The sequence below is a fragment of the Gossypium arboreum genome, chromosome 5 (assembly GCF_025698485.1).
Source record: "Gossypium arboreum isolate Shixiya-1 chromosome 5, ASM2569848v2, whole genome shotgun sequence".
In the NCBI taxonomy this organism is placed as follows: domain Eukaryota; kingdom Viridiplantae; phylum Streptophyta; class Magnoliopsida; order Malvales; family Malvaceae; genus Gossypium; species Gossypium arboreum.
The window spans coordinates 32,286,792-32,358,880 of NC_069074.1; the positions used below are offsets into that span (position 1 = coordinate 32,286,792).

At 34.2% G+C, this 72,089-nt stretch overlaps 3 long non-coding RNA genes and 1 other non-coding gene across 4 annotated transcripts in view; 2 read left to right on the forward strand and 2 right to left on the reverse strand.

Annotated features, from left to right (window-relative positions):
- Positions 1 to 5,962: 5,962 nt before the first annotated feature.
- Positions 5,963 to 7,059, reverse strand: LOC128292992 (uncharacterized). The gene is made up of 2 exons (XR_008283001.1): positions 6,966 to 7,059; positions 5,963 to 6,200 (listed from the first exon to the last, which is right to left on the reverse strand). It is a non-coding gene; the product is annotated as an uncharacterized LOC128292992 (long non-coding RNA).
- Positions 7,060 to 11,956: 4,897 nt separating this feature from the next.
- Positions 11,957 to 12,779, reverse strand: LOC108450809 (uncharacterized). The gene is made up of 2 exons (XR_001866276.2): positions 12,497 to 12,779; positions 11,957 to 12,162 (listed from the first exon to the last, which is right to left on the reverse strand). It is a non-coding gene; the product is annotated as an uncharacterized LOC108450809 (long non-coding RNA).
- A 28,179-nt stretch (positions 12,780 to 40,958) lies between these two features.
- LOC128293577 (small nucleolar RNA R71) lies at positions 40,959 to 41,065 on the forward strand. The gene has a single exon (XR_008283758.1). It is a non-coding gene; the product is annotated as a small nucleolar RNA R71 (small nucleolar RNA).
- Positions 41,066 to 71,936: 30,871 nt separating this feature from the next.
- The window catches only part of LOC128292864 (uncharacterized), a 1,551-nt gene continuing 1,398 nt past the window's right edge, over positions 71,937 to 72,089 (forward strand). The window contains exon 1 of the long non-coding RNA XR_008282820.1: positions 71,937 to 72,052. This is a non-coding gene — a long non-coding RNA (uncharacterized LOC128292864). The remainder of the gene's footprint in view (positions 72,053 to 72,089) is intronic.

The following is a 72,089-nucleotide window of genomic DNA, read 5'->3' on the forward strand; positions in this document are numbered from 1 at the left end:
CTTTCGCAATAGCCCTAAATCCTAAACCCTAATAGCCCTTTAGCGACCCGTGGCTGATTCTCTCAACATTCGATAGCCCTTATTTGCCACCCTTAGCCATCCTCTACATAGATCAAGTATAGGTCCTAACATTTTGTAATATGTGTATATGTGTATCTTATTCATAAGTGTATCGTGTGATTTGGTGATGACTGGATGCATGAGTAAATAAATCTTGTTGGGTCGTATATGTGTGAATCCTAACCCTATGTGATATATGAGTGTATGATAACAATCAAATGATGTTGAGTTTTAATTGATATCGTTCGATTGTGACCTGTTTTTTCTTTTGGCAGAGGCCAAATGTAAGTATTTCCCCTAACTATAAAATTTGGTGTAATCCGGTTGACTGTGGGTGTGTTTCAGTTATGGCTAAATACGGGTAAGTGAGTTAGGTAACATGATCGAAGGTGAGTATGCCCTAATTTGAGTTAGTCAAATGCATATGAGGCCCTACTGTGTTGCTGAAATGATACTTGCTTGTTTTTGTGATGGTCGAATGTGCCAATAGCATGTTTTTGATATGTTAAACTATATGTGCAATTAGTATGTTCTGATCAATTTTATCTGAATATGCCTGTAATAGGCCCATTTCGCCCGAGCCTATACCAAATCCAAAATAGAAAAATAATAAAACCAAAATAATTTAAAAGTCAAGTCCATTTACATTTTCCAATTAACCCAAATAGCCCAGCACCCCATGGCCCCAAACTAAACCAAATTTTCAGCAGAAACCCTAAGGTTCCCTTGCGCCAAACAAGTTTCCAGCAGCTTCAAGCATCGTTCTTTGCCTCAAGCCCGATCCACGTGCGCCATCACCACTGGCTCCATACCGCAACAAATGGAAATCACAACAACAAATGATGATAATATATATATTTTGTTACTTATATAATTTGTATATTTACTTCATTTTTTATACATTAATAATTTCATTCTTTTTATCAATAATAATACCCAATGTTTACTTGTATATAAAAGTTTCATAAATTTACTTTGTATATTATTTTATATCATGTATTGTTATTCCTTCATATTTAATACATTATTTAAATTATCTTGTGAATTATCAATTTTGAATAAATTTGTGTTTTAAATATTTTGTATATGATTTGATTTGAACTTTGAAATATATAATAACTATTTCAATAAACATATATCCCAAGTTTTATGCAAATGTGTCGACTTATATATATCTTATATGATCATTAATTCTTCATTTTGTTTCATATATATTTTTGTACATCATTTTATTTTGTGTTATGATCATGTATATTATTTTTATATTAATTATTCATTATCCATGCTTAAAGAATTTTTTTGTTACATTATACCTAGAATGATTGTAAGATGTATTAAGCAAGGTTTATTGTATTTTGAGTATATTATTTCATATTTATTATTTTTACAATGCATTAAATATTTCATCAATTTTAAAATGAATAAACATGTCTTTAAGCAAATTTCTAAATTTCATTATTCAAAAATTTGAAATAAGGCAATATCTAATGTTTGGGGAATTCAAAAAATTGTGCTCAATCGTACTGGGTATGACTTTTCCGGTGAACCAAATATTTGGATAACCCCTTTTATGATTTTAATTTTTTTTTCAAAAGTCAAACATTGATCGCATCTTAAAGGTATAAAAGATCGTATCCAATCGTACTGGGTATGAAACTGCATATCTTTGGAATGAGAGATTTTTGACCACTAATTTGAGCTATTCAAACATTTTTTTTTATACTTTGGAAAATCTTTTCTTTTAAAATTTTTTAAGGACAGCATCAAATCAATTTGGTACCAGTTTTTGGGCGTAATGAGGGTGCTAACCCTTCCTCATGCGTAACCAACTCCCGAACCCGTTTTTTATTTTACCTAAACCAAATTTATTTTTCATTGAATAAAGCGTTTTAATAGATGGTCCAATCACACCTAAATCAAGAGATTGGTGGTAACTCCACACTCGGTTTTAAAAGTTGATCTCTATTGTTTTTTAAATAAAAAAGGGTTTCGACAGCTTGGCGACTCCGCTGGGGATTGAACGAAGAGAGCCAGGCCATAAAATTGATTATTAGCTGTCCTTTTGTCAAAGAATTGAAAATTTGTTTTGAAAATCATGATTCTTTTAATTGCATTTGTTTGCATGATTGTTGTGGTTCGAGTATTGTAGAATAATATGGCATTGCATTGCATGACCGCCGTGGTTATACCTGTTAAGTGGGAGTAAGAAACTATGCTTTCGTGAGGTTTTCACCTCCGTATGGGCTAGTGGATTGCTTCCGGGATACATCCGTACCTATGGTTTCGTGAGATTTTCATCTCCGCATGGTCATAAGGAAATATATTCCCCTGAATCGAACTCGATTCATATGAGCCTATAATGGGTGAGAATTGAGGAATCTATTGGTTCAGGTACCCTTTCTCTAGAACTGAACCACATATAGTGAACCTTGAGAATCCACCTGACGTAGAACCTTGCCCAAATTTAGTGGTCACCTGAATAGGTACTTTATTTGATATTTATTTCACTTGTACTAACGTGTTTTGTTTTTGTTTTGTTTATAATTGCATTGCATTACATTATCATAGAAAGGAGGTGTTGATTCATATTTGATTGCTAAATAGAATAGCTTGTCATAAGAAAATGAATTTCCTGATAAAGTGGATTATAATATGGTTGTTTGAATTGACGGAAGAATGCTGACAGTTCGTGGAGAAAAACAAGTCCTTACCTGAAGATTCAAGCTGATAAAGATCGTTCGAAAGCCGTTTCATCTCAATTTTCTTAATAGGAGCTAATCAACGGCATGAGGATAATAAGTCGTAGCCTGGATCAAGCAAAAAAGAGCTATGGAGGCATTTGCGAGATTTGGATTTCACGAAGAAAATGGATCGATGTCTTCACCTAGAATATGAAAGCAAGACCGTATATGTAATTCGTTTTTATGTAAAGGGATTTGTTTTCTAGAAAAGTTGTTCTAATGGAATTAGATTGAAAATCAAAACTTCTCTTTCTTTTGCATTCATCCCATGCATTTGCATTGCATTGCATCATTTCATCATTTGCATTAAATTTTCATAAAAGGGATCCCTAATTAGTTGAAATCATTTCACTTAATCTGGGAACCAACACAAAATTTACCAACCAAGCGTCATTACGGTGCCCATGCTAAGATAAAAGATATGGACGAAAGATTGGAAAGACGAACAACTTCAAAGAGAGATGCAAGACCAGTTACAAATACAGATGCAAGAGCAACTGGCGAAGATTAGGCAAGATATGAGGGATCTGGTGCTAGAGTCTCAAAGGAATATGTTGAACCAGTTGTCTCAATTGCTGAAAAAGGGGCTTGAAGAAAGAAAAAGTTCAGTGATCAACATTGGGATAGATAATGAGGACCCTCTGGGTTTTACCCCAGTAAGTGCTCAGACGTATCCGCAAGGTGTACCTATTGTCAAAAATCAGCAATATCAGGCCGGTACCTTTGATTATCCGACAGGTTTAGGCTCTAATTGGGGGGGCAACCCAACCAATCTTGAAGTTCCTGATCTAGATGAAATGGAAAAAGTAGAGAGGGAATTACCAAGACAACTTGAGGATCGGTATAGGTGGTTGGAGGAAAAATTGAAAGTAATGGAGAATATCGACTTCTACTGTGGAATTGACTAAGGATCTAAGTTTGGTCCCCGATTTAGTACTCCCGTCAAAATTTAAAACTCCAAAGTTTGAAAAGTATAATGGGACTAGTTATCCCGAAGCTCATATCACAATCTTCTGTCGAAGGATGACAGGATATGTTAATAACGACCAACTGTTAATCCATTGCTTCCAAGACAGTTTGATCGGGTCAGCAGTTAAATGGTACAATCAATTGAGTCGTGCTAAAATCAAATCATGGAAAGACTTAGCACAAGCCTTCATGAAGCAGTATAGTCACGTAACAAACATGGCACCTGACAGAATTACCTTGCAGAATATGGAAAAGAAGCAAAATGAGAGCTTCAGATAATATGCCCAAAGATGGAGAGAGGTAGCAACACAAGTCCAACCGCCTCTTCTGGAAAAGGAGACCACGATGCTTTTTATCTATACTCTGGAAGCCCCGTTCATTGACTATATGTTGGGAAGTGCTACTTTGAGCTTTTCAAATATAGTAATGTCCGGTGAGATGATTGAAGATGCGATAAGAAATGGGAAAATAGATATGGGAGAAGGTGCCAAAAGGTCAACTCCGGGAAGCAAGAAAAATGAAGTGAACATCGTTGGTCAACATAGGTCAACCAAGGGTTATAACCACTAATCATCAAAGAGAATCTGAATGACATATCCAAAGAGAAGTCCAGGGAATAAAGGTTTCCAAACCCTTATGTACTTGGAAATATTTTAAGCAATGAGACTGTGGAAAATATCCCTGTATTTTTAGAACTGATCTAGACTAATGTTCAAAACGCACTAGTTGCTTTTAAGCTTAGGGGCAATAAGAATCCTCTTGTGAAATAGGCTTGTGTCCAAAATTTTTATTTCAATAAAATGCATTCTTTTGGAGTAAATATTCTTTCATTCTTTTGTTCTTTGGACTATTTTTTTTTTAAAATATGCTTTCTTTCTTTATTCATGATCATACCATACAAATAACTATCCTTGAAATTTGCCTTTGTACCTACTATAGGTCCCCAGATATCAATGACATGAGCAACACTGTAACTGACTCCCTTTTAGGGTGAGATAGGTGTTTAAGTTGATCTCAGGACTTTGGAGATGACAAAGATTGTGACTTATTTCCTGATTTGTTAAGGACGGTAGAACAAGATGAAAAAACTAATCCTACTTTACGAAGGGTCAATGGACATTGTGAACAAGGGGCAAAGATTGAAACCTGAGTCATCACAAGGACAAAATAAATTGTATTTGAGTTACTTCAAGAAATTCAAAGATGTTTTCACATGATCATGTTGAGATATATTTGAGATATTAAGATCTGTGGATGATACAAAATGTCTACACAGTGCCAGAATGACACATGTTAAAGGTTTCATGGTAGCCACGCTGACCATGAGGTTTGGGTATTGTTGATCCACCATGGAAGATGATTGCATTAGTTAAAGTCACATTCATTTCTTCACAGATTTTCTCTATAACACCCTGTACTCGAGACCGTCGCCGGAGTCGGACACGAGGGGTTAACGGGCTTAATCCACTTATTGCACCGACCAATTTAACATTTCCAGACAAGCTGGATAACTGTGTCACTGTCGCCTTAAAAATCATATCTCAAGTTTCAAAACTTGAAAACTGATTCCATAAATTTTCCCTAAATTTAGACTCATATATCCATCTGTGGATTTATTTCTAGAATTTTTGGTCAGGCCAATTGGTACAGTTTATTAGTTAAAGTCTCCCCTGATTTTGGGTTCGACTACTCTGACCTTCATGTATTACGACTTGGATATCTCCCTGTACAGAGCTTCAATACTCATACCGTTTGTTTCTAATGAAACTATACTCAAAGGGGAATATATACATATAAGGTATGGATTCTAATTGTTTCTGGATAATTTATGGTAAATTTTCAAAGTCGAAACAGGGGATCTAGAAACGGTTCTGGCCCTATTTCACGAGAACTTTAATATCTCTTAATATACTGTTCATATGATGGTTTCGTTACTTCCATATGAAAATATATTCATCAAGGTTCGATTACATAATTTATTCACTATTTAATTCCATTCCTAAAAATTTTAGTGATTTTTCAAATCTACACCACTGCTGCTGTTAGCATCTGTTTCAAGGTAAACTTTACCTATTTTGTGGTTTCCATGGACCAACTATAGTTTTGTCACACATAGGTCCACATATGATCATATTTAGCCATTCCAATGGCTGATCATTTGCCCAACACTTCCATTCCAGTCCATAGTCACATCATGAAACCATATATATATTTACATAAACACAAATGGTCTAATGCCATACTCCACTTCTACGAGCCATTTTCGCATGGCTGTACACACATACATCACAAAAAGTACTTGAAAAACAACAAAGGGTAGTCCTATACATGCCATATCCCGAGTTCAACTAAAAGAGTACCAAAAGGGCTTTGATAGTGTGGATGACTTCGACTTCGATGATCCCGAATCCGATAGCTAACGAGCAAAATCTAGAAAACAAATAGCCAAAGCAACGGGGTAAGCATTTTAATGCTTAGTAAGTTTCAAGTAATGAAATCGGCTTTGACTAAAGTATTACGTTCACATAGCTAAATGAATCACTTTATTAATACACATTCTCATAATCATACTTACTTCACACTTCATCAACATAAACACACATAAGGTATCAACCTATCTAAGAGCTGAAAGTTCGTTAGTCGATTGAACGAATACTATTTCAAATGAATCGACTTTTCCGATGCACATGCAAACATACCTTATCGTTTGGGTTTTTCGAGCGTATTAATTGAATTTATTACAGCACAAAACGCTCACCTTCAAACCAAGTTTCTTCGGAATTTAACCGGATATAATCACAAGCACAATTGCCTTCGGGTCTTAACCCGGGTGTAGCAACACGCACAAAGGCCTTCGGGTCTTAGCCCGGATATAACAACTCGCACGAATGCCTTCGGGTCTTAGCCCGGATGTAATCACTAGCATAAATGTCTTCGGGACTTAGCCCGGGTATCATTCAAATGCTCATGCACACATATATCAATAATCATGACACATCCATATTTCATTTTCGTTACTAAGGATCAAACACAAAGCATTTATCAAACCCTTCCAATTTCGGCTCAATAGCCACACACAAAGAGCATGATTTCAATGGACTTTATAACGTAGTCCCTACGCCCATTCGGCTATCTGCCATAACATGACAAATCATTTCAATATAATTCAAGTAGGGTCATTACTCGAAGACTTACCTCGGATGTTGTCGAACGGCTTCAACGGCTATTCGATCACTTTTTCCTTTCCCTTATCCAACTGTGGCCCTCTAAGCTCTTGAGCTAATTCAAACAAATTTAACTTATTAAAGTCTCATTCGCTAGCTTATGGCCGAATACACATATCATTAACCCAATATCAAATATCTAAGCACTTTAGTCAATTCTCTTTAACTATGCACACATTCGGCACTTTCATCCACCACTCTACCAAGCATGTGATATTCAAACACAACCAACTCACATTCGGCCCTAGCTCATAACAAGGTAGCCAATTATCTAAGTCAAGAATAGGCATCAATATGCTTGCCTCTAACCGAATGCATGCACAACAATTCACCTCATGTGGCCAAATATGCATGTCCATGTTGAGGCCAATTATATACTTCAAACCAAAACATCATCATATGTGAATGTATACCTTGAGATAGTATATATGTCATACCAATACATCATGTACAAACATATATATATATATGTGCAAGAGCCGAATCACAAGTTGATTATAACCACATATAAACATATATCCAAAACACAAATTTTACCTATCATGCAATAAGCATAAATCACACTTATGAATATACCATGGCCGAATACATCACAACACCATACCCTTTCAATTTTTGGTCATGGTTAAACAAAGAACTTAATGTCTCACTCAAGGATGCTAAAAAGGAGATTCAAGAGTTATCAATCCCCATCACATGCATCATTAACAAGCTTCACATTTAGCATGCAATGATATCAACACAAAATCCACCTTGGCCGAATACCATCCCCATGACATAGCAAGGATTTGAACCATGGGCTAATAAGAACATCAAGCTAGCAACTAAAAACATGCATAAATCTCATGGCACAACATCAAACATACCTTAATCTTGATACAAGTATGGCCGAACCTCTTCCTAATTCTCTTCCAAACCAAACATGAAGCAAGAACCCCTCCCCTCTTCCTTTGAATTTTCGGCCAAAAGAGATGAGAAAGGATGAACAAAATTTTTTTTTCTTTCTTTCTTTTCTTAACTCACGGCAAGGGGGGGGAACCACACACACACACACATTTTTTTCTCTTCCTACAACCTTAATATTTTATCCATTTTAACATCAACCACTAACAAAACATGTTTATGACATGTTTTCTTTGCCCATCATCCTTGTCATGGCCGGCCACTAGGCTATTTTTAGGGAAATTTGACATGCAAATCCCTCATTTTCACCACATGCATTATTAGGCCACTTTGCATTTGCCTAGCACATTTCTAAATTTTCTCACATAAGTCCTACTAACTGAATTCACATGCAATCGACTAAATCGAAGCTTGAAACTTTCACACATTCATATTTACATATTCTAGACAATAATTATCACATTCAAATATTTTGGTGCCTCGGTTTAGTGGTCCCAAAACCACTTCCCGACTAGGGTCGCTTTGGGGCTGTCACATTCTCTATATGGGACAAGGATGTTATCAGGCCATTCTCATCGATTCATCTTGGCATTCATTGATTACTTCACGAAGAGGGTGAAGGTCACTTCATATGTCAATATTACAAGACTAATATCATCAAATCTCAAAAAAAAAAAAGAGAAAAAAAGAAAGAAAAGGGGATGTGACAAGTAATGACAGAAATGATTACTTTCAAATACAACTGCGCAATGTCAAAAGTTTGCAGTCTGTTCAAAGATCAGACAATATATCACAATGCAGCAAAGGCATTCAAAAAGAAAAAACAAAAGTACAAAAATAGAAAAAAAAAGGAAAAGCAAACAACAGTACAAGGGTCATAGTGAAAAATTACTGAGTCTTGTAAGGATTGGCATAAAGAAGTTATCATTTACCCTCTATATTTGTCGAACATGGGCCTGGACTTTCACCGGGGCAACATATTGATTTATAAGACTGAAGCAGTTTTTGAAATCGAGATTCCTTTTCTTCGAGTCTTGGCAGAATTAAAGTTGGATGAATCATAATGGGTCCAATCCTGATCAGTCAAATTTAAAAGATATTTGTCACAGTCAGATATGCTGGTTTATCCTCGAGAATTCCATGATGGGAGTTTGATATTGAAGAAGATCCTTCCTATACAAAAGGACTTCAAAGGAAGAAATATGTCAAACTAAGAGGGACCTTATGTAAAGAAAGCCTATTTTTGATTGAAAGGATTTGCCCAGTTCAAGAAATTCAAAATGCAGTCAAAGAGTGTCCTATGGGAAAGGCCAAGGGGAAAACCCGCAAAGGGCGCCTTGAAACCTTGAAAAAGAAAAAAATCAAAATAAAAGAAGATAAATAAAAAGAAAGAAAGAATTAATCAAAAAAGTTGAAAAATGAAAGAAAAAGGAGAGGCCAGGGCAAAAACCCGCAAAGGGCGCTTTGAGACCAAAGGGGATTTGAGTTGAAAACTCGAAAAGGGCGGCTCAAATTTGGATTAAAATGGGGTATACAATAGTCTTACTATGCCTGAATTAACAATGAAAGAAGAATGTTACGTCTTGGGGCATTGACAAAGTACTCCGGATCCCATAAACACAGATTGAGCTCAAAATGGTCCTAAAGAAGTTAGTACAGAGAAGCTCAAGCTGCGATATCTGGGGCACTTAGCTTTCCATTTTTACCCATTTTTGTTTGTTATCTTTGATTACCTTGTTCTTTTCAGGTCACGTCCTAATAGATTTCTTTCTTGGTTGTATTTGCTTGTTTGTTTCGAGCTATGTTCTCAATTAATTCCTTTCTTGTCCATGGTTATGATCTTTTTTCAAGCATTTTGCATTGAAATAACAATTTTTGGACTAATAATACTTTAATAAAGGAAGTTTCACATATTACTTTGGGGAGTTTCTAAATAATACAGGAGCCTGAAATAGGACTATTGTTTAAAACTCACCAAGCTTAAGGGTTGAAAATGTTTAAAGCCCAAATTGAGATTATCTCCTTGGATTTTCTGTCAAAGATATTAATTGGTGTTATAATCCCGACAAAAAAGTGAGCAATGGAATTATTCTTGAGAAAAGAAAAATGGTATTCTGTATTCATGCAGATATCAGGCATATACATCTATTCATTATACCCAGGGAATGGTGTAACAGATCAAATTAATTGAAGATCCTATGCCTCTGAGTTATAGCAGGATGGATAGCAGAAATCAAATGATTATTCCTCTAAGGTTACAGTGGGAAGTTCAAATTTTATGTCCCAGAAGACTACAGTGTAAGGGACTCTGAAATAACAGCGGGGCAAGCTTGCTGAGCAGAATGTGATTGTTTCTTTGGGTTTTCTGTCAAGAATACCATCCGAACAAGATGGCAGCATAATAAATCAATGATAATGCTCTGGCGAACAATGAGCAATAATGCCTTAAGCATTTTTTACCAAGAAAAAGAAAAAAGAAAAGATCATTCAAAAAAGATCATTTTCATTTTTTGCATTCATATATCATTCATCACATCTAGTTAGATGCATTTGATTCATTTTGATCATAGCATCCTAATTATTTGACATAAGCATCACATCTAGTTAGGAGCATTTGATTCATTTTGATCATAACATCCTAATTATTTGGCATAAGCATGATACATGAAACCGAGTCTACAGGACATGTCCAAGAGAATGGTGTAGTAATATCGGTGAAGTTAGATCTTATATCCTTGAAGTTACAGCGGAATGGATTGAAGATTACAAACCTTATCTCCCTGAGGTTGCAATGGAGCAGGTTGAAGTGTCAGTTACAGTACAGCAAATCATAACAAGTCTTATCTCCCTGAGTTTGCAGTGGAGTAGACTGAAGACTGAAAGATCTTATCTCCCTAAGCAGTAGCAGAGCAGACCAAAGATGGCGAATCTTATCTCCATATATCGGCAATGGAGCAGATTTTAGCCACTGACCTTATCTCTCTGAGGTAGCAAGAGAGCAGGTTGAAGAATGAGTCTTATTTTCCTAAGGTAGCAAGGAAGCAGACTGAATATTGAAGATCTTATCTCCCTAAGCAGTAGCAGAACAGATCGAGGATGGCGAATCTTATCTCCATGTATCGGCAATGGAGTAGATTTTAGTCACTGACCTTATTTCTCTGAGGTAGCAAGACAGCAGGTTGAAGAATGAGTCTTATCTTCTTAAGGTAGCAAGGAAGCAGACTGAAGATTGAAAATCTTATCTCCCTAAGCAGTAGCAGAGCAGATCGAGGATGGCGAATCTTATCTCTATGTATCGGTAATAGAGCAGATTTTAGCTATTGACCTTATCTCTCTGAGGTAGCAAGAGAGCAGGTTGGCGATTGTAGTCTTATCTTCCTGAGGTAACAAGGAAGCAGACTAAAGATTGAAGATCTTATTTCCCTGAACAGAAAAAGTAGATCGAAAAAGGCAAATCTTATCTCCATGTATCGGCAATGGAACAGGTTTAAGCCCCAAGATTTATTTCCCTGAAGTTGCAATGGAGCAGATTTTATTACTAGCCTCATTTCCCTGAGGTAGCAAGAGAGCAGGTTGAAGAATGAGTCTTATCTTCCTGAGGTAGCAAGGAAGCAGACTGAGAATTGAAGATTTTATCTCCCTGAGATTACAGCGGAGCAGATCTTCGCAGATGATGAATCTTATCTCCATGTATCGGCAATGGAGCAGATTTAAGACACTAGCCTTATCTCTCTGAGCTAGCAAGAGAGCAAGTTTGCGATTGTAGTCTTATCTTCCTAAGGTAGCAAGGAAGCAGACTAAAGTTTGAAGATCTTATCTCCCTAAGTAGTTGTGGAGCAGATCGAGAATGGCGACTCTTATCTCCATGTATTGGCAATGGAGCAGATCTAAGCCATCAAGCCTATTTCCCTAAAGTTACAGTCCAGATTCAGCAAAATTGGGCAAAATTGGCCCTATTTGAAGTCTTTGCCCTATTCTCGTTGCACGACAATGAGCAAAGAGGGGCAGCTGTAATAGGCCCATTTCGCCCAGGCCTATACCAAAACCAAAATAGAAAAATAATAAAACCAAAATAATTTAAAAGTCAAGTCCATTTACATTTTCCAATTAACCCAAATAGACCAGCACCCCATGGTCCAAAACTAAACCAAATTTTTAGCAGAAACCCTAAGGTTCCCTTGCGTCGAACAGGTTTCCAACAGCTTCCAGCATCGCTGCTGCTTCCGGCCAGTCCCACGTGCGCCATCAGCCAGCTGGCTCCATACCTGCAACAAATGGAAATCACAACAGCAAATGACAGATAATATAACAGAATAATAGCAAACAAATGAAGGGGGAAAAGGGGAAATTTGAAAATTTTGATTTTGGCTATATAAAGCCAATTGTATACTGTAAATAGGGGATTATTTTTTTTTCCATAGAAATACAGAAGCATATTGAAAGAGAAATAAAAATCAAAAAGGTGATTTCCAATCTTATTGTTTTCCTTTTTTTTCTTTTTTTTTTTTGCGTTTTTCTTTTTTAGGATTACATGAAATTTTAAAACAAAAGAAAGAAGGGGATTTACATGAAATTTTAAAATAAAAATAAGGGATTTACCTTAGTAGTCAATAACCGTCTTCTTCGTCGCAATCGAAGCAGGGACGGGATTTTGAAATCGAAGCAAATAGTCTTCGAGGTTTAACCCTCCATGGCTCCTCTGTGCATCTTGAGTCACTAATCAAAACGAAGCAAGAACATGCAGATAAGGGGGCTATGGGGATCGGCCGAAGGGAGAGGAGTGAATTAGAGTGCTTCTGTCTTCTCTCTTTTGTTAGTATTTTAGGTTTTTTTGTTTTTTCCTTTTGTTTTTTATGAAACAAACAAAATGGCACCGTTTGAGAAAGGTAAAGGTTTGCGTGAAAACTTGATTTAGAAGTTGGATTTGTGCCTTTTTATTTAAATGGATAATTTGCATGTTTGATCCTTCCTCCTTGCACCGCGTTGTAATTGCTCCCATTTGCATTTGATTTGTTTTATTTTCTTTTAGATTATTCCCAAAATTTGAAGTACTTTTATGTTTTAGTCCGCATCTCAACACAATGTTTCAGGATCAGGGATTATTTCAATCTTGATCCATGTGAATTCATGTGTGTTATATATGAGTCTCAATTAGTAGTTTACTTATTTTGTAAATTATCTTTTATTTTACTTTGATTTCAATTAAGTATTTTATTAGATTTATGTTATAAATTTGGGTTTATTCACTCATATATTTTCGGTCCTTTTATTAATGTATGTATATTCATCATTATTTTATTTTCATTTTGTTTTTTATTGTTTATATTATTTGTAATGTTAATATTAATTGTATTATTTATATTGTTGGTTACTTATTTGTTGTAATTTGAATAATTGAAGTTCCTTTGCATACTATTTTATGTAGTGTTTTATGCGTTATTATACATGTATATACCTCATAATAATTGGTTTTATTCCATGAACATTATTAACATTAAATTATTATATACGTTTAACTATTTTTTTCACATATTAATGTTATATATGTATATGTTTTTTCAAAATGAAATCGCATGTTGTATACATTAATTAAATTTTAACTATACATATACAAAAATTATTGGTATATATAATTTAAATACATTTTTAAACATTAGTATTTTTATACATATAATTTCTTTTAGATTTATTCACATATCTTTCTTATTCAAAAGAAAATCTCACATATTTTGTGTATTATTTAAGTTATTATTAAACATATATTTAGAACTTATATTTAATTTGTATTCATTATTAAAGCCAAGATATTCTTATACATATATATTTTTAAATAAACTCACATAATGGTGTTTTTAAAATTATTATGTATATAAGTTATGGTTAATTTTATAATTCATATTTTAATTAAATGATATTTTGACATATAATTATTTCTAACATTTTTCACATGTATATGGCACATATTAAATTATTTTTATTATGGTACATGTTATTATTTTCATATAACTTTATGTAAATATTTTTCTATGTATATATATATCTTTTAAAATTATTTATGTGTATAATATTTTTAAAAACCCTTTTAAATCATATAATTTATTGTATCTCATATTATCCTTATGTTTTTTTCATATATATATTTTGTTACTTATATAATTTGTATATTTACTTCATTTTTTATACATTAATAATTTCATTCTTTTATCAATAATTATACCCAATGTTTACTTGTATATAAAAGTTTCATAAATTTACTTTGTATATTATTTTATATCATGTATTGTTATTCCTTCATATTTAATACATTATTTAAATTATCTTGTGAATTATCAATTTTGAATAAATTTGTGTTTTAAATATTTTTATATGATTTGATTTGAACTTTGAAATTTATAATAACTATTTCAATAAACATATACCCCAAGTTTTATGCAAATGTGTCGACTTATATATATATATCTTATATGATCATTAATTCTTCATTTTGTTTCATACATATTTTTGTACATCATTTTATTTTGTGTTATGATCATGTATATTATTTTTATATTAATTATTCATTATCCATGCTTAAAGAATTTTTTTTGTTACATTATACCTAGAATGATTGTAAGATGTATTAAGCAAGGTTTATTGTATTTTGAGTATATTATTTCATATTTATTATTTTTACAATGCATTAAATATTTCATCAATTTTAAAATGAATAAACATGTCTTTAAGCAAATTTCTAAATTTCTGTTATTCAAAAAATCTGAAATAAGGCAATATCTAATGTTTGGGGAATTCGAAAAATCGTGATCAATCGTACTGGATATGACTTTTCCGGTGAACCAAATATTCAGATAACCCCTTTTATGATTTTAATTTTTTTTTCAAAAGTCAAACATTGATCGCATCTTAAAGGTATAAGGGATCGTATCCAATCGTACTGGGTATAAAATTGCATATCTTTGGAACGAGAGATTTTTGACCACTAATTTGAGCTATTCAAACAATTTTTTTATATACTTCGGAAAATCTTTTCTTTTAAAATTTTTTAAGGACAGCATCAAATCAATTTGATACCAATTTTTGGGCGTAGTGAGGGTGCTAACCCTTCTTCATGCGTAACCGACTCCCGAACCCATTTTTTTTTTTACCTAAACCAAATTTATTTTTCATCGAATAAAGTGTTTTAATAGATGGTCCAATCACACCTAAATCAAGAGATTGGTGGCGACTCCACACTCGGTTTTAAAAGTCGATCTTCATTGTTTTCTAAATAAAAAAGGGTTTCGACAATGCCAATAGCATGTTTTTTTTTTATTAAACCATATGTGCAACTAGTATGTTCTGATCGGTTATGTTATGTCATTTTCATGTGTATTAGGGTTGGGTTATGTATGACTTGGAGGAAGTTCTAATAGACTACAATCTGCGATTCTGGCAGTTTACCCGCAAATTTTGATTTGGCAGTTAAACTACATTCAGCCAAAAGTATGACCATTACGAACCAACCACTAAACTAAAAGCACACGAACCTAGCCCTTAGAGAAAAGGTTTCTAATGCATTAAGTCACTGGAGGAATGAGCGCCTCACAATCCTCACCTAATACACCATTAAACCAACTATCCTCTCAACTTAAACCAAAGCAAACGTCTTTAAATTAAAATAAATGAACGGATTATACTACTTAAAAACTAAATTACAATACTACCCCAATTTGAACTGTGTCATCGAGAGGTGAGTAGTTCTTGTCGACTAGTTAGGTTAGTAGATGATTGAGAAGCCCTGCTAGGTTAATTAGTAACCAACTATTTAAAACTCTACATCAATAATTAATCAGGTAAAACAATCGGATCTAGGCCGAAGGAACTCGCATAGTAGAAATAAGGGATAGAAGATGAACTTAGGAATAGATTTAGGTTTAATTCAATTTATTTGGTTATTATTATTATCATCTTACTTCTAGATTAACACTACTAATTTGTGACTCGAGTAGATTAGTGATAATACTCAAGAATAACATATTTTTAAGTATTAATTATATTTTATTTTGAGTATGATCCTACTAATTTGAGCTATTTATGGTTTTTTATCTGGTAGGGATTAAATTGAATGCAAAAGAAAATTTGGGGGCAAAAAGCGTGAATTTGAAGCAAAATGGGCCAACATGCAAAATAGAAAATAAATGGTGCTGAAAATGCAAAATGTGGAAGACTTGGGGGGCAAAATTTCAAAGAAGAGATTTATAAACATTAGACTTTATTTAAATTTGAATTTTATTTGGATTATTGTTAGGATTATTATTTAGATTTATTTTAGCTTTTATCTTCATTTATCCTTTAGAGTTTAAATAGGAACAAACTTAGTTTTTCATGTACTATAAATAGGAGATGGAGTGACACAAATTAACACTTATCTTTTCTGTAAAAATTCCCTCTTCCTAAAGCTCTTAGCTTTTTGTTCCTTTTTATTTATTCAATAAAATTCAATTTTATTAAACTTATTTCTTTTTTCCCCAAAAGCATAATCTGCTAAACTCATCTAGCCAAAGGTTGTCGAGATTCCTCAAAAAAAGGTTCATGCGGCTTAGAATCTGCACTTAGCCTTCTAAACGAGTATTCGTCGTTTCTCCGCATTATGGGACTGACGCTTCCGTCCATGTCCTTCCAAAAGTGATCATTTCATCTAGAGCAAAGGCGGCCGCTTTGTATGTTTTGGGAAAGTTGCACAGTTGATTCGTTAGCTTACTGCGTCAGTGGTTGTCGAGCCCAAGAGAAAAAATGGCATGGCATTCGCCATTGAGAAATGATGATCTAGTGTAATATGGTCCCACAAAAGTGACGGTTGGCTAGAGTCAGGTTCCTCTAAATCGTAAATCTAAAATCTAAGTGGAGCTAGTGGTCGTCCTCTTCCACTATAACTGGCTTATTCTATTCAAGAAGGATCACCTAAAAGCCTAGGATTGAACCCAAGAAGGATCGAGATAACCGGAGGCTGGAATCTCTCAATCCAAGAATCTTTTTTCTCGCCTCTATTTATTTTTACAATTTCAATTTCAATTTACAAAATCTCAATTCGTCCATATTTTTAATTCTTTTTTTTTCAGGTACGCCTTTTTTGGGCACGACTGTGCCCGGGATCTCGAGGAACAAGAAGTTGTGCAAATCCAATCCCTGAGGATTTGACCCTACTTCCCTTATACGATTCTTTTCGTTATTTTAAAGGGATAGGATATTTTTTGTGCTCTCAACAACGCATCAATTAGTAGTTATTTTTAGTAATTGGCTTAATAGCAGTTTTTCCCAAACTGCAATCCCCTGGGGTACGACCCTCAGAATACTTATTAAGTGTTTTGTTGTAAACAAACTATATTACAATCTGGCCCGTATATTTGTGGACACCATGTAACGCCCCAATTTTCTTATGTTTAGATCGTTAAATTATGTCAAGTAATTTGATTTAGTCTGTTGGTTATGTGCCTTGAATGTCTGCTTTAGGTCTTGAGTTCGATTCTCTCGTTTTGGATTTTTCTTATTAATTTTCGCATTATGTTAAGCTTGAGCTTTTGGGCTTAACTTTTATTTTTGTCGGATTATTAATAAGAATGAGCCTGTTGGTTTAGTGGTATGGCTTGAACTTACCTATAGATATTGTGTTTGAATCCCGTTGTGCGCAAATGTGAAATATTTTTTATTTTGGCTATTCTTTTGAAGTAGAGTTCAAATTAAATTCCATAAAATCTGGTGGGTTAAGATTTGGTTAAAGTTGAATTACTTTAACTTTTTTTTTGAGTTATCACCCATAATTTTACTCCCACTTCCAACCATCCAATTTCTCTTATACCTCTTTCACGTTTATTTTTCTTCCCATTTTGTTTTTCTTCTTTCTTTTTCTTTCACTTTCCTTTGAGTTATCTTTCTTTTCTTTTCTGTTAATTTTTTATTTCGATCAACCTATCTTCTAAGATGTTTGTGTGTGTTACTTGCAATTTAATCGTTGTTCAAAGCGTGGTGTAAGTTTTATCAAGATATTTTTCTGTTATTTTAGCCTTAACTTGTTCTTGAACAAGATTAGAGTTGTTGATGTTTAGTTTCCTTTCCATGTTATGTTAAGTGTTTTCGTGATTTTGATTAGGCGAAGGGTATGAGAATCAAAGTCCTCTAGCGAAGTAGTTCTCATTTGGACATTGTTTTCTGAGTAGTAAGTACTCAAACCTCACTTTAGGGACTAAAATTTTGAGAAAAGAATGTGATTTTGGAAGGATATTTGATGGTTAATTGGTGTGATTTGATGATTTATTGTATGATTCATGAGCTCCTAGTTGTATGGCTAATCAAAAATATTGTCAGGTGTGTGAATTAACCCAAAAAACTCGACTGAAACTCGGAAAAATCCAAAAATAGGGGTTGTTTTCGAAATTGCACAGCATCACACAGTCATGTGACAGGCCGTGTGACAGGCCATGTGCACTACACGGTCGTATTGTAGGCCATGTGCTAGGCCATATGTGATTACACGGCTTGAATAGGAAGGTCGTGTGGACCACACAGGCTAGCTTATTAGGCCGTGTAGGCCAAACAACCATGTGGGTCCTCTAAACCTATTTTAAAGGCCCGATTAGAGGTCAATTAAGTGACCCAAAAATTGTATCCGTGGGCATTTTGGTAGGCCTATAAAAGCGGAAAATTCAATATGTTAAACATGAGTAAGCTTAGAAAGCATGTTAAGTAAGATTCACTTTATATAAGTTATGTATTATGTTACGCTCTATAAATATATGTTTAAAAATGCATGCCATGCAACCGATATGATATGTATGTATGTTAACATGATTACGTATATGCATTGGGGTGGACTTTGGTATAGTGGAGGAAGTGTATTATGGCAGTTTTACAGCAATTTTGGCTGTTAAACCGCAATTACTGTCTAACAGCTTAGCTATATATTTTGAGTGACATATCGCTACGTACTGGTATGATTGGATGGATGGACTCATGTAGTCCCAATTGGTGTGATTGGTTGGACGAAGATTGTAACACCCCAAAATAAGGCCTAGAAGTTTTAGGGGTAATTTAGGAATTTTAGCCTTAGAGTGTTTAGAATTTTGCGACATGGTATACCGATAATGTTTTTTACTATGGTTTTTAGAAAATTAAATCAATTTCTGAAAATGAGTTTTAAATACCTTTAATTTTGAGAATAGGACTGATATGTAAAAGAGTCAAAACTTAGAGTTTTTAAGAGGGAATTAGACCAGATTTTCCAACCTACAAACCCCATTTATAGTTTTATTTTCACATTAGTCGTCCTCTTCTTCTTCTCTCATACGTGTGCCGTCCATAGTTCTCCCAACACTCCCGATCAATTTTAAAATCCAAATCCTAATTCCTTTTGATTTTTATCATCTCTTTTAAGTTATATATTATATATATTATTCAAACATTTGTCGTCATATGACAGAAACTAGTATATAAAGCAAACGGGTGTGCAAGTTTGAACCACCAAGCAAAAGTACTAAACCTGTACAAATTTAGTAAGCAACCAAAAGGTAAGAAATTAACTATCATGGCTGCCAGTTTAGCTTTACCATATGCAGCGGGCATCCCAGCTTCAGCATGCCAGCAGCGTCGTAGAAGCATGGTGATCAAGGCGCAGAAAACCAGTATCATGGCCAACCACCTGCAGTACAGCACTGTGAAAAAGCCAGTGGCTTTGGTTCCATACCACGCCATCCTCTTACACAGCCTTCATTCAATACCATACGGAACAACACAATGGTGGTGGGTGCTTATCCCAACTTGAAATTAGAAGTTATACCGGCAATCCCAGTATATACAGACGGTTGGCTTGAGAACTTTTTTGGTAAACTTATGAAGTTGGACGATAAGATCTTTTGGTTAGGTTCGACAAAGAAATCAAGGATGGACACACCAGCGTGTTTTTGCAGAAAGCTGACTTGGGCAGTTCAATTGGAGGACTCGAATATGTATTCCCAGAAGATGCGTATAAGTGGGTGATTGCTTGGAGCAACGCCAGAAATGATCTCAATAAGGTTTTGTATTTGTAACCTTCAACAACTGACTCAAATTACTATTATTTACAGCTTGTAATTACATATATGCATGTAATCAATTATTCTCATCTACCTATCAATTGCAGGTCTACACTGTGATCCTTCGTGACGACACTGATTGGACTAAAATCAAACAAAGTCTCGATGCATCCGGCCAAGAAAGCATATTCAACGGCCTTAACCATGACATTCCATTCTCTTCAGTCGTTTGTGATTGATAAAACAAGCCCTACGCCAACAATTGTGGCAGTACTTCTAAAGACAGGAGTACCTTAGCATCCACCAAAAAAACTCTGGCAGCCGCCAATTTCTCTAATTACCTTACACTAGCCGACGGACAAATCTCTAAAGACCTTAAACAATCCAACGGCGCAGGGGTAGCACCAGATACTCAGGGAGCAGAAAAGCAGATGGCAGCAGGTGGTTAGACACGATCTTGATAAAGTATATAATTAGCTGGCTTTGCTTATCGATCAAACTGTGCTGTGCGGTTATGTAACTATATATTACTATTGCAATAAATTTGAAAGCCAGCAGTGTTTCGACTGTTACGGGTGTCTTGGTTATGCAAAATTTCAGAGTATATGTAGCTGATCATATCTGAAAGTAAAAAGCCTATTACTATCTTATCATCTAATGTTTGCTCCACCTACTTCGTCCTTCCTTCTAAACAAGTTCTCAGACAAAGTTGAAAATAAAGACCTTAAAAACTTTTAGTAGTATGTTTATCTAGTAATATCTAAAATCCAATAATTCAAAACCATGACTCCCCAGTTAACCAACAAAATTACAACTTGTTTAAATGGAGTATGTAACTGATATTTCCTTTGGTTAGGTTAAATAATTTTATCAAAGATATATAACTTAAAATTTTATGGGTGATCCATGCTAAAATAATTCAAATCATGTTTCATGTCAAAATTTTATTTAAACTAAAGCCACAATTTCCAAATATATAAACTAGACATAATTCAATTCCCTTTTATTACCTATGGTCAAATACAATAATTAATCCTAGTGAGAATAAGTCGAAAACTGAAATTAACCCAAGTGCTATAGGCTGAAAATGTCATGGCTAGAAGAATTGATTCATTTTTTAGTTTATATGTGCATATTTAGAAAGTAAATTGATTTGATTTAGTAGTTAATCGTTCTAGATTGTGTGCTTGAAGTCTTACGTTCAATTCTCTTTTCTTAAATATTTTCATTAATTTTGTCTCAATATCTGGATTAGCACATATAGAATTATCTTTAATTTTTGTTTGCTCATCTATAATAATGAGCCTATTAGTTTGGTGGTAAGACTTTAGTATTTTTTTAGGTTTCAAGTTCAAATCTTGTTGTATGCAAAAGTGGTAATTATTTTTGCTATTCCCCTAATGTCTTGCTCTTAGAGAGTGGGTCAAATGCAAACTCTAAAGTGATAATAGATAAATTATGATATTGTTTTATTTTCTTTTTAAATTAAGAATTATTTCCCAAAACTCTCTCTTTTGCCATCCCACTTCCCCCCCCCCCATTCTCCACTTTGTTTTGCATGTTGTTTTCTTTTGTTGTTATAACGCTGTTTTGCCAAATTTTCTTTGTTTTCTATCCCTTCCCATCTCTTCTTTCTTTCCCTTTTTCTTTTGTTTCCATAAGCTCGCAATGGACCCTCTATTGTTCTTTTCTTTTGTCGCCCTACCTTCTTCATTGGCAGTCATCACATCCTATCACACACAACTGATAGCCATCGTAATCTATCGCTCCTTGTACACCACCAGCCGACAACAGCAACAGCCCTTTGCAATAGCCCTTTGGTGACCCGTGGCTGATTCTCTCAACATTCGGTAGCCCTTCTTTGCCGCCCTTAACCATCATCTACATAGATCAAGTGTGGGTCCTAACCTTTTGTAATATGTGTATGTTTCTTATTCATAAGTGAATCGTTTGATTTTGTGATAACTGGATGCATGTGTAAATAAATCTTGTTGGGTCGTATATGTGTGAATCCTAATCCTATATGATATGTGAATGTAAGATAACAATCAAATGATGTTGTGTTTTAATTGATATCGTTCGATTGTGACCTGTGTTTTGTTCTAGCAAAGGCCAAATGTAAGTAATTCCCCTAACTATAAAATTTGGTGTAATCCGATTGATTGTGGGAGTGTTTCTGTAATGATCAAATACGGGTAAGTGAGTTGGGTGACATGATCGAAGGTAAGTACGCCCTAATTTGAGTTAGTCGAATACATATATGCCCCTACCCTATTGCTGAAAGTGATACTTGCTTGTTTTTGTGATGGTTGAATGTGCCAATAGCATGTTTTTGATATGTTAAACTATAGCGCAATTAGTATGTTCTAATAAGTTTTATCTGAATATGCCAATAGCTTGTTTTTTTTCTATTGAACTATATGTACAACTAGTATGTTCTGATCTACTTTATCTGCATATAGGCATGTCTGATTTGAGTAAGCTCAGTTATGTTATGTTGTTTTCATGTGCATTGGGGTTGGGTTATGTATGATTTGGAGGAAGTTCTGGTAGACTACGATCTGCGATTCTGGTAGTTTACCCGCAAATTTTGATTTGGCAGTAAAATTGCATTATCTATTTCTGGTAATATTTTCGCAATAAATCTGGCAACTTGTCTAGATAATTATTTGTGGCTAAAGACCACGATTTTGATGTGCTTGGTTGGAAGGTTTTCTAATTACCCTAATTAGTGTGTTGGGTGGATAGAGATGGTGTGTTGTGAATGGGTGTAAGATTTGTTTTGTTGACACATTGCATTGCATGATTTGATCATACCCATGCTAATGCACTGGTTGAAAAATGCCATGCTTTTTACAAACTTTGTTTTGATGGTATTGATTGATGATTTTTCCATGTACCGTTGTTGGCTTTATTTGGATGGCTTATAGTTATTCTGAGAATGGCTTTATGACTAAATTGTTACTTCTAGACTCATACTGAGCTCTTTAGCTCATCCCCTTTAGTTTATTGTTTTTGTAGATAACCCTGAGATAGAGGCATGGACACGATTTTCGAAAGAGCTTCTCGAATGATTTCAATTTTAAGTATTTTAATTACAAATTTAATCACTATTTTTGGGACTATAATAAGTTTATTTATGGGCTGTGGCATGAGACATTACTTTGGGGATTATTATTCTAATTTGCATGACTTGGTTACATGACGCTAAAGTTTTAAAAACTAGTTAAATAGGTATTTTAAAGGTGTACGCATGAAATTTGGTTTTTAAAAATTCCGACATAATCACTCTTTTTCGCTGTGACAAATTAAATAAGTTTTGGATAAAATACGACTTAGTTTTATGGATTAGTTTCAGTGTTTATTAGCAACATTTTATGCTTCAAGTAATTAACAGAAGTAGTTTCAGAAAGTTTAGAATTTTCAGTCTCTAACTAACTATATGCAATTTTAAACAGTTCAGAGTTTTCTAACTACAGTATTTCTAAGTTTAGAAATACTTACAGGATTGGCGTCGGAGACTCAATGTACCACATGCTTATTTTTTTCAAACTGAAAATAAATTTTACTCGAAAAAATAGTTTTTTTTTTACAAACAAAATTTTGAACCCAAAATTTCACAGCCCGAGTTTTGAAATCTGACTCTAATACCACTGAATGTAAGACATCAAATCCGGCCGAGACGTTATGGTCGAATCCGGAAGTGTTACGAAGAAAATTTATAAACCGACTTCCTTGTTATTTGCAAATCAACGTAACCGTTGTTACTTAGTAAGTCCGATTTGTTTAGAAAACTTATTGATATACTTATTTGATTTAAAATCATTGCTCATTTACATCTTTCTATTAAATTGAATGTTTTGCAGCGGAGTTTCTTCAGAACATTATATTTTAGCAAATCAAATTGTTTCTTGAAAATCATTATTTCAGGAAAGTTGTCATTTTCAGAAGAACCATTTTATCAGTTGTTATACTAGGAAACCAAAATAAAATTCCAAACTAAAAAAAGTTCCAAAAAGTCTGGAGAGTCCCAAAATTACAAAACTCTCAAAAACCAAAAAAGTTTAAACGAATTTTAAACTAATGAAATTTTCGAAAAAGTGGTCACCACTAAGCCTCCGTCGCACCGACCCGCCTAAGTCTAAGGATTACCTGAACAGAACAGACAAATAGAGAGTGGGTTTTGAAAACTTAGTGTATAACGCGTATATAAATAGAAATTCAGATTCAATCTCATGGCAGAACAGACACAGATGTATATCCTTTACAGAGTCTGAATTATACAGAATCATACAAATACAGATATGCAAAATCCTACCTCCATCCTCTACACACCAACTTTGATTATCCCAACACACCATGTGGGGTATAAAAATACCTACCCAACCCTACACATTGCATAGTGTCTATACGACACTTTTCAAAATAATCGCAGCAGTGCTACCAATATAAAGGCAAGATATCGCCTCACACAGAACACTTCCTCCTCATAATACAAATCCAGCCCCAAAGCCAGATACAGACAGAATACCAGATAAAATAGATTAACAGATACCAAAATTCACATTTCATGCATACTCGTATAACAAATATTACACATGCTTATACATAATAGAATAGATCTTACATATTGTATTTCATAATACTCATATAAATGTTATTTACGTCAATTTCAATCTAATAGAGTAGCAAATTTCATACTTTAAGGCTTATACCATCGACCCTACGGAAGAAGGCCCACAGTCGATCGAAACGACCTGTACGACCCTTGGGAAAAACTCTAAAATTTGGGCCCATATGCTCGTGTGGCCCACACGGCCCAAAATGGCCTAGGTTTTGTGTCATACATGACCTCACACACGCTCGCCATATGACACACAGCCTACCACATGGCCAGGCATACGTCCGTGTGGTGTCGACAGGCCTAATTTTTTACTTTCGCCAATCACCATTTTTCGAGTTTCTTGTTACACACCTGGCTCTATTTTGATGCGAAAATAACCCCGAGACCTCCGAAACCTAAAAACAGTATCCCAACAACTATTTAGCAATTGGTTTACAAATTAGACAAGAATAAACCAAACAATGTACACAAACTTACTGCCAACGAACACAACCACACACAATAATTAGGACGTTTGAGTGAAATCCACTGCTTCACAATCTTCTCCTATGCAACGCATTCACAAAAATTAAATTCCCTAACCACAACATCATTACGCCAATTTAGAAGGAAAATTCCAAACCAAACGAACTTACAAAAACCAAAAACTAAGGGAAAGCAAAGGCCCCACTTACCAAGACGAACAAAGAACAACCTAAAAATTCGAATCCCAACTATTACAATGATCGATTTGTGAACAATGTAGAAAGAAGAAGCAATAGAAATTTGCAGAGGAAAGGAAAAACAGGAAGGGGAAAACAGGAAGGGGAAAACATCAGAATTTTTTTTGGGAAAATAATAAAATTAAAAATTAAAATTAAAATCAAAGAATTATCCCAATTCCCTACTATCCCACTAACTAACAAATCCCCCCAAAACTGACCCACTAACTCTCATCCACTACCATAGAATTTTAACTCCACCAAAGCTCTATTACACAACTAGCACACACACAGAAGCAAAAAATATTGCCAAACGCTCACTCGGGATTCAAACACAAGATATTGGGGCAAGCTAACACTTACCACTTGAACCTGCTAGCTCATTCTAATAAGAGTTGACCGAAAATATAATATAAGCCAAACCACTAGAGATAAGGCTAGGATAAAAAATAGTAGAATTTCCAAAAGTGGGACTAGATACCAAGACCTCAAGCACACCCTCAAATCACTTAACCACTGAACCAAACACTAATTTATGACAAAGTTCATAAAAATAGAGTTTAATAAATCAGGGCGTTACAAGTTTGAATCAAGATAAATTATTAATGGTGTGTTTCTTTTATAAAAATGACTCATGAAAAATGTTTTTCATATTTTCTTGTGTTTATTTCATTGAAAATAACTTGGTTAATGAAAAATTACATTATTTTACTTATCAAAACATAATGATTAATGGAAAATAAGTCTTTTTTTTAGGATTGCAATAGATTAATATGAATATCATGAGTTATCTTGTAATAAATCCAGTTGTTGTTGATACTCTCTTCTCAGTTCCTTCTTCTCCTTCTTCCATGACCCGAGCTCGTAGAAGGAAGATATAAAAGGGAACTATGGATAATGTGGTCAGATATTCATAATAGAGTCTAACCCACTTTTGAAAAACGTGAGACAATTTTTGAAAAAAAAATCCCTTAGCATTTTTAATATTTATATTAATATTTAATAATAAATTTAAAAATGTTTAGACTGAATTTAAGGGATTACATCGGCCACTGAAATGGCCTAGTACGATCAGAGTTTATAAAATAGTCAATTTAAAACATTTATTTATTTTAGAAGAAAATTTAGTCTATTTTCAGAAAAACTCGCGAGTTATTAAAAACGTTCCAGTTTAACTTTCCCAAGTAACAGTAACTTCTTTATGAAAACTTAGTTAAATTTTCACTTATTTATTACTCAAAATTTTCAATTACAATCTGGCAGCGAAAAAGTGACTTTTAACTTAATTTTAATACAACATATATTTCATGCTTAATTAATTAAAAATCATATTTTACATTAAGTTAAATGTCATGCATGCTAAATAAAACCAAAACCTATGTCTCATGCCACGGTTTAAAAATAAATCTATACAATCTTTGGATAATAAATTATCAAATAATAAATCTAAAATATTTATATAGAAAAAGCAGACTAGAGCTAAGCCCCTCTGAATGTCGTGTCTGCAACCTAACCTAGTGGGTTATCTGAAAAGATGGAAACTAAAAAGAGGGCGAGCTATAAAGCTCGGAGTGAGTTCCATCATAAGCAAAACTAGTGTAAACAATCAATAAGTCATGCTAAATAATAACGCATAGAATAATTGCGGATAACTAGCAAACCAAAGTATCGATTTTTCATATTGGCCTTCAATAGCATCTTAGAATTCATAATAGTAATTTCATAATATCGTTATTTTAGTTCACTCAACAATTTATACACAAGTATAAATTTGTCATCATAGAAAATCCAATTTGTATGCACATGCTTTATAAATGCCATACAATTTCAGTTTAACAAAAAAGATTCTACCCCTCTCCCCGCTACACACCACACTATGAGTTCCCCAGAACTCATCCAACCTTATAACTCTGAATTGTTGATAAACCACTGCTGATTTGCAGTTATTTCCACTTGTTATGGGTGCACAACATATTTGTAGATTAAAGAAATTGCTACTTGGTTCATGATCGAACCACACATTTACATATTAAATTGCCACTCTTCCTTCATACACATCATCCCAACCCATACAATGGAATATGACACACTTTGTAATTGAATAAATCAACATTAGCAATACTAATGCTTAACATGTATTTGATTCATTCGCTAGCAGTTAACATGTTTTAACAAGTATTTCAGTAGGGTGGTATTAATATTAACACTAACAGAGTATTTGTTTCACAATGACAGTAGCATGTATATACACTTCACATACTATATATTTATAACACTTCAGTCATTAAATCACAAATTCCAGAATATCACAATGTTAAGGACTAAATTATACAAATAAAAACTCTAAAAACAATTCTAGGCATATATAGGGCCTAAACTGATCATATCATACATATACATAATATTAATAATTCAATCAATTGGATCATAGATTCTTACATTATTTGTTTTGTCAGGGACCTAATTGAATAAAATAAAACACTAAAAATAATTTAGAAATCAATCAAGGTTTAAACATGTCAAAACATAAAATTATAGGTCCAAACTGTAAAATTTGTGAAGCAGGGGACATACGGCCATATGACCAGACTATGTGGGAAGCCTTGTACCATGTGGAGGGGTTACATGACCATGTGGCCAAGCTGTGTAACAGACTGAGGCCATGTGGAAATTTAAAAATCAATGTGCAAGGGAGACATGACCATGTGGTAAGCCATGAAGAGGGTCCTAGGCCGTGTGAGAAACAAATTCCTAGGGTTTCAAGTGGAACATGGGCATGTGAAGAGCCATGTGGTCCACACGAGTGGCCCACACACTCATGTGGTCGGCCGTATAGCCCTGTTTCAAAGCACAATTTGCCCCAATTCACTTCTAAAAGAACACGCACCTAACTCTAAGATCTCGAACACCGTTCCTCGCACTTGGACCTGGTCCGAGGTACTAAATTGAGTCCTTCAAATAACATTTATACAAGAATTAATAAAGATTTCAAGAGTCATCAAGGTTATCAAAATATTAGATGAAAAATCGAGAAGGATCGTTTAATCGGTCGTAAGATTATCGTTAAATAGAAAATCTATAAAGATTCAATATCAACTTCAGGATTTAAGGCTTACTTACCGCTTCTTGGTAAAGATTGAGGGGTTTCTTACGAAGATTACGATTTCAGTAAGAAAACGAGTTAATATCGGGAATAGATTTTGATTTGGGAACAAAAATAATTTCAGTAGTGGAATGACAAATTTGATGAAAAGGAAAGGGGAAGAAAAAAAAGAAGAATATAAAGAGAAAAGAAGGAGAATTCAAATTGAATTAGAAAAGAAACCAAAATCCTAAGGTAATTAGGATAAGAATGACTAAATAGCTAGGTTTTCAAAATTTTAAGGGGCTGCAGGGTACTCAATTTTAGCCAAAATGGAAGAGATTGGCGTGACTTGAACTTGGGAATTTAAAGGAGAAGTGCAAAGGTTTAACCATTTGGTTTGATGCCCACTCTTAGTAATTTTATGCCCCAATTAATATTTATTTTAGTATGTTTTTTATCCTTGCTTGCTGAAAATTAAAAGCAAAGAAATGGAAGAGATGTGGATAAAACTTAGAACCTCTAGGGAGTGCACTAAGAACTTAACCATCAAGTCTATTCAATTATTAGATTATTCATTTCATCTAACCTCTATGTTTTAGGTTGTGACAATTATAATATATAAATATTTAATAACTTAAGTTTTATAAAATATGAATATTTTAATAGTAGAAATATGAGTATATATTTAAATTATGCTTAACTTCATTCAGTGGTCGAAGGAAAAATAAAATAAAATTTAGGGTGAAATTAAATTGTAACTTTTACAATTGTAAAATTCAATTCCACCTTTTAATAACCTATATCTTTATAATTTTTAAAGGATTAAATCAAAATTTTATCATTTTTAGGAGGCTAAAGTGTAATTTTACCTTTATTAATTTAAAATTTTAAAATTTTATAGGGCCTAAATGAAAAAATTTTCATTCTAGAGATCCATGCCCCGCCAACCCTTTAGTTACATACGACTTCATTAATCTCTTTGTACTCTAATATTCCATTGCAACTTCAAATTTAAGTTTTCAATAGGCCTCAATTATTATTAAGTTTATATAAGGTAATGTAGTTATTATACGATAAAATTTTAATTGTGAAAGGGTAATAATTTGATAACAAAATATAATTTATTTATGTTTTGTTTAATTCATTGAAAATTACTCTCAAAAATAATTTTAGAAAAACTGTTAAAAATAAAAATATTTTAGAGAAAACCATTTAAATGTAAAAGTATTAATTTTTTAAAAAATTAATTTATTTTTCAGAAATTATTTTCAATTATTTTCAATTATGGACCGAAATTAGAGCAATAAAAAGACTTGGCACTTTATACTTCTTAATAACGAAGCTATTGAGAGTCATAAGCAGGATAAATTATTGCTGTTTTCATATCATTAGATTCCGCAATTTCTTATGATTACGCGCGTCAATAAGGTAAATTCGAGAGAGAATACCTATGGGTTGGATCCCTTCAACCCTAAATTCAACTATGCCCAATAATAAAATATATTTTATTATTGATCTGAAATGAAATAAAATATTTTATTATTGAATAATAAATCACTTCAAGTTGGATAACCCAAATTACTTGAGACGTGTTTGGTTGATCGAATTTTACCTTTGGCCCGCATTGTTATATTTTACAATAAAATTATGTTCATAGAATTCTTAAATTTTCATTTATTATGTAATCTTACATTTTAAAATAGTATTAAAATGTTTTAATAAATGACGTAATCTTATTACTATTTATTATTTAAGAAAATTTAAACAATGAGCGTAATCTTAAGTTTTAAGCTCATTTATCTTTATTTTATTATTTTAATCAGTTTAATTTTTTCTAATAAAATTTAAGTCTAATTTATTAAAAAATCTCTACCTTTTAACATTGAACAGTAGATAAATTCTTTAAAATATTATAATTATTATATTTACACTCAGGACTTATTTTTTAGTATTATAATTATACTATGAATTATTATAATTATAATTTATGAATTTATTTCATCATTATATAATTACTTATTAATATATATAAAAGTTGTAATAAAAAAAGTAAAAATCTTGTATCATAGAGACTAAAAATATTAAATGAATTAAATTTATTTTAAAAATAAATACAATAACAATGACAATTTAATAAAATGTATTTATAAATAATTTTACATTTTATCTAAATTTTATATCCAACTAAATGAAACAAATAAGAGAATGAAACGTATCGTAATTTTATGAGGAAAAGTAATAAAGTGTCAATAAAACAGATGTAGTTAAGTAATTTCAGCAAGCAAGGCGAAGAAGTAGGTGTGGGAGAGTGGAGACGAAGGCCAACGAGAGTCACGAGGATAATGTGAGAGGGAGATTTGACATTCCAAGTTTTGTTCTTTTCTCTATTAAAGTAATCTAATCCCTGCAAATTCTTTATGCAGCTTTCATATTATGAACTAAGGTCACATTTGGTATGAAGTTAATTTTAAACAATCATATCATTATAATATCAAATATAATAGCTTTTTAACCAATATATTATACAAAAAAAATTAGTACCTTTTTATGTATATATATATATATATTTTTTTCTTTTAGGATATCTTGATATTTATGAACGTTGAGGTTTGTGACATTTAAATTCTTCATAGATTTCGTGCTCAACTAGGCAAATATAGGTGAAGTATAGCTCCACACTCCTTTTATCTATTTTTAGTTTCTTACTTCTAATTCATTTGATTTTTACTAGGATTAATAAATTTATTCAATATGCTATATCGAATACTAAAAAAGTGAGTAACAAACTTTATTTTTATTAAAATCACATCTAATTTATATCGTTAAACACCGTGACTTCAAAATTTTAATAAAAGTAATATATTTAAATAAAATTCTATTTAAAGATATTTATATAATAACATAATCAAAACCCCATACTAAACTTAACACCCATAAGTTCCAAGTTAATCAGAAATAAATTTCTCAGACTCCTAATGTCAAAAATAATAATAAAATATTTAATATATATGTCAAAAACTGAACAAAGATATATATTGACTTTGAAGAGTTCTTTTCATAATTTTGGAATTCTAAATTTGATTTATGATTTATTTGAAATTTTTATTTTGATATATTTTACATTACTTTTCAACATGGCATAAAAGATAAAATATTATCACGTTGGTAATGAAAAGTTGAAGATTAATTTGCTCCAAATAAATGAGTGGGGCAAAATTGAATAAATATGTAGAGATCAAGGACTAAATTTATTATTATGCTTTCTCTCTATATATAACACCAAAATTAGCATTTGATAGAAAACTTTTACGAAAGAATCATTTTTCCCCTTCATCTAACATGTAAAGACCAATTTGCTCATTTTTCTATAGATGGATCAAAATGCAATTTGAAATATAGTATAGAGACTGCTATGGTACTTTTACATATTTTATGTTTAAAATTTAAAAGTACTAAACTTAATTAACTTATTTATACTAATATTTCTATTTCTAATTAAATTGGAGTCACGAGTCAACCGGAACAATTAAGAGATTACCAAAAAAAGTATTTTTTATCTTTTTATATTTTATATAAAATTTAAAAATCTAAACATGACACTTGTTAGCCTAACACACAATTCTATAATCTTAACTTTACTATTTGAACCAAAGTCTTATTTATTTTCAAATATAATTTTTTTAATTATTTACATAATTTTTTTCACTCATAGGTATGTAATTTAATATATTTTATATAAGCATTTATAATTATATCTTATTACTTTTCACAACTAAATCTAAAATTAAAATAGATAAAATTTAATTTTAATATTTTTAAGATCCAAATTCACTCTACTCAAACTCGAACCGAGCTACCAACATCATTCATCAATATAGAAATCACAAACTGAAAAAAAAACAAACTCCCAAAGAGGGAATAAGATTAGATTTGGTGGCTGTGAAAAACAGAGAGAAATTTCCATGCACCATACAAAGACACACCAACTTTTACGTTGTCCACCACCTTACCCGGTTCACAATCACTTTTTGTTTGTTCTCTTAGCTGCGTTGTATGAAAAATACCCAAATTAGATTTTATCCTGGCTCAATTAATATCGTTGCTATTGCAATAATCAAAATGATGTGGGCTTAAACACACTTAAGCGCATTGTTAAATATGACTCTTACTTTCAGTCAAATTTGAAAAATAATCTTTCAGTAAAACTCTGTTTACATGTTTCAATCAAACACTAATTAGTTTAGATTATTTTATTATTATTTGACCTATGAATTTAGCTTATAAATAGGCTCTTTTACAACCTTAGAAAAATACACCCATTAGAGATTGATACGTGATATTTGCGACAGGTTTTAAAGATTTATATTTAATCGTTCTTGAAACTAACTATTATCACGATGAAGGCAAGTGTACCTATCGAACAGTAGTATAGCTTTAGCAAGACCGGATTGTTGAACCCAAAGGAACCAAGAGTACTAGTAATTACTTCCTTTTTATTATCTAGCCTAAAAATTAAGGGGTTTGTTTATCTAAACTAATTAACTAAAATAAGGATGCACAGAGAGAAATTGGTAAAAAACTTTTGGGAAAATTCGATTTATTAAGACAATACCCAAGGAAAAATCCACCTAGACTTCACTTGTTATTTGACTCTGAATCAGACGATTTATTCATTTGACTTGATCCGTAGAAATCCCTAAGTTATACTATTATCTCTCTCGAGACTAATAAGGTCTAACCCTAGGTTGATTAATTGAAATCTCTTTCTAATTAACACCCTAGTGTTGCATTAACTTGATCTATGGATCCCCTTATTAGGTTTCACCCTTATCCAGAAAAATCTTATCACCCTATCTCTAGGCATGCAATCAACTCCGCTTAATTACGACAAATTTACTCTTAGACAGGGTCTTTTCCTCTTCTGAATAAGAGCATTAACTTGAATCAATATCCTGGAATATTAAAACAAGAATTAAGAACACATAATTAAGAACAAGTCAAATATTTATCATACAATTCAGATAATAATAACAAGATTTGTCTTAGGTTTGATTCCCCTTAGGTATTTAGGGGGGGTTTAGTTCATACTTATGAAAGAAAACATCTCGAAAGAATAAAGATAACAAAACATAAAGAAAACTCAAAACCCCTGAATGAAAATTAAAGGGAGATCTTCAGTCTTGATGATGAATCCGACTTCTGAGATGGATCAATGGGCTTCCCCTGAGTAATTCATTGCCTCCTACTCTGTGTGTCTATTCTAAGTGTCTCTTCAGGTGTTTAAATAGGCTTTAGAATGCCTAAGAGCCCTCAAAAGTGGCCTTTTTTGAATAGGACTATACTTGAGCTTGACAGGGACACGCCCGTATGACAAGTTCGTGTGCGATTGCTCCAGCCCGTGGTCAAGGCTGTTAAATAGGCACGGGCGTGTAGTCTACCCATGTAAGTCGTGCTTCGATCCTGCCAAATGGACACGGCCATGTGGCTTACCCATGTGAGGAATTCCAGGCCGTGTTGATTTCCCATGTGGGTCCATTTTCTCCGTTTTCAGCCTGTTTCTTGCTCTTTTTACTCTCCTATACTCACCTAAGTATAAAACATGAAATTAAAGAATTAGCAGCATCGAATTCACCAATTCTAAGGAGAAACGATCCATAAATGTGCTAAGTATGGGATAAAAATATGTATAAATTACGGTTTATCAAATACCCCCACACTTAAGCTTTTGCTTATCCTTAAGCAAAATCCTCAACTCACAATCAAAATAAATTCTTCTCAATTTATAATCCCTATCAATAATATCTCAAAATAATCCATAAGTAATCATACATTGAAAATTCAACTAAAAGGACATCAAAGTTTCAAACATTTCAAGTTGAGCATTTTATCATGAAAACATAGGTGTCCCCCCTCATCTAAGTAATCACCTTTGATCAAAATATCACAGAGTTTAACATCCTCACTAAAGATTCACTCAAATCACTCGAGGTGTTTAAGGACATCAAATAAAGCACTCATTAGTCAATATGAAAAGTCATTACCATAGGCTTGCATGAAAATCAAATCTCCACCACTATATATTGAGATGATATATCAATCAAAAAGGTCTTTAGAGGGTTGTAACATGGCTTTGGTTAGAGGGAGTGCTCACAAGCTGAAAAAAAATGTTAGAATCGAGATTGAATTGAAGAAATAACCTAACTAGAAAAATAACTAATTATCAGTTGAATACAAGTGAGCTTCTTCTCAGAATATGGAATTAACACTCAAGCTCAAAAATGACGAATTACTACTAATATGTATGTAAGTATTGTTTTTTTTTTTTAAGAACAAGTCAAATAACATAGAACTTAATTGTTGCAACGAAGAATAAAACATAGCTAAGCAATTAGTTCAAATCAAATCTCGACAAAAATAGGGATCAAATTAGGGGATTTCAACAATAATTGGTTATGGGTTAATATTGAGCATAAATCAATTGATGGCTTGTTAGGCTCAAAGGGGTTCACTAAAGGTTAATTATGAAGGTAAGCTTTTGTGGAGTGAGTGGGTTAAACCTAAGTACCTTTATTATCTCGACATATCAAATCAAATGGTGTGGTCTTGACATGCATAATCAAGCAAGTTCTAGAATGACAAATCAATACTGACGCACTCATAATAAAAGTGAGCGTGAAAGAAATAACATATGCTCTAAAGGCTCAAGATCTCACAAAAATTATGGTTTTTTGATGTTTAAACTTATGAATTTTAACTCAAGATAATATCTAAACTTGGGGAAACAACCTAAAAAAATTTTAATTCTCAAAAATCAACTTATCATGCTTGATTACCTAATGTCTTAAAGTTTAAACGATCAATGGATAAATGCCTATGTTTTAATTCAAGACATATCAATAAAAATCATAACTTAATCAAAATTCATTCTAATAGTGGTATGAGAGGATCACATGAGAACAAAGCAAAATTTAGGGATTTTTGATAATGATATAGAAAATGCCCCACACTTAAGATGTACATTGCCCTTAATGTATAAAGATAGATATATTGAAAAATATAGATATATAATCATAAGATAGGGAGAGAAGTGAAACTTCCTGAATGATGAATGACTCCTTGAATTGGAGTTATGGAGAATAATCGGCTAAGGAAATGATGAGAGTGGAGGAGGATACTCCGGTGGTGGTAAAGGTTGGGTTCCACAACCATAGTGTCCAGTAAAGAGGTTATCGTGGTGGTCGGGCAGGATTTAGCAATCGTGGAGAACCTTTTCCAATGAAGTTGTAAGTTCCTAAGTAATAGTGAGCTTTGGAGCTCCTTATAATTGTGATAGAATCAGGAACTTTTTAGGAAATATAAAGATGCATAATTACTCGTAAAGAAATAGCCAAATAAAAATTATAAAATCTCAAGATAAAATAGTATTAAAAGGAAATAAAAAGTAATTTCAAAATATAAAGAAAAAAATAAAATAAATAATAGGTGTTTATAAAGAAATTGGGACACATGGCCGTGGGGTATGCCCATGTACCCTCATTTCAGCCCGTGCGTTCCGTGGTTTTCGAAATTGGGCTCCTTGGTGCATACAGCCATGTTGCACGGTCGTGTCGTTCTTCGTTCGCTTCTCCCATGCCCGTGTATGCAGGCACATGCCCATGTTATTTTGATAGGCTCGACCACTATTGATGGGCACGGTCGTGTCGCACGCCCGTGTTAATTTGGCAGGATTGCCCACAGCTATGTCGCATGGCTATGGCAACTTATCGGATCCCGTGTTGGGGAAATATTTTTGCTCTGTTTTCACAAGGCCATATCACATGGCCGTGTTGCCTACCATGGTATGTGCACGGCCTACGGCACGCCCATGTGCCTGGCCGTGTGGTTCTGGAAATCCTGTGTTCAGTGACTTAGTTAGTGAATTAAATGTTGAAGACTAAAATTTAAAGTTAACACCATTAGTGCTCAAGTTGCTTCCCTAGAAGTGCTTATTTATAGTATAAGCTTGACTCTACCTTGTGGGTATATTTTGGTAACTTCGTGGAGCCGTAGCTCCTCTTTATCATCTTTGAAATTTTCACTGTTATAAATTTTGAGACAATGTCCATTTACCTTAAAAGTGCCTTATGATGGATGACTTACCACAATTGTGCCATATGGAAACACAGTTTGAACTACGAAATGACCTAACCATCGTGATTTAAGCTTTCCAAGAAATAATTTGAGCCTCGAGTTATATAATAGGACAAGATTTCCAACTTCAAATTGCCTTCGTTGCTTCAAACGGGCGTCGTGACGGCGCTTCGTCGCTTCCTTGTATAGGCGCAAATTTTCATATGCATTGGCTCGCCACTCATCTAACTCGTTCAACTGCATCAACATGTTTTCTCCTGCAATTTTGGGTTCAAGGTTTAGAAATTTTATAACCCAGAATGCCTTGTGTTCTAATTCAAACGGTAGATGACAACTTTTCCCATAAACAAGTCTGTAAGGTGATGTTCCTATGGGAGTCTTAAAAGCAGTTCTATAAGCCCATAAAACATCATCTATTTTTATCGCTCAATCCTTCCTATTTAATTCTACTATCTTTTCTAGGATACGTTTAAGCTCTCGGTTCGCTACTTCGACTTAGCCACTAGTTTGAGGGTGATAAGGGGTAGCTGTTCTGTGATGAACTCCGTATTTCTTAAAGGTATTGTCAAATTGGGCGTTACAAAAATGAGTACCCCTATCATTGATAATTGCTCTAAATGTATCAAATCGAGAGAAAAGGTTCTTAAGGAATCGTACTACTACTCTAGCATCATTAGTAGGTAAAGCTTGGGCTTCAACCCATTTGGAAATATAATCAACAGCTACTAAGATATATTTATTCCCGAATGAACTAGGGAATAGACCCATGAAGTCGATACCCAAACGTCAAATATTTCACATGAGAGCATATATGTCTGAGGCATTTCATCACGTTTGGATATATTACCTGTCCTTTGACATTTGTCACAAGAAGTAATATACCTATTGGCGTCTTTGAATAGAGTGGGCCAATAAAATCCTGATTCGAAGACTTTATGTGCGGTCTTATTTCCACCGTAATATCCTCCAGTCGGTCCTGAGTGGTAATGTTCCAAGATTTTCAATGCTTCTGTCCTTGTAACGCATCTCCTAATGATTTAATTTGCACATTTTCAGAAAAGAAAAGGGTCTTTCCAGAAGTAGTTTTTCACATCAGTGAAAAATCACTTCTTTTGCTAATGTGTCAACCCTTTTAGGATAATGTTAGCAGCTAAAAAATTTACAATATCTGCAAACCAAGGTACCTCAGAATCAGATATAGCAAAAAAATTTCTTCAGAGAATGAATCATTTATTTCAATGTCATCTGCCTCTTTGGTACTTGAGTTTTCAAGCCTGGAGAGATGGTCAGCCGCGAGATTTTCAGCTCCTTTCTTATCCTTAATCTCTAAGTCAAATTCCTGCAATAATAAGATCTATTGAATGAGTCGAAGTTTTGCATCAGTTTTAGTCAAAAGGTGGCGAAGAGTGGAATGGTCAGTATAAACGACAACTTTAGACAATATTAAATATGACCTAAATTTATCGAATGCAAAAACCATAGCTAACTGCTCTTTCTCCGTGGTGGTGTAGTTTTCTTGTGCAGCTGTCAAAGTTCTGCTAGCATAATAGATAGGTTGAAAATGTTTATCTCTTTGCTGTCCCAAAACTACACCTACTGCAAAATCACTCGCATCGCACATTATTTCAAAAGGTGAATTCCAATCAGGTACAATTATAATTGGAGCTTTAGTTAGTTTATCCTTTAAACTATTAAATGCTTCTAAACACTCCTGATCGAAATTAAAAGGCACATCTTTTTCTAGTAATTTAGTCAAAGGCTTAGCTCTTTTAGAAAAGTCTTTAATAAATTTTCTATAAAACCCAGAATATTCTAAAAAACTTCTAATAGCCTTAACCAAATTAGGGAGAGGTAGTTTTTCAATGGTTTCAATTTTAGATTTATCAACCTCAATCCCTCTACTAGAAATTTTATGTCCTAACACAATACATTCTTGAACCATAAAGTGACATTTTTCCCAATTAAGCACAAGGTTTGTTTCCTCACATCTTATTAACACTCGTTTTAGTTTTTTGAGGCAAAGATGGAAAAACTTACCGAAAACCGAGAATCATCCATAAATACCTCTATGACATCTTCTATGAGTTCATAAAAAATGGCCATCATGCAGCGCTGAAAAGTAGCAGGAGCATTACATAATCCAAAAGGCATTCTATGATAAGCAAACGTACTGTATGGACATGTAAATGTCGTCTTTTCTTGATCTTCAGGAGTTATTGAGATTTGGAAATAGCCAGAGAGTCCGTCTAAAAAGCAGTAGTACATGTGCCCTGACAATATTTCCAACATTTGGTCAATGAATAGAAGGGGAAAGTGATCTTTTCTCGTGGCATCATTTAGCTTCCTATAATCAATGCACACTCTCCAACATGTGTCTGTCCTTGTTGGGATTAATTCATTCTTCTCATTGGCTATAACAGTCATGCCTCCTTTCTTAGGAACAACCTGCACTGAACACTCACCCAAGAACTGTCAAAAATAGGATAAATAATTCCAGCATCTAGGAGGTTAATTACCTTAGCTTTAACAACTTCCTTCATGTTGGGGTTCAGTCGTCTTTGGGTTTACACGCATGGTTTATATTCATCTTCCATTAAAATTTTGTGGGTGCAAAAAGAAGGGCTGATTCCTTTAATGTTAGAAACTTTCCAAGCTATGACCCTTTTATGCTTTCTTAATACTTGGAGTAATTCCTCTTTCTCCTTGGGTTGCAAGTTGAATGCAATAATTACCGGTAATGTAAAATTATTTCCAAGGAATGCATATTCCAAGTGATTCGGTAATTGTTTAAGTTCTAGTTTGGGAGGTTCTTCAATAGAGGGTTTTTGTTTAAGTTCATCTTTTACCTTAATTCTCTCATATTCTGCTCGTTTTTGGGAGGTTTCATTGGAGTTTAGTTCGGTTCCTATCTCAGAATCATCATCCACCCCCTCTCATTGGGTGAGGCACAGTTTCATTGTGTCCTTGTGTACGATTTCTTAAAAAGAATCTTGAGTAGCATGATCAATGAAGTCGATAAAATAACATGAGTCATCCTGTTCCCTAGAAAATCTCATGGCATCATAAATTTTAAAAATAATCTCTTCGTCACCAACTCTAAGTACCAATTTACCATCACCCACATCAATTACAGCCCTAGCAGCTGCTAAAAATGGCCGACCTAAGATTAAAAGCACCTCAACATCTTCATCCATGTCAAGCACAACGAAATCAATAAGGAATATAAATTTATCTACTTTTACAAGTACGTCCTCTATAATTCCCCTAAGATATTTAACAGATCTATCAACTAATTGAATACTCATCCTAGTGGGTTTAGGTTCCCCAATACCAAGTGCTTTATCAACATTCAAACTACCAATTAAGTAGGGAATAGTAAAACTTTCTGGATCTTTCAGTTTGGTTGGCAGTTTATTTTGGAGTATGGCTGAGCACTCCTCATTAAGTTCCACTGTAGATAAGTCTTCAAACTTCCTTTTGTTTGTTAGAAGCTCCTTTAAGAATTTTACATATGTAGGCATCTGCGACATAACCTCAACAAAAGGTAAGTCAATATGCAGTTGTTTAAAAAGTTCAAGAAATTTACTGAATTATGCATCCATGCGGTCTTTCTTCAACTTTGTTGGGTATGGGATTGGTGGTTTATATTCTTTTGGCATTAGATTGTCATTGTTTTCGGGTTCGACCTCCTTTTTGTCAGCTTCTTGTGGTAGCTTCTTTTCAGGTTCAGCTAACACTTTCCTACTCCTTAGTGTAACTAATTTCCTGTGCTCTTTTGGGTTGAGTTCAGTGTTACTAGGTAGACTTCTTTATGGTCGTTCAGATATTAATTTGGCAAGCTGTCCTATCTAAATTTCGAGCCCTTGGATCGATGCTTGTTGATTCTTAAGTGCTGTCTCAGCATTCTGAAAATGAGTTTCTGACACCGAGATGAATTTTGTTAGCATCTCCTTCAAGTTCGGCTTTTTCTCTAGTTGGTAGGGTGGTTGTTGAAAGCCTGGAGGTGGTGGTCTCTAATTCCCTTGGCCTTCCCATGAGAAATTTGGGTGGTTCCTTCAACCTGCATTATAAGTATTACTATAAAGATTATTTTGAGATCGAGGATTCTTACCCATGTAATTTAACTACTCGTTCTCAATGTTGTGGGTATTCTGAATTGCTTGATCCACCTCCACTTGCTTCGCACTGCATTATTGGGTGAACCTGTGAAGAATCAAGAAAATCGTCAATTTTTTTATTCAAAAGTTCTACCTGATTAGAGAGCATGGTGACCAAATCGACGTTAAAAACGCCGGCTGTTTTCGTTGGCTTTGTCCTCATGACTTGCCATTGATAATTATTCAGTGACGTTTCTTCTATAAATTCATAAGCATCCTCAGGTGTCTTACTACTGATAGTTCCACCAGCAGTTGCGTCAATCATCTGTCTAGTCAAAGGATTCAGGCCATTGTGAAACATTTGAACCTGTAGCCAAAGTGGTAACCCATAGTGAAGGCATCTTCGTAAAAGGTCCTTGTATCTCTCCCATGCATCGTAGAGTGTTTCTAAATCCATCTGCACAAAAGAAGAGATATCATTACGTAATTTAGCTGTTTTAGCCGGCCAAAAATATTTTAATAAAAACTTTTCGGTCATTTGTCCCCAAGTAGTGATTGGCCCTCATGGTAACGAGTTCAACCACAGTTTAATTTTGTTCCTCAATGAAACAGAGAATAACCGAAGATGAATGGCATCATCATAAACGCCATTGATTTTAAAAGTGTCGCAAAATTCTAATAAATTTGCCAAATAAGCATTTGGGTCCTCGTCTTGCAAACCATCAAACTGAACAAACTGTTGGATCATTTGAATGGTGTTAGGTTTCAGTTCAAAATTATTCGCAGCAACAGCAGGCCTAACTATGCTCGATTCAGTTCCTGTTAAAGAGGGTTTAGCATAATCATACATAGTACGTAGAGCAGGGTTCTAATTTACTGGATCAACGGCAATCGCAGGAGGTAGCGGGTTTTCCTAGTTTTCAGTCATCTCCTCAGTTGTGGTTCAAGTATCGTCCTCTTGCTCTTCCTCTGTGTATCATAAGCTTCGCCTTATTTCTCTTCAGTTTCTGTGAACTGTGCGATCGATCTTACTATCAAACAATAATGGTCCCGACGAGTTTCTTCTAGTCATACACTATAAAAACCTGCCAGGAACAAATAAAAGAAAAATTAGAAAAGAAAATAAAAATTTAAATTGCAAATAAAGTAAAATGGCTAAAGTAATAAAAATCGAGTGTTCCTAATATCTTAGTTCCCCGGCAACGGCGCCAAAAACTTGATACGTGATATTCGCGACAGGTTTTAAAGATTTATAATTTATCGTTCTTGAAACTAACTATTATCACAATGAAGGCAAGTGTACCTATCGAACAGTAGTATAGCTTTAGCAAGACTGGATTGTCGAACCCAAAGGAACCAATAGTACCTTTTTATTATCTAGCCTAAAATTTAAGGGGTTTGTTTATCTAAACTAATTAACTAAAATAAGGATGCACAGAGAGAAATTGGGGAAAAAAATGGGAAAATTTGATTTATTAAGACAATACCCAAGGAAAAATCCACTTAGACTTCACTTGTTATTTGACTCTGAATTAGAAAATTTATCCATTTGACTTGATCCGTAGAAATCCCTAAGTTATACTATTATCTCTCTCGAGACTAATAAGGTCTCACCCTAGATTGATTAATTGAAATCTCTTTCTAATTAACACCCTAGTGTTGCATTAACTCAATCTATGGATCCCCTTATTAGGTTTCACCCTAATCCAGCAAAACCTTATCACCCTATCTCTAGGCGTGCAATCAACTCCGCTTAATTACGACAAATTTACTCTTAGACAGGGTCTTTTCCTCCTCTGAATAAGAGCATTAACTTGAATCAATATCCTGGAATATTAAAACAAGAATTAAAAACACATAATTAAGAACAAGTCAAATATTTATCATACAATTCAGATAATAATAACAAGATCTATCTTAGGTTTCATTCCCCTTAGGAATTTAGGGGGGTTTAGTTCATACTTATGAAAGAAAAAATCTTGAAAGAATAAAGATAACAAAACATAAAGAAAACCCAAAACCCCTGAATGGAAATTGAAGGGAGATCTTCAGTCTTGACGATAAATCCAGCGTCTGAGATGGATCAATCAGCTTCCTCTGAGTAATTCCTTGCCTCCTACTCCGTGTGTCCATTCTAAGTGCCTCCTCAGGTGTTTAAATAGGCTTTAGAATGCCTAAGAGCCCTCAAAAGTGGCCTTTTCTGAATAGGACTATACTTTGGCTTGACAGGGACACACCCGTGTGACACGTCCGTGTGTGATTGCTCCAGCCCGTGGTCAAGGCTGTTAAATAGGCACGGGCATGTAGTCTACCCGTGTAAGTTGTGCTTCGATCCTGCCAAATGGGCACGACTGTGTGGCTTACCAGTGTGAGGAAGTCCAGACTGTGTTGATTTCCCATGTGGGTCCATTTTCTCCGTTTTCAGCCCGTTTTTCCCTCTTTTTACTCTCCTATGCTCACCTAAGTATAAAACATGAAATTAAAGAATTAGGAGCATCAAATTTACCAAATCTAAGGAGAAACCATCCATAAATGTGCTAAGCATGGGATAAAAATATGTGTAAATTACGGTTTATCAGAGATTAGAACTCATAACACATTTAGAGAATTTTGTGTTTACGTTTTGAGGGTTCTTTGTTTTCGGGTTTTCGAGGTTTATTCTTTATCTCCATCTTTTGTAATCTTCGTTCTTTTAACATTATAGTAAAATTATATTTGCCCATGGCTTTTTATCCTCTTTGGAGAGATTTTTCCACGTTAAATTTGTGTGTTTAATTTTTCAATTTATTCCGCTATTTTTTCTTGTTCGTTGCTTAATCGGGTCAATCCTAACACACATATTTACCTTCAATTTAAAGGTTGAGAGGAGTTAGGAGCAGGAGCAGGAGGAGATATTATATCAAAAAAGACTTTGTTTTCTCCACTTCACTTTAGGTAAACAAATAATTATTTGCACCAATTAAAATTTAAAAAAAAATCTTTTTAAAAGAATATATCAAAATTTTTTTATTAAATCAAATGGCAAACGATTGTGTTAGGCATAGATTGTTTTAGGTCAAATTATGGTTATAGTCTCTCTATTATGTATAAATATAGGATTTAATATCTCTACTTTTTTTATTGAATTTTGTGTGTTAGAAATTTTAAGAGAATTTTACGTCATCATTTAATTCAAAATGGTTAAGGATGTTCTTTTTTTTATCTTAAAATCTGGCCTCTTTATTGATGAATTAAACCAAGTAAAAAGACAATTAAATGAACCAACAGTCAAAAAGAAAACACGAAAAAGAAGCCCTCGGCTATGGGATTCCGATCGAGGGTTGCTCAAACAAAACATTAAAAATACTTAGAAAGCAACCAAAACAAGAAATGGGGTCTTCAAATAGCAAATCCCCACTATCTTTTGAAGAGAATCAATAGTTCTATGGTGGGTCATGAAGGCGACAGTCTTCTATAGCCACCGCTTCTACCAACGCTGAAGCTTCTTCAACCCAAAAGCCATCCTAATCTTGACTTGAACCCTCTTATGCCATTGCATGCGTTGTTTTGTTACCAAATTGGCCAATAAAGTGGAAGGCGCAGGCATGAAACTCCTTCGCTATCTCCTTTGCGGACCAGGTGAGGGCACTAATAACCGAGAAATATTGTTCATGGTTGTTAATATTCCTGATAAAAGATCTTGAATCTCCCTCGACTATTATTGACAAAAAACCCAAATATTTAGCAAATCGAAGCCCGTGTATCACTACAACTGCTTCTGTTGCAAAGACCGAAAGAACAGAGTAAGTGATTTTGCAACAAGCCCTCATAATCTCCCCACTTGAATCTTGAATCACAACCCCTACTGTAGCCTTCTTTTGATTTAAGCTAAACCGAACATCACGTTTATTTTGACCAACCCTGTAGGTGGTGGAGACTACTGAGCTTGAATATTGGAGGCTACACCACTGCCCATAGTGATCACAAAGACCAACTCCATACAATAGTTGCAGATAAAGCTGACAATCTCACCCATACTCTAGTTTGTTCCCTCGTGCACCATACGATTTCAAGCAAACTATATAGCCCACATTGTAACAAAAATTCCATTATGTTTTTTTGTATGATGCATCTTCGGTATATATGAAAGCCACTCATGGAAATCCATTTGAGCACTAGCCACATGTAGTGGGTAACACAACATTACCGACACATCTCTCACACTAGCACAAAATCTTAGCATATGGTTCACTGTCTCGTGATCAATATTACACCTCGAATAGATTGGATTATTTACAATACTTTTATTGTATAGGAATGATCTAGTGGCTACAAAACTATGAACAAATTTCCACAAAACTATTTTGATTTTTTGGGGACATCTAGTTGCCCAAATTTGCTTGAAAACTTCATGCCCAAATGATAAGGGAGTCGGTGGCTATAGAGTAATAAACAATATCCGCTATGAACAAAGTATATACCCAAGCGCTCACCACCCCAAATGAGACAATCCTCTTGATGAACAGATGGTAAAGGAACACCCTTGATAAGGATTGCATCATCAACTACAAAAAGTGAGTTAATCAAATCCTGGTTCCAACCCATTCCATTTGGCAAAATAAGCTTAGACACCCTATCAATGTTACCCGATTTGGGGGTTTGAACTCTTCCAAGCAAAGACCTTGTCACCCAACAATCCTCCTAAATGTTAATGCTATCGCCCATCCCCATATTCCATTTAAGCCCCATCTCAACTAATTTTCTAGCACTTTAGATGCTCTTCCAAACGAGTGATGGATTGGTGGCCAACTGAGCAATAAGAAACTTTGTATTGGGAAAGTATTTGGCCCTTAGAATACGCACCATCAAAGACGTAGGATGTATTAAGATTCTCTACCCTTGCTTTGCTAGTAGGGCTACATTAAACTTCGCAAGATCACTAAACCCCAACCTTCCATCATCATTTAGTTTTCTAAAAAACAACTAACTACATCAATAGATGCCTCTCTTGTCAACCGCCTTCTGCCACCAAAACTGAGCTAGAGCGTCTTCAATTTATTTACATAAAGTTTGTGGCAAGAGGAAACACATCAAAGTTGGGATTGCTTGGAGAATGGATTTTATGAATACCTATCTGCCACCAATAAATAATAGCCTCGTACTTCAAAAAGATATTCGACTTCTAATTTTATCCCTTAGGTTAGCAAAGGCTTGCTTCTTGTTCCGACCTACCATACATGGTAAACCTAAGTATTTCTCCAAGTTGTCAGCATGATAAACCCCCCAGAATTCTCTCCACATCCAACCTATTCCTTATGTCAACATTTGAACTAAAGAAAACACTGGATTTTTCAAAATTGATCAGCTAACCTGAATACTTGGTGTATGATTGAAACACCTTCAAGACATTCAATGCTCTCATTGTCGTGGCATCCCCAAAAATGAGGCTGTTGTTCGCAAACAATAAATGAGTAACCCATGGAACACCACTCACCACCCTTGTTCCCCTTATTGTACCACTACTTTCTGCCAATCTAAGCAAACCCGAAAGGCCCTCTTCACAAATTAAGAAAAGGTTTGGGCTCAAAGGATCTCAATGCTTAAGACCCTGAGATGGCGTAAACTTATCCCCCATCCTCACATTAGCCACAACTGAGTAACTACCTAACGTGATGAACCGTATTATCCGTTCTACTCAATTGAACAAGAAATCCATTTTAAATAACATCACCTCAATAAATTGCCACTTAACATAGTCGTATGCCTTGCTCATATCCAACTTGAGAGCAAACGACCTTTCTTTTCCCAATCTTCTATTTTTCAGGGACTGAAAAATCTCATAAGCAGCCACAATGTTATCAGAAATGAGATAGCCCTGCACAAATACGCTTTGTGCCTCATTAATGCAAAACCACATAACCTCTTGAAATCGATTCACTAAAGCCTTTGAAGCAATCTTATAAATTACATTGTAAAGGCCTATGGGATAGAAATTCATCATATTGTGAGGATTCTTTACTTTTGGAATTAATACAATATGTGTATGGTTAATAAGGTTTAAAGGAACCTCACGTTTTAAAAGGTCGATGCAATAACAAGCCATTTCACTATTTGGACTAACAAATGACATTATAAAGAAGACTAAATTATGTCAAATTAAAATATAAAGACTAAATTCAAATATTATTGTAGTAGAAAGATGAAAATTATATTGTTGTTATTATCTTATAATGATAATGATTTGCTCCCTTTTACTTTCCTTCTAAGCTTGAAACGATTTAGATGTTATATTTTTAGATTGTCACGCCCCAAAATATAGAGGGTTAATTGAAATGATTAAATAAATAAATAAACTTTAGGCTTAATGGTCAAGTATTTACTTCCCTCCCTAGAGAGGTTAGGTTTGAACCTCATCCCTCTCATATTTTTTATTATTTTCAGCAACTCAGTTATCACACCCCAAAATATATGTACAGTTCAGTGTCCAAATTCAGCACGAAATTGGTGCAAGGCTTAACGGTTAAGTGTTAGTATTCCCCCTAGTGGCTCGAGTTCAAGACTCATTCATCCCCTTCCCATTTCTTTTTAATTTCAAAAAATTTAGGGAAATTGCCTATGTCTCCCCTAGGGTTTGCAAACCTTAGTTATTTAACTATTTTTTTTCCTAATTGGAATTAACATATTGATCATTTTCAACTCCTAATAGAAATCCTCCTTCTCTTTCCTATTTCTTTGCTTTCTCTTCTTTTTCCTCTTCTTTACACATATTTTCATCTTATTTCTATTGATTAATTTTCTTTCCCAAATCAAATCATCCCCGTTCAGTCGTTTTTCTATCTCTTGCTAAAATTGACTTCAATAGCATCTGTATTTTCATCAAAGATCTATAAGTCCATTTATTTCTTTAAGTAGAACTCTTAATTCCGTAACATCATTATTCCATGTAAATCTTTCATTTCATTTATCAATCTTTTATGGTTGTTGCCCAAATCTTTTGTTAATCTTGTCAAATCTTGATAACAACCGTTAATTCATGTGAATTTTTTGTTTGAAAGACCAGATTTAGATGAATCAGACCAGACTTGATCGTGAGGAATGTCAATCGAACCCCTAGTGAAAGGTGTTCTTTACCAAGTGAATCGATGGAAAATCATGTAAAGTTTAAAACCACACGGTCTCCCACATGGGCATGTGGACCACACGGCCTGCCACACAACTGTGTCTTTTGTGTAGGGTAAATTTAGCATTTTTCACACGGCCATAGTTTGTTATACAGCCTAGCCACACACCGTGTGACCCCTGTTTTATAGTTTTGCTCAAAAATTTATGAAATGTGTAGTTTAGTCCTTATATATTCCCTAAATTGTTCTTAGAGTTTTTATTTGCTCAATTAAGCCCATGATATTGTACTTATTCCGGAATCTGTGATTTAATGACTTAAGTGCTATTGTTATATTGTATGAGAAGTGAATATTATCTACCTACTATCAATGTGATATTGATAAATTGTTAGTGTTAATATTGTTACTACCCTATTGAGTACATGTTATGCATGTCATTGCCAGTGTTGAATTGAATACATGTTAAGCATGTCCACTGCTAATGTTAAACTGAATACATGTTAAGCATGTCTACTGTTTTGCATTATTTTGTTACAAAGCATGTTATATTGCATTGCATGGGGTGGGACGATATGTATGGAGGAAGAGTGACAATTTAATAACTTCCAAACCAGTGGTGGCTTGTCCATAACCCAGTGGCAGTTTATCTGCAAATATTTTATCTAAAAAAAATACTGGTGGTTTATCTACAAATTTTACAACAAAGTGGAAGTTTATCTACAAATCAGTGGTGGTTTATCCATAACCCAGTGTGTAAAGATGGATGAGTTCAAGGGAACTCTTAGTGAGGTGTGTAGTGAAATTGGGAAGGATTTTTCTTTTGATATACTAAAATTGCATTGTCATTCATAAACATGTGCATACAAAATTGTGAATTCTGAAATATTATGGTGATGTGTTGATCTATAAAACCGTTACTATGACTTGCTATATGAATGTGATTGTTCTAAAGAACTGTCATTTCTCATGCTTTATTACACTGGTTTTCTTGTGATTTGACTCACACTAAGCTTCTTAAGTTCAACCCCCTTTTAATTTCTATATTTATAGATAACCTGAATTCAGACTTAACGTCTAAGCCGGGTTAGGGAGGTTATGCAGATCTAACAAAAAAGAGGGTTTTTTTTATATTCCTTCTAACAAACAATGTGGAAAAAAAATGAAGGATTGATGGATTATCTAAGCAATAAAAATTGCTTTATCCTCTACAAAGTTATCAACTATAATTAGATTATGAGACGTTCACAATGTGGATGAAAAGCAAAATTATATAAAAAGTATATTTATAAAAATTGATATATATAAAAATAAAGTTTTAGTTGAATGGTAAAGCATAAATGTGAAATTTAAAATGTATAAATTGAATCCTTTTATATGTGTTTTTTTCTATCTTTTTATATAAAAATATAAAATAACAAAAACAATCTAAAAATAATATAATTTAATTTGTAAATTGAAGGTATTTCATTTTTTTCCATTTAAGTTAGTATCGATTAACTCAGTAAAATCAACTCCATCAATAACTTTATAATAAGTATAGTTAAAAGAATTTAACAAAACATTCCCCAATGCTATATAATTTTGACTTTCAAACTATTATTAAACTTTTTATTGATTGAATCTTAATTCAGTTGATATAATTTTATTGAAATTTTTGAAGGTTATAGGTTTGAGTGGATTTAGGTGTAAAATGTTTTAATGTTATTATTTATATGGCTATTTAAGTATTTGATTGAATTGGTATCACGAATCAACTTGGCACCAATTTGATTAGAAAAATTACATAAATGTCTTTTTATAATTAAACTAAGTTATATTATTTGAGGGTACTTAAGTATTTTATTTTTAACAAAACCAATAAAAATATGCATATGGTGGGATTTGAATCCACACCAATTAAATTTGTAAAACTTTAAACTTACCACATAACCAAAGTTTCATTTTGATAATTTTATACATTTATATTTTAATATGTACAATTTATTACCTCTATCAATTGTATATTTAGTATTTTTAATTTAATAGATTTATGTTTTTAAATTTCATTTTACTTACAATTTAATATAATTTTTATTTTAATATCGTATATATTTCATGTGTTATTATTTAATTTGTTTCAAATCATACGTCTCATTATTTATTATATGTTATTTTCAAACATTTTTATCTTCTAAATCGTGATTTCCACACGCAGACGCGTGTGATAAAATTTCTAATAATTAATTAGGGATTTGAGATTAACCTTAGATTAAAAATGTATAAACAAATTGGGATAAGGTAATATTTAGTCCCTGAACTTTTTTTATGTCCACATTAATCCTTAAACTTGGCAATTTTTCTCATTTTTTGGTCTATGTAATGATGTTACACTCTAATATTATGTCATGTCATCACCTAAAATTTTTTATAAAAATTATAACTTTTAATTGATGATGTAGCATAATATTAAAGTATCAAAATTGACATGATTCAAAACTAACATGGATTAAAAATAATTTCAAAGGCTAAATTAAAAAAATTGAAAAGCTTCTACCAAATTTAACTTTTCTAGGAAAGCTATGCTATTTTCCTATACATTGATTCAAGAAAACTAATATAATATTTATAAATAGATTGTAATTTTTTCTAATCCATATTTTTTATAATGAAAATATCATTTTTAATTTTATATTTAATAATAATTTTTGTTTATTTATTTAAAAATCAATATTCATGCAATAGCAATTTAATCGAATATTTTATTTAGAATATTGATAATGGCGAACAAAATTCTAAAGATATAACACAAATGACTATAGTGGTAAAGTAAGAAGAAGCAAGAAAAACTGCCCCACGTTTTGGGTGACCTCAAACTTTCTTTTCAGATATTATTAGACGGGAACACAGATATAATTTGTTGTAGATGGTTACATTCCACAATTATGGGGGGGTGACACACTACAGCACTAGTGATTCTTTTGTCTTCATCAACACGTGAAGACGGGGCTTGTTAAGGTTTTATCTTTCTCAATGTTGTATGTATTATTCTTTTCTCTTCCTTTTCTCCTCGTGACTCTCGTTGCCCTTTGTCCTCAACTACAACTGCGCCTATCAAGCTGCTTTTCTTGCCTTTTGCCTTGCTTTATCTCGCCTCCCAGATTTACTCTTCGCATATTGGAATACCTCCTTACATTCTCTTGTGCATGAACACAATATTTTGCTCGATAAAATATCCGTTCACATTAAGTGAGCCTTAGACATAGATATCTTAGTTCGATTCAAGGAGTTCCATACCATAATGTCACCTTACCTACACCAATTAATATGATATACCAATTCATCTAAACCTCAATCGTAATTAAACACGTGATATCTTAGAATTAAGATAACTTAAGTATATGAGCTAATGCCCCATTGAGAGAAGTAAGCAAGAGCGTTCCTACCAAAATCAAGTGACTCCCATCTCTTAACATATGACCTTTGACTATCATATAGCTCTTCACCTTTCTTCACCTTGCAATCTTTTCTGTGTATCAACAATGTATTATTATTTAGTTCGCTGATAGTAAATAGAACTATACATTATAGGTATATGTTATTTTTACTATGTATACATTATAGGTATATATCATTGAACTGTATATCAACAATGTATCATATAAATCCTTCCAGAAATATGTTAGTTTTACTTCTAAACAAAATTTTAGAATAAAATCATCTTTAATAGTTTAATTTAAAATTTAAGAGATTATCCACATTTATTTGTTTGTTTATTTATTTTCAAGGAAAATGAAAATATTAAAAACCATAAACATAAAAGTAATATGTAAGTTCCACACCAGATATTTTCATATCTATATCTTCTATTCTCTCTCATCTTAAGAGTTAAAGTAATGTATTCAACTCCAAAACTGAACACATGACTACTTGAGAAAGAAAAAAAAAACAAAGTATAAGACTAATTACAAAGAATAAGAAATGTGTAGAAAGATGGACAATTGGCACAAAATGGTTTAAATGAAAACTTGGTCATAGTATTTTCCCCACTTTTAAGTATTTAATTTCCTCCCCTTATCAAATATTTTCTTCCTTTCTCTTGCATCATGTACCATGTATCCTCAAAACCCTAGCCTGTATTTTGCTAGAGAAAGATTATATCTTTAACTTGATCACACTCTACCCTTCTCCAGACCTTCCTTTTCATCATTTTACCGCAACAAACTAACCCAAATTTTATTTTATTTTATTTATGAAACCCAGAAAAATTTTAAGGAAAAAGCTAAAAAAGCAATTTGAAATATCAAACTTGAATTAATTTTTTAAGCCTAAATTAATATCAAATAGTTTCATTAAAAAAAAAAGGAAGATTGAATAGTACTGGAGAAAAGGAGGAGACATGGGGAGTTTTAATTGATTTAAAAGTTTTATTTTTTAAATTTATTTAATTAAATAAAATTACTTTTGCATTTTTTACTTATGATTAAATGATGTGTTTTAATTTGATTGGCTCAAAGTTTTTGTAATAGAGTAAATGGTTGGACAAAAATGATAAGGAGACCAAAGTTTAAGTAGTGCTTTTAATAAATAAACAAAAATATTTATATACTTGAAGCTGTAAATTGTCATCTCTCGTTTAAGCCAAGAAAGAAAGAAAAGGACAGCATAGTCCGTGAGTGAATATGGCCAAAATTATTAGTAAAATTAATTGCACCACATATCCCCGTCTATTTCAATTTCTTCTTAAATTTTAAAACATTCTAATTATATCTTTAAATTATTCATTTTACATTAATAAAATCCTTTTTTATTAAATTAATTAATTTAACCATTACATGGGACGTTAATTTTAGTAGTTAACATAATTTAAAATAATAAAAATTAAAAATAAATATTGTAAAGTTGGATGTTGTAAAAGACAACAAATCATATTATATTAATAATAAAAATTTTGATTTTGAGGTTTTGAAGTTTTTACAAAGAGTATCGTTCACTCTCTCTCTTTTACTTTATTCTTAGTTTTAAATATTAAAAGTTATATGGAAAAATTTTACTTTTCTTTAAAAGTTTTATTTTAAACAATATGTCACATAATAACATTTTACGTGTGATTTAACAGTTAAATTAATAGTTTCAATAATGAAAGTACCTAATTGATATGACATTGATAATTTTAAAGACTAATTTAAGATGAGTCATAATTTAGGGATGTTTGATGCAACTAACTAATAAGTTCCACATTTTTAATTTTTATAATTAAGATAAATTACTATATCAACGTGGCAAATGTTTTCTAGTGACCTTCAATTCTTTTTTTAAGTCTATTTGCTTTATTTTTAAAAATAAAAATATTTGTTATTATGTATTTCCATATATAGATAATTTCTACTGAAGTAATAATTTTAAAAACTAAAATAAATGATTTTGCGTATAAACCATTTTTTATGGAAAATATTAAGAATACTTTAGTACTAAACTATATATGGTTTTCTTCTCTTTTTGAATTTTTTATTTTTCTGATAATCGAGCCAAGTGGTTTCATGTATTCAATTAAGAGTGAATTTGATTGGCGTTATTTCTAAATTTAAAATTGAGCTTTTATACTTTTATTCCAAAAAAATTTATTTTTAGATTTTAGATTTTAAATTCAATTGTTAATATGTAAAAATATTAAATTTAAATTTATTATAAAATTATTTTTTAATTGTATGGCTATGAAGTGATTTTTTTATTATTTAAAAACTTCATACCAATAAATTTTAAAAAGAATTAATAATGTTAATAATTTGTGTAAGGGTCTAAATCTATCCGCCCAATAAACAAAACAACAAAAAAAACAAAAATAATAAGTTCATTTACAAAAATATAGTAGCCTAAATTACAAGCCCAAAATCCTAAATACCTAATATGCTAACCTAAAAGCCCAAAGTCCAAAACCTAAATTCTAAACAAGAAACCCTAGCCACCTCTAATCCCTTCAATACCGCTCTCTCGCCGCGTCAGCAGGTACATCGCTCGAGGCCTGCCCCTCTCTTTTCACTGAAATGGCAAGGCTCGGCTCCCCAACGCAGTTGACCTTGCCACAAATACCTGCAAAGGAGAAAAAGAAAACGAAACAGAGGACAGAGAGTAGAAATGGCAGAAACAGTGAAAAGAAAAGAAGAAATATTATGTAATATATTTCGCTATAAAAGCCATAACAACAAGATGTAATTTTTCACAAGCAATCAAACAAAGAATACAAAAAACAAAGCTTTTTTTTTAAAAAAAAAAGGTAGTTCTTTTATCCTTTATTTTTTTTTTGAAGCAAATATAAAATATATATATATAAAAAACGAAAAAGGAGCTTTTTTTACCCGTTTTGCCGCGCGTCTGTCATGAAGGCCCCCTTCTCCAATTTGAGAGGGCTTCGAATCCCTTGAGATTCGTCGAAGGCCCTCGTTGGAAAAGGGAGAAACAGATTCATCTTTGGTCGGATTTTGGTCGAGATTTTGGGGGTTCTAACCCTAGATCCACGTTTTATGCGTTTAGAAGATCAAAAGGGGCATTTTTTAGGGATTTTTGGCCACTAGAGGCGACGGTCGCCGTCGTCGATGACCGGTGGCCATGGTGGATGTGCGACGACCCTTGGTCGGATGAGAGAGTGACTTGAGAGAAAAAAAAGGAATTTTTTTTTTAAAACTAGGTTGTGAAATGATTTTTTTAATATTTTTAATTTATATAGACTTAGTAAAACGATGTCATTTCATAGTGGTTCCAAATGCCCCAAAACGATGCCGTTTTGGGACCGACCCGGATTTCCTTAAGATCCGCACGTTTTCAAGGGGGAGGGTCTAACTGCTTTTTTTACCCTTCCGTTCTTTTACTATTTTTCAATTTTGTCCCATAGTTCATTATTTCATTTCTATTTTTTCCTTTTATTTTATTATTGTGCAATTTAGTCCCTCGACCAACTGTGGACCATTTGAGGGAATGACATGTGTAAATGTGGATGAGATAATTGCCTTTTTAAGTCCCTGTACATTTTATCCCATTTTAATTTAATCCTTTTATGTTATGTTTCTCTATGATTTAGACTTTTAACTTTGTCATACTTTCAATTTAGCCTTTTACTTCCCTTTTTCTTTATTCACTCATTTATTTCTCATTTATTTATTTCTTTTTCCAATACATACTTTAAATGTCGTTTAAATTTCAACTTAATCCTTCACTTATTTAATTTCACCCATTTATTTACTTTTTTTTATTTATGTTATTTATATTCGCTTTTTTACAACGCATTTTATTTTTTTAGATGGTTATTATTATATTTTTATTATTTATTTATTATGGTAATAATCATGTCATGACTATTGCTACTAGGATCATGAATTAAATTTATTGTTACTATCATAGTTGCATTAGTATTATTACTTACTAGCATGGTGTTTTATTTTTGTATTCATCATTTCGTTTTTTACCTACATGACTATTTGATTTTATTGTTGCTATCACCAAACCATGTATCATGTTTAAATTTATTTATTTATTTCCATATCATGCCCAAATAAATTGATTGCACATCACTTTAAATGTTATATCCGTTTTTTGATGAAAACACATAAAGGAAAAATAAAATTGAGGCAATGTTCATATTTTTTGGGATTCGAGGAGTTATGCTCCTAACTTACGGAGTATGATCTATCCTAGAACTGAAGTAATCGAATATCCTATTTAAAATAAAAAAAATATTTATGTAATAATCAAATGGCAATTATCCTTGTTTTCGAGGATTAACGGCATCGTGTCCTAACTTACGAGGCGTGATCTTTTCTTCTCGATTAACTCGAAATAAGGCATTTTTCACAAAATTTAATTTAGTTAGCGATATTTTAATAACATCATGCAAAGACGAATCGTATTTTAAAATTCTCTTCGAATTTTCAATTTTTGACACTAAGACATCAAATAATCAACTAGGTACTAATTTTGGGCGTCATGAAGGTACTAATCCTTCCTCATATGTAACCGACTCTCGAACCCCGAACTCACTTCTTGGATTTTGTAGACCGAAAATTATTGTTTTAATAATTTTTTATTAAAATGATTAATTTTCAAGGTGATCTGATCACACCTAATAAAAAGGATTGGTGGCGACTCCATTTTCATTTTTTAAAATAAAAAGTTGATTTCCAAAAAAGGCTTCGACAGCTTGGTGACTCCACTAAGGATCGAATAAGAGAGTCGAGCCGCGAGTTGATTACTTTTTGGTCTTTTTGTCAAAAATTGATAATTCGGTTTAAATTGACGATCCCTTTCTTACTTTTCATCCTTCATGTGTTATTTTGGTGGTAAATAATGTCTTTCTTATCTCTAGTTACATAACGATCTAATACATTTATTTTATTGGTTCGAGAGTTTCTCTTTATGTTTTCACATATTGCATGACATAATCGTTTCATTCTACCCTTCTTAAGTAGGAGTGAGAAGTTATTCCTTCGTGATATCTTTACCTTCGCATAAGATAGTGGACCGCTTTCGAGATACATCCATACCTATGTCTTTGTAAAGTCTTCACCTCTGCACAGACATAGGGAAATGTATTCCCCTGAACTGAACTATGTCCATATGAGCCTATAATAGGTGAGGATTGAGGAATTTGCTGGTTCAGGTACCTTTACTTTAGAACCAAACCACATGTAATGATCCCTAAGAGCTAGCCCTAGGAAGGACCAAGTCAAACCTTTAGCGATCACCGGAATAGATGCTCTATTTATTTTTTTTTTGCTTTGTATTTTAGCTTTATATAAAATGTACTAACTTGTTTCGTTTTGTTTTGGCTGTGATTGCACTTCATTTTTATATTAAAAAAAGAGTGCTCAGTTGCTAAATAGAGAGTTTATCATGGAAAAGGGGTTCCTTGATAAAGTGGAAGACAATGCGGTCGTGTGAATATGGTCCGATAAAAGGCAACAAGAGAAAGGTGACAGCCTGTGAATGGGGCAAGTTAGAGATACGGACCACGTATGAGCGGAGCTTTGGCCTGAGTATGAGAAGTGGCTAACCACTTGTAGACTCCAGCACGTTCAAAGCTTGAAATATGAATTAGAGTCTGATTAGGGCCGAGAATTAGCTTGATTTCTTAGGAAAGTTAAGGTTTTGAGTGTTAAGGTGAGATTGTATATGTATCCGCTTTATGTGAAGAAACTTGTTTTCTAGTAAAGTTGTTCTAATAGAATTGAACTAGAATCAATGTCTTTTTGCATGCATCTTTTCCATTCATTAACTTTACAATTCATTACATCCAATAAATTTCATGAAATTCAAAAGTGCGCCGAGTTCAGAACTCTAGTACAGAGCCTGATGGACAACAAAGAATTAGAATTCTTTGAAGACATTGACGATTCAGAAGGGGAAGATGTTTGTGGTTCCGAAGAGGGAATTGATGAAAGGAACTTATCAAAACTTCATCCCTATATCCCAGAAAATGTTATGAACAACTGGACAGTGGAGGAGATCCCTATAGTATTTAGGACTATTTTAGAGTTATGTTCAGAACACACCTGTTGCTCTGAGCCTAGGAGTAATATGGATCTTTTTGTGAAAAGGAGCATGTCCATTATCTTTATTTCAATGAAAACAATGCATTTTTATGTCCCACTTGACAAATATTTTACTTTTTTTCTCATACTCATACAACACATTTAATCATTCTTAAATTCATTTGCTCATTGGGTCTCCTTTTATTCATATAATAGGTCTCCAGATATCAATGATATGAGCAACCCTGCTATTAACTTAGAGTCTCCTTTCGAGCAGGATGTGTCTAGAGGAACCTTAGGACTTTGAAGATGATCGAGATTGTAACTTGTCTCCTGATTTGTTAAAGATGATAGAGCAAGATGAGAAACAGATCCTACCTCACAAAGAGTCAGTAGAAGTTGTGAGCTTAGGGGATGAACAAGAAAAGAAAGAAGTGAAAATCAGAACTTGCATCACTGCAGAGATAAGGTGAGACCTCGTTGAGTTACTCTAAGAACTTAATGATATCTTTGCATGGTCGTATCAAGACATGCTTGGTTTAAATATTGATATTGTGGTACACCAGCTTCCCATAAAGGAAGAATGCAAGCTGGTTCTACAGAAACTTCGAAGGATGAGGCCCGACGTGCTGTTGAAAATAAAAAAAAAAGGTCAAGAAATAATTTGATGCTGGTTTCTTACAAGTGGTCAAACATTCGGGGTAGATAGCCAATATAGTCCCCGTCCTTAAGAAAGATAGGAAAGTGTGAATGTGTGTAGACTACAGGGATTTAAATAAGGCCAGCCCGAAGGACAATTTCCTATTGCCATATATCAATACTTTTAGTGGACAACACGGTAGGTCATTCATTATTTTCCTTCATGGATGGTTTCTTCGGATACAACCAGATAAAGATGCATCCTGAACATATGGAGAAGACCATATTCATAACAATCTGGGGAACATTTTGTTATAAAGTGATGTCATTCGAACTAAAAACGTAGAAGCAACATATCAAAGAGTCATGATAACTTCATTTCATGATATGATGCACAAAGAAATTAGGGTTTATGTCGATGATATGATCGTAAAATCCTGAACAAAGAAAGAGTATGTGAAAGTCTTGAGGAAACTATTTTTTAGGTTGAAAAAATTTCAACTAAAACTAAATCTAGCAAAATACACTTTCAGGGCCACGTCAAGTAAACTATTGAGATTCATAATCGGCGAGAAAAGGATCGAGATCGACCCAAATAAAGTCAAGGCTATACAAGAGTTACTGTAACACCCCGAACCCGAGACCATCTCCGGTGTCGGACACGAGGGGTTAACGAGACAAATCCTCTTAAAGTACCGACCAATTAGGCATTTCCAGACAGGCTGGAAAACTGCGTCACTGTCGCCTTAAAAATCATATCTTGAGTTTCAAAACTCGGAAACTGATTCCGTAAATTTTCCATGAATTTAGACTCATATATCCATCCATGGATTTATTTCTACAATTTTTGGTCGGTCCAATTGGTACAGTTTATTAGTTAAAGTCACCCATGTTACAGGGGTCGACTACGCTGACCTTTGCGCGTTACAACTTGAATATCTCTCTGTACAGGGCTTTAATACTGGTGCCGTTTGTTTCTAATGAAACTAGACTCAAAATGGAATCTTCAAATATAAGGCATGACTTCTAATTCTTTCTGGATAATTTATAGTAAATTTTCAAAGTCGCGACAGGGGACCCAGAAACCGTTCTGGACCTGTCTCACGAGAACTTTAATATCTCTCGGTATACTGTTCATATGATCGTTTCGTTACTTTCATATGAAAATAGACTCGTCAAGGTTCGTTTACATAACTTATTCACAATTTAATACCCTTCCTACAAATTTTGGTGATTTTTCACATCCACATCACTGCAACTGGCAGCATCTGTTTTTAAGGTAGGCCTTACCTATTTTGTAGTTTCCATGGACCAACTATAGTCTAGTCATACATAGGTCCTCCTATGATCATGTTTAGCCATTCCAATGGCTGATCATGTGACCAACACTCCCATTCCAATCCATAATAACATCATGAAACCATATAAAATTACAAACCATAAATGGTCTAATTCCGTACTCCACTTTTACGAACCATTTTCGCATGGCCGTACATATATACATCACAAAAGCTCTTGAAAACAACCGAGGGTAGTCCTATACATGCCATATCCAAAGTTCAACTAAAAGAGTACCAAAATGGGGGCTTTGATAGTGTGGATGACTTCGACTTCAAGGATCCCGAATCCGATAGCTAACGAGCAAAATCTATAAGACAGAGAAACAGAGGAAACGAAGTAAGCAATTTATGCTTAGTAAGTTTGAGCAAGAAATTCCAGCACAACAAAAGCTTAGCATTCATAAAGCTAACGGATAATTTCATATGTACAAACTCTCAATATCATACTCATTTCACATTTCAACCCCTATGATCATACATAAGGGATAACCTTAGTCACATACCGAAACTCATTACTCGATCGGCGAATATTATTCAAGGAATCAAGCGATTCAAGCTCATATGAACATACCTCATTGCTGGAATTTTTCTCAAGCGCATTAACTGAAATTTTACAGCAAGATTGCTTATTCTAGAATCACGTACCTTCGGAATTTAACCGGATATAACGACTCGCTCAAATGCCTTCGGGACGAAGCCCGGTTATAGCGACTTGCACGAATGCCTTCGGGACTTAACCCGGGTTTAGTAACTTGCACAAAGCCTTCGGGATTAGCCCGGATTTATTAACTCGCACGAATGCCTTGGATCCTAGTCCGGATATAGTCACTTAGCACAAAGCCTTGGGACTTAGCCCGGACATCATTCGAATAACCGAGCACAATTGTCAATAAATTATGACACATTCGTATTTCATTTTCAATAGCAAAGCTCAAACACAAGGCACTTTTTACACTTGCAATTTCGGCTCAATAGCCACACACAAAGAGCATGATTTTAATTTGCTTTAAACATGATCTAATCAATTCAGAATTTAAGCTCTATTACTCAAGAACTTACCTTGGATGTTGTCGAGCGATTTCGACGGCTACTCGACTACTTTTTCCTTCCCTTTATCGGATTTAGCTCCCCTTTGCTCTTGAGCTTAATTTGACAAATAAATTGATTTAATCATTTGAGCATCGAAAGAGAAATTCAAGGTACTTAGCCAATATATATACTCATTTGGCATCAAAGTCACATATGTACGAAATCATGAATCGAACTCAACACATTAGTTAATATTCCTCTTAGCCGAATTTTCTAAGCCAAGAATAGGCATCAATATGCTTGCCTCTAACCGAGTGCATGCACCAATTTCCCTCATGTGGCGAATATGCATGTCCATGTTGAGGCCAATTATACACTTTATACCACACCAAAAAAACAGCATACATTTTACTAACTAATGCATTCCATAATGTAACTCAATACACATCTATCATTTCCTTCATGATCGAAACATCATCACAAGCAAATATACACCTTGAAATAGTATATATGTCATACCAATACATCATGTACAACATATATACATATATATATGCTAGAGCCGAATCTCAAGTTGATTGTAACTAAACACGAACAAAATTTCAAAACACAAATCTTACTTTCCATGCAATGAGCATAAATCACACTTTTGGATGTACCATGGCCGAATACATCACAACACCATAATTTTGGTCATGATTAAACAAAGAACTTAGCATCTCATTCGAAAATGCTAAAAGAAAATCTAAGAGTCCTCAATCCCCCCCATCACATGTATCATTATCAAGCTTGATATTTAGCATGCAATGGCATTTACACCACATTTACTTTGGCCGAATTTCATTCCCATGACATTGCAAAGATTTGAACCATGGGCTACCAAGAACATCAAGCTAGCAACTAAAAACATGCATGAATTTCATGGCACAATCTCAAACATACCTTAATCTTGATGCAAGTTTAGCCAACCTCTTCCTAATCCTCTTCCAAAACAAACATGAAGCAAAATTCCTTCCTTCCTCTAGTATTTTCGGTCAAGAGAGAATGCAAGGTTGGATGAACAATTTTTTCTTTTTTCATCTACAATACACGGCAATGGGGTTTCACACTCACACTCACATTTTTTTCTTTTCTTTCTTTATTACCCATGCTTATTTGTTTATTATTTCTCCCTAATGCCCAACAAAACATGTTTCATGACATGTTTAGCCCATGATTCCTTGTCATGGCGGCCACTACAACTTGGGGGGGGAAATTTGACATGCAAGTCCTCCCCTTTGACTACATGCACTATTAGGTCCTTATAGATTAGCCTTTCACTTTTCAAAAGTGTCACACAAGTCCTACTAACTGAATTCACATGCAATCGGCTAAATCGGAACTTGAAATTTTCACAAATTCATAATTACATATTCTAGACAATAAATTTTACATTCAAACATTTCGGTGACTCGGTTTAGCGGTCCCGAAACCACTTCCCGGCTAGGGTCAATTTTGGGCTGTCACAACTCTCCCCCACTTAAGAAATTTTCGTCCCCGAAAATCTTACCGGTAAATAAGGTTGGGTATCGCTCTTTCATAGAGTTCTCGTTTTCCCAAGTAGCTTCTTCTATCCCGTGTTTGAGCCATAACACTTTCACTAGCGGAACCCGCTTGTTTCGCAACTCTTTCACTTCACGTGCCAAGATACGAATCGGTTCTTCCTCATAACTCATATTGGCTTGAATTTCAACCTCTGATGGACTAATCACGTGCGATGGATCAGATCTATAGCGTCGAAGCATCGAAACATGAAAGTCGTCGTGAATCTTTTCGAGTTCAGGGGGCAAAATCAGACGATATGCCACTGGACCGACTCGCTCGGATATCTTATATGGCCCAATGAACCTCGGGCTCAACTTGCTCTTACGGCCGAATCTGAGTATCTTTTTCCAAGGTGAAACCTTGAGAAACACTTTATCTCCCACCTGATACTCGATGTCTTTACGTTTCAGATCCGCGTACGACTTCTGAGGATCAGAGGCTATCTTCAGACTTTTACGGATTACTTTCACTTTCTGTTCAGCATCTCTAATCAAATCCACCCCGAAAATTTTGCTTTCACCGAGCTCAGTCCAAAACAATGGTGTACGACATTTACGACCGTACAAAGCCTCGTAAGGTGCCATCCTAATACTTGATTGAAAACTATTGTTATAAGCGAATTCAATCAAAGACAAATATCGTTCCCATGAACCACTGAACTCGAGGATGCAACATCTCAACATATCCTCAAGTATTTGAATTATCCGCTCGGATTGACCATCGGTTTGGGGGTGAAAGGCGGTGCTGAAATGCAACTTGGTACCCAAAGCTTCTTGCAACTTCTTCCAAAATCGCGAGGTAAATCTCGGATCTCTATCCGACACGATGGAAATAAGCACCCGTGTAATCTCACAATCGAGAACGTACAATTCGGCTAGTTTGTCCATTGAAAAATCCGACGTCACGGGGACAAAGTGAGCCGACTTAGTCAATCTATCTACCACGACCCAAACCGCATCCTTCTTACTCACGACAATGGCGGTCAATACAAAGTCCATTGTGACTCGATCCCATTTCCACTCGGGTATCGTGATCGGTGAAGTAATCTCAAGGCACTTGATGTTCCGCTTTCACTTGTTGACATATTAAACATCTCAAACAAAGTCGGAGATGTCTCGTTTCATACCATGCCACCAAACCGACATTTCAAATCGTTGTACATCTTCGTACTCCGGGTGGATTGCCATTCGGCTACAATGGGCTTCGTTCGAATTATCGAAATAAGTTCAATTCTTTGGAACACACAAACGACTTCGAACCTCAAACAATCGTCATCATCAATTTGAAACTCCGATTCCTTGTTCGAACACACTCATTTCGTTTTGCAAGCAACTCCTCATCAACTTTTCGAGCTTCCGAATTTGATGAGCCAACAATGGTTTGGCCTTTAATTGGCTACTAACACATTGTCGGGTAAGATAGACAAGTGTATATTCATCGTCAGTAAAAGCAACAAAGTGATTTCGGCTTAAGGCATCCGCAACCACATTAGCCTTTCCGGTGATAATCAATGACGAGCTCATAATCTTTTAACAACTCGAGCCAACGTCTTTGTCACAGATTTAAGTCTCTTTGGGTCATCAAATATTTGAGACTTTTGTGATCCGAATACACATGGCACTTCTCACCAAATAAGTAATGTCGCCATATCTTTAAGGCGAATACGATGGCAGCCAATTCGAGATCATGGGTCGGATAATTTTTCTCATGTGGCTTTAATTGTCTCGACGCATAGGCCACAACTCGCCCTTCTTGCATCAATACGCAACCCAACCCAAGTAGGGATGCGTCACTATAAATGACAAACTCTTTGCCCGATTCGGGTTGCACTAGAATTGGGGCTTCAGTCAAATAAGTTTTCAGTTGATCGAAACTTTTCGACATTTCTCCGTCCATTCGAACTTAACATCCTTTTAGAGTAGCCGTCATTGGCGTGGCTATCGCCGAGAAACCTTTACAAATCGTCGGTAATAACCTAGCAAGCCCCAAAAGCTCGAACCTCGTAATATTTCTGAGGCTTCCAATTAAGTATGGCTGAAATTTTGTTCGGTCGACTCGAATACCCGATGCAGATACCACATGCCCCAAGAAGCTAACCTCTCTTATCCGTAACTCACACTTGTTGAACTTAGCATATAACCGCTTATCCGTAAAATTTGCAAGACTAACCTCGGTGTTCAAAGATGTTCGGTCCCATTTCTTGAATAGACCAAGATGTCATCAATGAATACGACTACGAACCGATCCAAATATGGTCTGAAGATCCGATTCATCAAATCCATAAATACCGCAGGGGCATTTGTAAGCCCAAACGGCATCACTAGGAACTCATAGTGACCATATCTCGTTCTGAAGGCAGTCTTGGGTACATCCGAATCTCGAATTCGCAATTGATAATAGCCCGATCTCAAATCTATTTTCGAGAACACTGAGGCTCTTCAGTTGATCGAACAAATCGTCGATACGCTGTAACGGATATTTGTTCTTTATCGCCGCTTTATTAAGTCGACGATAGTCGATGCACGACCTCATGGTTCCATCCTTCTTTTCACAAACAACACCGGCGCACCTAAGGCGAAAAACTCGGGCGAGCAAAACCTCATCCACCAATTCTTGCAACCGAGCTTTCAACTCCTTTAATTCCGTCGGTGCCATACGATCTGAGCTATCGAAATTGGAGTGGTACCAGTACCAATTCGATGCCAAATTCTATTTCCCGACACAGCGGTAAACCCGCAATTCTTCGGGGAAAACATCCGGGTATTCACAAACCACTAGCACAGATTCGGGTTTCTTTTCTGACTCCTTGTCATCGAGCACATATGCAAGGTACGCTTTGCACCCTTTTCTTACATATTTCTGGGCCAACATTGCTGATATTACAACTGGCAACCCCTTTAAGTCCGTAGACTCAACCCGAATTATCTCGTTATTCGCGCACCTCAAATCGATAGTCTTGCTTTTGCAATTTACAACCGCATCGTGCATGGTCAACCAATCCAAACCAAGAATAACGTCGAATTCATCGAACGGCAAAAGCATCAAGTCCCCCGGAAGAAACTGATTCCGTAAATTTTTCCTGAATTTAGACTCATATATCCATCCATGGATTTATTTCTAGAATTTTTGGTCGGGCCAATTAGTACAGTTTATTAGTTAAAGTCACCCATGTTACAGGGGTCGACTACACTGACCTTTGCGCGTTACAACTTGAATATCTCTCTGTACAAGGCTTTAATACTGGTTCCGTTTGTTTCTAATGAAACTAGACTCAAAATGGAATCTGCACATATAAGGCATGACTTCTAATTCTTTCTGGATAATTTATAGTAAATTTTCAAAGTCGCAACAGGGGTCCCAGAAACCGTTCTAGCCCTGTCTCACAAGAACTTTAATATCTCTCGGTATACTATTCATATGATCGTTTCGTTACTTTCATATGAAAATAGACTCGTCAAGGCTCGTTTACATAACTTATTCACAATTTAATACATTTCCTACAAATTTTGGTGATTTTTCACATCCACGTCACTGCAACTGGAAGCATCTGTTTTTAAGGTAGGCCTTACCTATTTTGTAGTTTCCATGGACCAACTATAGTCTAGTCATACATAGGTCCTCCTATGATCATGTTTAGCCATTCCAATGGCTGATCATGTGACCTACACTCCCATTCCAATCCATAATAACATCATGAAACCATATAAAATTACAAACCACAAATGGTCTAATTCCGTACTCCACTTTTACGAACCATTTTCGCATGGCCGTACATATATACATCACAAAAGCACTTGAAAACAACCGAGGGTAGTCCTATACATGCCATATCCAAAGTTCAACTAAAAGAGTACCAAAATGGGGGCTTTGATAGTGTGGATGACTTGACTTCAAGGATCCCGAATTCGATAGCTAACGAGCAAAATCTATAAGATCGAGAAACAGAGGAAACGGAGTAAGCAATTTATGCTTAGTAAGTTTGAGCAAGAAATTCCAGCACAACAAAAGCTTAGCATTCATAAAGCTAACGGATAATTTCATATGTACAAACTCTCAATATCATACTCATTTCACATTTCAACCCCTATGATCATACATAAGGGATAACCTTAGTCACATACCGAAACTCATTACTCGATCGAGCGAATATTATTCAAGGAATCAACTGATTCAAGCTCATATGAACATACCTCATTGCTGGAATTTTTCTCAAGCGCATTAACTGAAATTTTACAGCAAGATTGCTTATTCTAGAATCACGCACCTTGAATTTAACCGGATATAACGACTCGCTCAAATGCCTTCGGGACGAAGCCCGGTTATAGTGACTTGCACGAATGCCTTCGGGACTTAACTCGGGTTTAGTAACTTGCACAAAGCCTTCGGGATTAGCCCGGATTTATTAACTTCATACGAATGCCTTGGATCCTAGTCCGGATATAGTCACTTAGCACAAAGCCTTGGGACTTAGCCCGGACATCATTCAATAACCGAGCACAATTGTCAATAAATTATGACACATTCAGATTTCATTTTCAATAGCAAAGCTCAAACACAAGGCACTTTTTACACTTGCAATTTCGGCTCAATAGCCACACACAAAGAGCATGATTTTAATTTGCTTTAAACATGATCTAATCAATTCGAATTTAAGCTCTATTACTCAAGAACTTACCTTGGATGTTGTCGAGCGATTTCGACTTGCTACTCGACTACTTTTTCCTTCCCTTTATCGGATTTAGCTCCCTTTTCTCTTGAGCTTAATTTGACAAATAAATTGATTTAATCATTTGAGCATCGAAGAGAAATTCAAGGTACTTAGCCAATATATATACTCATTTGGCATCAAAGTCACATATGTACGAAATCATGAATCGAACTCAACACATTAGTTAATATTCCTCTTAGCCAATTTTCTAAGCCAAGAATAGGCATCAATATGCTTGCCTCTAACCGAGTGCATGCACACCAATTTCCCCTCATGTGGCCGAATATGCATGTCCATGTTGAGGCCAATTATACACTTTATACCACACCAAAAAAAACAGCATACATTTTACTAACTAATGCATTCCATAATGTAACTCAATACACATCTATCATTTCCTTCATGATCGAAACATCATCACAAGCAAATATACACCTTGAAATAGTATATATGTCATACCAATACATCATGTACAACATATATACATATATATATGCTAGAGCCGAATCTCAAGTTGATTGTAACTAAACACGAACAAAATTTCAAAACACAAATCTTACTTTCCATGCAATGAGCATAAATCACACTTTTGGATGTACCATGGCGAATACATCACAACACCATAATTTTGGTCATGATTAAACAAAGAACTTAGCATCTCATTCAAAATGCTAAAAGAAAATCTAAGAGTCCTCAATCCCCCATCACATGTATCATTATCAAGCTTGATATTTAGCATGCAATGGCATTTACACCACATTTACTTTGGCCGAATTTCATTCCCATGACATTGCAAAGATTTGAACCATGGGCTACCAAGAACATCAAGCTAGCAACTAAAAACATGCATGAATTTCATGGCACAATCTCAAACATACCTTAATCTTGATGCAAGTTTAGCCAACCTCTTCCTAATCCTCATCCAAAACAAACATGAAGCAAAATTCCTTCCTTCCTCTAGTATTTTCGGTCAAGAGAGAATGCAAGGTTGGATGAACAATTTTTTCTTTTTTCATCTACAATACACGGTAATGGGGTTTCACACTCACACTCACATTTTTTTTTCTTTTCTTTCTTTATTACCCATGCTTATTTGTTTATTATTTCTCCCTAATGCCTAACAAAACATGTTTTATGACATGTTTAGCCCATGATTCCTTGTCATGGCCGGCCACTACAACTTGGGGGGGGGAAATTTGACATGCAAGTCCTCCCCTTTGACTACATGCACTATTAGGTCCTTATAGATTAGCCTTTCACTTTTCAAAAGTGTCACACAAGTCCTACTAACTGAATTCACATGCAATCGGCTAAATCGAAACTTGAAATTTTCACACATTCATAATTACATATTCTAGACAACAAATTTTACATTCAAACATTTCGGTGACTCGGTTTAGCGGTCCCGAGACCACTTCCCGGCTAGGGTCAATTTTAGGCTGTCACAGTTACCACCGTCGCGTACCCAAGAGGAGGTTTAGAGTTTCTTAGGGAGATTAAATTACATTGCCCGATTCATTTCAAACTAACTGAGAAGTGTGACCCCATATTCCGTCTCCTTAAGAAACATGACCTAGGTGTATGGGATAGGGAATGCCAGAAGACTTTCAACAAGGTAAAACATTACTTGTCCAATACCCAGTGCTGATGCCACCTAGCCTAGATAAACCATTCATAATATACTTGACAGCATTTGGAAATTCTATGGGATGCATACTTGGCCAACATGATGAGTCAATGAGGAAAGAAAGAGTGATATATTACCTCAGCAAGAAGTTCACTGAATGTGAGACTAGATATTCACCAATTGAGAAGTTGTGTTGCATCTTAATCTGGACTGCTTGGAGGCTGAGACAATACATGTTGTACCATATGACATGGCTCATCTTGAAGATGGATCCTTTTACATGATGGAGTCGACTGTATTAAATGGAAGAATGGCTCGATGGTAAATTCTACTCTCCGAATTTGATATAATGTATGTAAACCAGAATGCACTAAAGAGGAGTGCAATAGCAAATTTCCTAACTAGCAGAGCTTTAGAGTATTATGAGCCTTTAAATTTTGATTTCCCAAATGAGGATCTGATGTATGTTGCAACCACTGAAGAAGGTGCTCCAAAAGAATATCCCTAAAAACTAAATTTTGACAGAGTCATCAATTACTTCACCAAATAGGTAAAAGCCACTTCCTATGCCAATATCACAAAGTCGGTAGTCAGCAAATTCTTGAAGAATGAGATCATATGTCAGTATGGAATACCAAAAAGGATCATATCTGACAACGTATTGAATTTAAACAATAGCACAATAGCGGAGGTCTATAGTTAATTCATGATCAAACATCACAACTCGTCAACATATTGCCCAAAAATGAATGGTGCAGTAGAGGCAGCCAATAAGAACATTAAGAAGATAGTAGGGAAAATGATAGAGACTTATAAAGATCGGCATGAGAAGTTACCATTTGCTCTTTATGCTTATCAAACATCTGTCAAAACCTCCACCGAGACAACACCTTTCTCATTGGTTTATAGAATGGAGGCGGTCTTGCCTATTGAAGTCGAGATTCCTTTGTCAAAGTTTTATCAGAGTTGAAGTTAGACGAAGCAGAATGAATCCAATCTCGATATTATCAGTTGAACTTGATCAAAGAGAAAAGACTAAAAGCTATCGTCATGGTCAGATGTACCAAAAACAAATGATGCGAGCTTATGACAAAAAAGGTTCGCCCAAAATAATTCCATAAGGAAGACCTGGTGTTGAAAAAGATCATTCCCATACAAAAAGACTTCAGAGGAAAATGGATACCGAATTGGGAAGGACCTTATATGGTAAAAAAAGGCATTTTCTGGAGGAGCGTTAATTTTGACCGAGATATATGGCAGAGATTTTCCCAACACTATGAATTCAAATTCAGTCAAGAGGTATTTCACCTAAAAGAAAAAGGGGGAGAGACAAAGGCAAAAACCCACAAAGGGCGTCTTAAGGCCAAAAGAGTTTTGAGTTGAAAACCCGAAAAGGGCAGCTCAAATTTTGACCAAAGAATGGACATGTAATAGTCGCTTCCCCTCAAAAGTAACAAATAAAAGAAAATTTACATCTTAAGGCATCGACAGAGTACTCTAGATCTCCCAAACACATACTAGGCTCAAATTTATTCTTAGCAAGTTTGCTAGGAAAAATTCATATTGTGATACCTGGTGCACCTAGTTTCATCTTACTCACTTTTTGTTTTAGCAATGTTTGCTACTTTGATTAATCTGTTCATTTTGAGTTTTGCTCCCAATAAATTTCAGTTTGTCCATTGTTACGACCTTTTTCAAGCATTTTTGCATTGAAATAATAATTAATAGACTAATAATATTAAACTAAAAATATTTTTGCATATTTTTTGAGAGGTTTCTAAATAGTACAATGACCCGAAACGGGACCAATAGTTAAAACTAACCAAATTTGAAGGATGGAAAGATCTTAGAATGAATAGTCTAGATTGTGATTACTTCTTCAGATTTTATGTAAAAGATACCAGACCTGAACAAGAAGACATGGTAACACATCAGTGATAGAACCTTGACAAACAACGAGCAATGTCAACCTAAGCACTAAAAAATGTCATTCTGCATTCATACAAATATCATTCATATACATCTAGTTAGGAGCATTTGATTCATTCTGATCATAACATCCAATCGTTTGGCATAAAATATAGGCCTATCAAATGGATTCTACAGTTCTTGTTCCGTAGAGAACGATGTAACAGATCAGTGAAACCACAAATCCTATACCCTAAAGTTACAGTGGGTCAGATTGAATCTGCGATAGTGAATCTTATCTCTCTAAAGTTTCAGTGGAGCAAGATGAAGCTACAAATCCTATATCCCTAAAGTGCAGTAGATCAGATTGAAACTACAATTTCTATACCCCTGAAGTTGCAGTGGGTTGAAATGAACGATGGAAAATCTTATCTCTCTGAAGTTGCAGTGGAGCAAGATGAAGCTAAGAATCCTATATCCCTGAAGTTGCAGTAGATCAAATTGAAGCTAAAATTCCTATACCCGTAAAGTTACGGTGGGTTAGAATGAAGCTATAACTACAAATCTTATGCCCCTAAAGTTACAGTGGGTCGGATTGAATCTACCATAGCAAATCTTATCTCCTTGAAGTTGCAGTGGAGCAAGATAAAGCTACAGATCTTATACCCTTGAGGTTGCAGTGGATCGGATTGAGGCTATAATAGCAAATCTTATCTCCTTAAAGTTACAATGGATCAGATTGAAACTACAATTCCTATATCATTAAAGTTGCAATGGGTTGGAATGAAACTACAACAACAAATCTTCTCTCTTTAAAATTGCAATGGAGTAAGATGAAGCTATGAAACTAAATCCCGTCTTCCTAAAGTTATAGCAAAACGAATACAGTAAAGTAGAGTAACCAAGAAAATAAAAGAGTGGGTTATTTGAAAAAGAAAAGCACTAGAGAAGTTGAGATTCAGTAGGATGTGATAGAATTGGTCCTCTTTAAGGTTTTTGCTCCCTTCCTGTTACACGACAACGAGTAAAGAGAGGACTCTGTAAGGGCCCAAATTTTTCCAACCCAATAAACAAAAAAAAATAACAAGTCCATTTACAAAAAAATATATTGGCCCAAATTACAAGCCCAAAACCCTAAATATTGATCTGCTAACCTAAAAATCCTAAAATCCCAAAGCCCAAAACTTAAAAACTAAACAAGAAACCCTAGCCACCTCTAATCCCTCTAGTGTCACTCTCTCGTCACGTCAGCAAGTGCATCGCTCAAGTCCTACCCCTCTCCTTTCACCGAAATGGCAAGGCTTGGCTCCTCAGCGTCGTTGACCTTGCCACGAACACCTGTAAAGAAAAGAAAGAAAACAAAACAGAGGACAAAAAGTAAAAATGAAAGAATTAGTGAAAAGAAAAGAATAAATATTATGTAATGTATTTGGCTATAAAAGTCATAATGTAACACCCCAATTTTCGAGAATTCTGTGAATGTTGGCATAGGTTTAATTATGTTAGTGGGCCTCTAGAAGGCCCAAGATAAAATAGAACCCGACAATTTTAGTTAATTTTTGTTCCATAAGAAAAAGGGGGTGAAATTATGAAATAGAACCTATGTGAAAATGTTTGAAAATGCTATAGGCTAAATTGAAGTGGCCAAATAAATAGGAGTGCAAAATAGGAGGATTTGCATGACAAACCTCCCATTTTACATGAAGTGGCCAGCCATCATGTTGTTGTAGACAATATGAGCACTTGATATCCATAATTTATGGTACAAATTGATACAAATTGATAATGTGTTAGGTAAATATTCCATGATAATGGGTTAGGTAAATGTTCCATGATAATGGTTTAGGTAAATGTTCTATGATGAGAATTTCATGTCTTTTGTATTAAAGAATTAAATGGATGAAATATAGAATTTTATTAAAAGAAAAAGGGGTGAGAAGAACAAAGTTTTGTCCATCTTTGTACATCATAGCTGAAAGTTAGAGAAGAGAAAGGAGAGGAGAAAGCTCTTGAGTATTCGGTCACTAGGGGGAGGAAAATTGAAGGTAAGTTCTTGGTACCTTGCTTCTATTTTGAGGTTCA